Here is a 64,269-nt window from a genome sequence, read left to right on the forward strand (position 1 = left end):
GATATAAATACTTAAATAAAGGAAAGGCAGTCCAAGGGGCTAGTGTAGCCAGTAAAAAAAGTAGAAAAAGGAAGGAAAAAGGATGGGCAGTGGGATGGAATAAAGTGTGAGGAGAAGAGGAGGGCAGACTGAGGTAGACTCATGCAGAGAAGTCCATCTCCCTCCCCCTCCCCTTCTGTGTAGTGTTGTAGAGCTGAATGTTCCTGGGGACAAAGGACTTCCTCAGCCTGTCTGATGAGCATGACAGTGACAGGAGTCTGCCACTGAAGATGCTCCTCTGACCATTAAAAGTGTTGTATAGTGGTTGGTGGTCATTGTCCATGATTGTTAGCAGCCTGCTCAGGGTCCTACTCTCCGCCACTGTTGTTATGCAGTCCAGATCGGTGCCAACAACAGCTCCTGCCTTTCTCACCAGCCTGTCAAGTCGCCCAGCATCCCTCTTCTTTGTGCTGCCTCCCCAGCACACCACAGCATAGAAAAGGACGCTGGCAACAACAGACTGATAAAACATACGCAGGAGTTTTTTGCAGACATTGAAGGACCTCAGCCTCCTCAAGAAGTAGAGTCGGCTTTGGCCCTTCTTGTAGATGGTATCTATGTTAGCTGACCAGTCCAGTTTATTGTCCAGGTGAACAACTAAGTACTTGTAGGTGCTGACCACCTCCACACTGACACCCTCTATGGAGATTGGTAGCAGAGGAGGCTGAGACCTCCTAAAGTCTACCACCATCTCCTTGGTCTTGGAGGTGTTCAGCTGCAGGTGGTTATTCCTACACCACTGCACAAAGTTGTCCACCAGGCTCCTGTACTCACCCTCCTGTCCATCCCTGATACATCCTACAACAGCAGAGTCATCAGAGAACTTCTGGATGTGGCACGACTCTGTGTTGTAAGTGAAGTCTGATGTGTACAGGGTGAACAGCACTGGTGAGAGTACAGTTCCCTGTGGAGTGCCGGTGCTGCACAACACAGTCTCAGATACGCAGTCTTTCAGCCTGACAAACTGCGGCCTCTCCGTCAGGTAGTCCGTGACCCAGGATACAAGGTGGGCGTTCACACCCATCTGCACGAGCTTCTCACTCAGACAGAGGGGCTGGATGGTGTTGAAGGCACTGGAGAAATCAAAGAACATGATTCTCACAGCACCCTTCCCCTTGTCCAGATGAGTGTGTGCTCTGTGCATAAGGTAGATGATGGCATCTTCCACGCCCACCTTCTCCTGGTAGGCAAACTGCAGCGGGTCGAGTGCATGGCGTACCTGGGGTCTGATGATGTGCAGTAGCAGTCGTTCCATGGTTTTGCAGATGTGAGATGTTAGGGCGACTGGCCTGTAGTCATTCAGCTCCCTGGGGTGTGGCTTCTTTGGGACAGGGATGAGGCAGGATGTTTTCCACAGAGCAGGGACCCCCTGTTGGAGGCTCAGGTTGAAGAGATGCTGCAGAGGCTCACCCAGTTCCACAGCGCATGCCTTAAGAAGTCTAGGACAGACTCCATCCGGGCCAGCTGCCTTCCTGGGGCGCAGTCTCCTCAGCTCACCTGTGACTTGTTTAGCCGTGATGGTAGGGGGGAGGGGGGGCTCTGTGTAGTCACCTGGGGGAGGGGTGCTGCTGTTAAGAGTGGCAGAGCAGTTGGTGGGGGGGATGCAGGGATAGGTGTTAGACAGGCATTAACACCAGTAGCAGGGTTGTCAAACCTGTTGTAGAACTGGTTAAACTGGTTTGCCCTTACTGCATCCCCCTCAACAGTGCTGCTGCTCTTCTTGCAGCCTGTGATAGTTTTCATGCCATCCCACACCTCTCTCATGCTGTTCTCCTGCAGCTTCTGCTCCACCTTCCTCCTGTATGAGCCCTTTGCCTCTTTCAGCGTGATCTTCAGCTCACCCTGTACGCGCTTCAGCTCTGCCTGGTCTCCCTCTTTGAAAGCTCTTTTTTTTCCTGTTGAGGAGGTGTTTTGCATTAGAGGTAATCCAGGGCTTGTTGTTGGGGAAGCAGCGCACTGTTTTAGTGGGAGCGACAATGTCCATACAGAAGTTCAGGTAGTCAGTAGTGCAGTGTGTGGCCCCTTCAATGTCCTCCCCAAAAGAGTCCTGAAGCACACTCCAGTCAGTTGAATCAAAGCAGTCCCTGAGGGCAGGGGCGTAGCAAGCTTTTCAAAAGTGAGGGGGATGGATGTGATTTGTTTATTAACAATAGAAACGATGGATACAATGACAGAGGTGTACAACATGTATAACATACAAGATATAAAAAGCATCCCATTTAAATGAGTGATACTGACATCATTGAAAGACAGATGCATTGATTAATGCATCCTTGGCCAGGATATTTATAACATGCTAGTATGCCTAATGAGTTCGCGATTCACAACTTCACCAGGCGTGAAGAAGCCTCGGAATCTGAATGTAATGTTCAAGCAAACACATTTACAAAAAATGATAATCATTGAATATTAAGGTCTGCCTAATATTCGTTCGAATTATAGGCTATATATATTTTTAATAGGCCTAATCAAATTTATTATAGCCTATTAACGAAGTTCGGAGTCAAAGCTATAGGCTACTGAAAAGGCAGGCTGTCGCCTAAAACTGTGTTGGCTCATTAAAAACTGATGCTAATTATCTTGGAAAATTCTCTAACTGCAGTCAAGTTGTCATTGCTTGTATCAAACCATTGTGAATTTCTCGTAACATTAAAACAGGTGACGACTTACTCCTTGTAAAAGACTGATGCTCAGAGCTCTAATGGTTTCCTCAGGTGAACGAAATTTTCAGAAGATCAGTCGCGCGCAATGCCAGTATGCTTTATTTTCATTGGTTGCTGGATTAAATCTTACGCAGATACAAAATATATGCTTTTTCTGATTGGCTGTTGTGTAGCCCAGTTCTTTTTTCGGATTGGCTGATAAGTGGCACCTCACGTCAGACTCCAGGGGATTCGGGGAGACGTGCTTGATTCCTCCATGGTGAGGGCAGCGCGGCCAGGTCATGTTTGCGCGCTGCGGCACATTATATAGCCTAGAGTTTTTTTTCAGCGTGAGAAATACGATGTGTGGCGGGAGTGCGTGATTAAAGACCAAAATGGGTGCCCTGCGTTTGTGCAAAACTGTGGAAAAACTGCAGAAAAAGTGTGGGTGTTGAACCCTCTCACCGGGAAAAGTGTGGGTGTTAAAACACCCACATCCCCCACGGGTGCGCGAGCCTGCCTGAGGGCATCCTCTGCCTCAGGAGACCACTTCCTGAAGGAGCGCGTGGTGGTTGCTTGTCTGCGCACTTTTGGTGTGTATTTGGGTTGTAAGAAAACCAGGTTGTGATCTGATTTCCCCACGGGGGGTAGCGGTGTGGCTTTGTATGCGTCCCGCACATTAGCATACATCAGATCAATTGTCCTGTTCTGCCTTGTAGGGCAAGTCACAAACTGATGAAAAGCAGGCAGAGTTGAGTCCAAAGTTACGTGATTGAAATCCCCCAAGATTGCAATGAAAGCCTCGGGGTGTTTTGTTTGCAGCCCAGCGATAACGGAGTAGAGTGTGTCACACGCGATTTCGACCGTAGCTCGTGGAGGGATGTAAACACACCCAACAATGGCGTGTGAGAATTCCCTGGGCATGTAATACGGACGGAGGCTTACGGCTAACACTTTGATGTCCGGGCAACAGATGGTTTCCTTTACAGTCACATGCCCTGGGTTGCACCACCTAATGTTAACATAAAGTGCAAGCCCCCCACCTTTCCGTTTGCCACTCAGCTTAAGGTCTCTGTCCGCTCTCACCGTAGTAAAGCCGGGTAGCTCCACGTTGTGGTCTGGGATGTTGCCGTTCAGCCAGGTTTCCGTGAGGCACAGTAAGCTGCACTCCCTGTACAACTTCACGTTCACCACCAAGGCTGCCAGCTCGTCTACCTTGTTGGCCAGCGAGTTAACATTCCCCATCACACACGAAGGAATAGCCGGTTTGAACCTCCACCGCTTCTGCAGGCGCTTAGCCTTCACCAACGCACCAGCTCTGGTCCCACGGTAGCATCTCACCAGCTCCTCCGGTATGGGGTAAACAATGCCGGCATGATTTCTTGACCGTAGTGCGATCAGCTGATCCCTCGCGTAAACAATGTTCTGACTGCCCTGATGCAGTCGATTCGTAGTAGTATCCATAGGATATAAATGTAACTATACAGTACTTCAGAAAGCAAAGTGTAAACAAGGAAAAAAACACTTAAAAACGCTAAAAAGACACGAAAACAACGGAGCTACGTGAAAAGGCTGCCACTTGCGTCGGAGCCGGAAGTCACAATTTTGATTGTTGAGCATGTTGAGCACGTTGATCCTCTCAGACGTATTTTTCAGTTACAATAATTGGGTTTTTACATTGTACAGTGTCTATTTCTCGGTAACTTTCTAAAAATATAAGCAAAAAAAGTCAAACAAACTACTTTAGGTACAAATATACGACCATCTACAGAGTTTAGTCTGCCCTCTTTTTTTTTTTGGAGCTTCGCGGTTTTGAGACGTGACCATATGCGTGATTTGATTGGCTAGAGTCTGTGTTGTCAGCTTTGCATTAAAGGCCATTTTATTGGTTGACACTTGCGTTGTCTCTCATGATTGCGTTTCATCTGGCAACTTTAGAACATTGACAGACATTTTGATTTGATTATTAATAAAATACATTTGTACCTCGTCAAATACGGGAGAAATGACAAAACGGGAGGGCGGCGGGAGATGGATCAGAAAACGGGAGAAACCCTGGAAAAACGGGAGAGTTGGCAGCTCAGGTTGTTTGGTACGTTGTTTTATTTGCCACAAATTGCATTAGATACAGGTTTGATACAACACCAGTAGTTTATTTTCCTTTTTGTTGTTGATAATTGTTTTCCGTGTGCTGCATCAGAGACATAAACAAAGAAGCAATACAATTACAATGAAATAACGGAGTGGTCAATTAAACAACAAACAACCCACAATTATGTGCAAATACACAATCCATGAGTAAACAGCAAAGCAACAAACAAGCAACAATCAAGTGAGAATACTCAATCCCCAACTAAGCAGCAAAAGCAACAAAACTGCCAGGTGAACAAACTATTTATAGACTCCACCCGCTTAGCTAGCAGGTGGAGTTTGATTTGGCTCAGCAGATTCACCATAGTCCAAGAAATTAACTGAAAAAACCCAGGTTCCAGGAAGTCTTTTCAGTAACGGTCACATTGATTGAGAGCGTCTTCACATTTAAACTTTTTTTTTTTTTTTATCACAGACAATTGTTACAAACGGGAGATTTATTAACAGCTGACCCTATCTCTCCAAATTTAAACCCTGGGCAACATTTATAAAAGATCTACCCAAAGAAGAGCAGGGTAGGGCTGCATTACATTGAAACATCGAATCTCATCAATTAATACTAATTACTTTACAATGGGTGTTTTTTGGCCCTCATCCCAAGACTTTCACAACACCACAATGCATTAGAAACTGTTTACGCATATTTATTTTATATAGCTGCAGCTCAAGAGATCTCCTGACTCAGGCAAGCTATCCTTATAGCTGATAGTGATTGGACTGCTGATTAGAACTTGATGGTAAGATCCAATCTCTGATATCTATTACTAAGTGAGCCATTCCATTATTGTGATGCAAATGTACCATTACAATTATTCCAAGCATGTGCTATAGCAGTCTTAGGCTAGTATGGTTGGACTGGTTGAGAATTGTGATGAAATTGTAGTAGATTTAGAAAGGGAGAACAACACTGAAGATGAACGGTCTGAACACAAGATCTCAGTATGCCGTTATGAACAAAACAAACACAATCATGTACAATCCACAACTAAACATAGGGATGGGAATCGAGAACGTTTGGAATCGTCAGCCAAATTCTTTAACGGTTCTGCTAATGGTCCTCTGTGCCGTTGCGCATGCACAACCTTTTATAGTTTCTTCAGACTGCAGCAAACATGGCAACTAGGCAGAATCGTTCTAAAGTTTGGCTGTATTTCACACAACAAAATGACAACTACGCCACTTGTAACGTGTGTAAAAAGTCTTTTTCGTTGAAGGGAGAAAATACAACAAATATGAATAAGCATATGTCATGTGTTCCATCCATGCAGCAGCTCAGCTAACGTCAGCGCTTCATCTCTTATTATCCAAGGTAAACTCCTCAAAAGTGATCACAACCACTCACTGTGCGAAGCAATTTGCCTTTATTGTGTGTAGTCGATCAAGTCGATCTTCTGCTTACTTAAAAATGTAAGTTTGTATGTATACATACTATACATGGTGTGTGCAGCATTATAGAAAATTAAATAAAAGAAAATGAATGAATGCTCTTTATTTCACCCCTTTCCCATCAAGAATCGATAAGCAGGAATCGAAAAGGCATCGGAATCGTTCAAATCTTATCAATTCTCATCCCTAATTAAACATGATTGAATTCCCATAACCTCCTGTCAATCTACACATCCCTGGCACAGATCCACTTCAGATTCGTCAGCCATCGTCGCTATCGAGTTGTCTTGTTTAAAACTCCTGTCAATTTACAGTATGTTAGTGCAGCTGAAGTGGTTTTTAAAGAAGTACAGGAGACGGTCCAATGTGTCGTTTTTCTGATTCCTGTAGGAGAGGTATTGATTGTTCCCTGGCCTCCTGCCATGATGGTCAACGATGACGTGGTTGCATGACGCTATCAGTAGTTTCCCAAGAGCATCCACAAAGAACTCTGTCAGTGGAGGAGACAGGGAAGGGACTGTTGAGTGCACTGCATGCATTCTCTTCATCATATCCGACAATATGGTGATTCTGTTGTGTGAAGATGTCTACCAAGAAATGCATTCAACCAGCAGTTGAACGCATTTCTTTAAAAACTGTTTGAGCTACCCACCATACATGTGCTGGACCACTGATCCGGAACTACCATGCTTACTTTTTTCAGCAATAGTGAGGTTACGGCAGCAATAGTGAGGTTACGGCAGCAATAGTGAGGTTACGGCTGTGGTACACTGCTCTACGGTGGTACACTGCTCTACGGTGTCCTTGACAACGCCCACACTGAGGAGTCTGAACGGCAGAGACTATGCTGCTGAGGTAAATGTCCCTGTGATCCTGATTTTCATCACAATATTATGTGTATCAATACCTACTCTTTTTTTCATTTTTTTTTTTTACTTTGACTCTACAGTCTCCTATCCTCACTTCCATTCCTCCATGCCATGTCTGTGTTTATCTTCCACTTCATCCATTGATAATTCTAACATCTTCTTCCTCCAGTCCATTCTCTCTCATATTTTCACTCATTCCCTCTCTCTGTAGAACTTCCATCCACTTGTTTTTTTCTATCCCTCTTCAAATCTTCTTTCTCACACTCCATCTCTCTGCTTCACTCCATTTTATCTCATTCTTTCACTATTTTCCCTCTTTACTCGCTATTTCCTGTCTTAACCATAGCCACTCTTGGTCACTCTTCTTTCCTTTCTTCTTTCACTCATGTTCACTCTTCTTTCCTTTCTTCTTCCTTTCTTAACTTTTGGATTTCATGCACTTGTATTTCTTTCAGGAAATGCATATTTTGGTTATAATTATTATTAGCAGTAGTGGTAGTAGTAGTATTATTAATAATAACAATAAATAAAATTGAACCACACTGAATAACTAAAAGTGAGAATTTGAACTGCAACTAAAGAAAAACCGACTCAGTCTTGTAGATGCTAAAAACGAAAGAGGTGGTCCTGCGTTGTCACTTACGTGAGTGGCCTGACCTCTTGAGCCGGGGATCAAATAGCACCTTCCGCACCGAGTCAGTCCGTGCAAGGAAGAAGTTGATGACCACGCTGCTGAGGGAACACTGAGGGAAACCAGGCACTTTGTCCTTGTAGGGTCCAGGGAACCGGAGCAGGCAGCCCCCCTCATCCTCCTGCCCTTCCTCGTATGTCATCCGGTGACTGAACACCGTCGAGCCTGCTACACCACCCACCTGGGTACAGACAAACTCATGATTACCGTCGAGCCTGCTACACCACTCACCTGGGTACAGACACACTCATGATTACCGTCGTGCCTGCTACACCACCCACCTGGGTACAGACACACTCATGATTACCGTCGAGCCTGCTACACCACTCACCTGGGTACAGACACACTCATGATTACCGTCGAGCCTGCTACACCACCCACCTGGGTACAGACACACTTTTTATTATTGTTTCATCACGTGTCGAACAATCAGAGGTACCCCCTAGCCGCTGACTGGGGTAGAGATATGACTCCATGCAGATCCGATTTATAATGCATCATTGATGACGTGGATGGTTATTGTTATTATTATAGATTGATTTCCTGTTGCTTAGGACCCTTGATCAGGACCCTGTCATGGCCAGCCCAGTTTCGAGACCTGAATCCCATAAAAAACCTCTGAAATGTGATCAAGAGGAAGATGGATGGTCACAAGCCATGAAAAGAAGCCAAGCTGCTTGAATTCTTGCGCCAGGAGTAGCATAAAGTCACCCAACGGCAATGTGAAAGACTGGTGGAGAGCATGCCAAGACACATGAAAGTTGTGATTTTAAATCAAGGTTATTCCACCAAATATTGATTTCTGAACTCTTCCTAAGTTAAAGCATTAGTATTGTGTAGTTTAAAAATGAATATGAGCTTGTTTTCTTTGCATTATTCGAGATCTGAAGACACTGCATCTTTTTTGCTATTTTGACCAATTGTCATTTTTCTGCAAATAAATGATCTAAATGACAATATTTTTATTTGAAATTTGGTAGGAATGTTGCCAGTAGGTTATAGAATAAAACAAAAATGTACATTTTACTTTAACACATACCAATAAATAGTAAAACCAGAGAAACTGATAATTTTGAAGTGGTCTCTTAATTTTTTCCGCGGCTGTATGAGTATGTCACATCATAGCCATAAGAACATGTTGTCCTCTGTATCACTGATGACGGTAGGAGATTACTATGGAGTAAGGAAGCTGTCAGAATGTTCGTGTGTATAAAATAGATATACGTGCATATTTTTTGAAGTTGAGCAGAAAATACATATTTGTAAACTCTTACAAACACAAAATGCAACTTCACGATTACGATTTCTTCATTACGAATACGAATTCACGAATTACAAACACGAAATACAACTTCACGATTACGGTTTCACAAATTACAAACACAAAATGCAACTCCACAAGTTACGTTTCACAAACGTGACTAAACTGTCAAAAATACGTCACTACTTTCATAGGTCACCACAGACATTATTATTGAGCAGAGGATACATCGATCCCACAGACTGCGCATGCGTTCAAGTTCAGAGAAACCATAGAGATCGAGAAAGACATTTACCAGGTCCAGCTCAGGCATGCTCTCCATGACCTCCACCAGCTTCTCTATCTGGGTTCGCTTTGTGAATTCGAAGTCATCGTCCACCCAGAGGAAGTACTTTGTGGTGACCTGAGACACAGCCAGTGTCCTTCCTGCAAACCAGCCCTGATAAGATAGCATGCATGGAAAAGATGATTATAAAGGAAAACAGATGCTGTCCAGATTCCTCACATTGCAACTTCAGACAATAAATTGTCCTAAATTGGAAATGCTTATAGAGAAATACAATGTGTTGCTTCTTAATAATACAAGTAACCTGAAATAAATAGCTTAGAATTTGGACAGTAACTAAGTACAATAACTATACACATTGAGGGGTATTTAATGCAGCTACAGGAAACCCCTGAACTGTAACATCCCAACATAGTAGCCAACACAGCCGAATGATGTGTAATTTAATGCAGCACATTATTGATTATTATTAATTATTAAGAATTCATAATGTTAAGCACTACAAGGATAAATGCACCTGTAATAACAAAACAGTTGACATATCTTTGCCAATAGCCTAATACTACACTTACAGTATACCACCAAACCTACTAACAACAATCATCCTTTTATTATGTCTACATGCCCACACTTTACTTTTTGATGAGATTTATGAGGCTGATACAGTTGTCTGAAGCTAATGAAGTAACCCTGTGTTAGGTGAAAATTCACCCTAGTTACCTCAGGACTCCGGAACTAACCCTAGTTACCTCAGGGTGAATTTATTAGACAAACAACAACAACAAGAATTGCAATCGGGATCCCCTCCCAGCACAAGGCTGAAAGTGAAGCAATGATAAAATCATTGCGCAAGGTTTATATAGACAGAAGTTTAGCTTTCAGCAGTGATAACCACGTGGTGGATTTCTCACATTAATGTTAAAAGCAGTCACAGTACAGTAGTAGTGGACCTACCAGTTCATTGGAAAATATTTAATTAAAAAAAATTAAAAAAATGGCAAATGCTGATTATGTTTGTATTCTGATTATGTTTGTATTGATGTTGAGTATTCAAACAGGCTGCTGTTTGTGTGTGTTGTCAGGGTGAATATTTGACTATGTCTGTGTATTTGTTTGCCAGAGAGAAAGGAAAAGAGGGAGAGAGAGGGGGAGGGAGGGAGGGAGGGTTGGTTAGTGTCCTTGTGTGTCTTTCTGATTGTGTGCTTGCATGTGTAATCATTCATTATCCTGTAGCTATAGCACCAAGCATGTGAAACAGAAAGATCTGACCTTAGTGTGACCATAGTACACATGTGCAATATGAATTATTGAAATTAACTTCTACCTGTCCGGGAGGCATGAAGTACTGTTCGATGTCAGAGCCATTCACTTTGATTGGGTCAAAGCTGTCATCAGCGATGATTATCTTCATGGTCTTATAGTACTGGCGGATGCTGCGGATCAAGGTGTTCAGCTCGAAGTACCTAACGAAGGTCTTGGTGGTGATGGTCACCTGTGAGTTTATATCTAGGGTGAAGAAAGCAATCTTTTACGGTTGCTGCTACTTCTATTGTGGAATTTGTAATCATGTTAAAACAGAATTTAAAGCAAAAATATAAAAGGCAACCATTATACTAACATTATAGGTAAACAGTAAAGAGACCATATCAATAATGTGCTGCATTTAATTACACATTATTTGGCTGTGTTGGCTACTATGTTGTGTTGCGCCGAAGGTATGCCATATGCTATATCCTCCTCTGCCGCTCGCCCATACATACGAACACGCATGCACCCAATAATGCATGGGCCCGAGGTGTCATTGGACGCACTCTGCTAGGCAGGGAAGGATAAGAGAAGGACTTGGGGAGCTTTTGTTTGAACTCGATGCCTTGACACCTGTGTTTGTTCCTTCACTTTTTAAGGTAATAGAACCTTATCTTGTGGGTTTCAACTGCTGCAAATGAATGTGTATGATCTAAAAACATGTATACTGGTTAATGGGGTGTTACTTCATTAAAGGATGTCTGTGTGTTTGTTTAATGATGTTTGTAGATTGTGAATGAACATGGATTTATGACAACTGCTGGTGTTAGTCTGTGTTGAATAATTATGCAATTGTTAGTGAACCTGAAATGATGGTGGTAGCCTGTCTTTTACTGTAGCCTGCCTTTTAGTGCTCTTTAATAAAGGGAACTCCATGCCTTGACACCTGTGTTTGTTCCTTCACTTTTCAAGTGTAAGGAACCTGTTTCCCCTAGGCTTGAGGCCGGTAACACATACCTTCTCCTAGATCCAATATGATGGGCACGGAGGGTTGCTGGATGACTACGGGAAAGGTGACATTGTGTTTCTCAAACAGGAAATGCACTGGAGAGAGGAAGAAAAGCACACGGTTAACAGGAGAACCACCAAGGGGCAAATTAAGAATTCCTTATATTCTCTGAACTTCTGTTTAACACCTCCTTTTAATGTCTTCTCATATAAGGCAGTGCCTCGTTTCTATACCCCCAATACATAACCCAGTTCGGGCTATGGATGAACTGTATGAAATCATCGATGGGCAGGAAACTCTACACCGAGAGGCTGCATTCATTGTGGCAGGCGACTTCAACAAAGCCAACCTCAGGAAAGTCCCTGCCTTCGGCAAATCGGATCATTACTCTGTTCTCCTACTACCATGTTTTAGGCAAAAGCTGAAACGTGAAAAGCCTGTGATTCGCTCAATACAGTGCTGGACAGAGCAGTCAGATGAGGCACTAGGTGACTGTTTTCAAACAACAGACCGGGGAATTTTTGGGATGCCGCTGTTAACATCCATGAGTTTGCATTAGGCTATATACAGTGCCTTGAATTTTTTTGTATCCTTCCCCTGACTTATACTTTTCAACAACCTTTTCTCTGAGTTTGTTAGAGTGATCTTGGGTCTTCATGGTGTAACAGTAGCCAGGAATACTGATTACTGAATACAGACCAGTGAATGGACCTTCCAGACACAGGTGTCGTTACACTACAATCACTTGAGACACATTCACTGCACACTGATCCCCATTCCTAGCCTGACGATGTCATACTCATGATTCTAGTCAGAATATGAGTCTGATACCGAACTTTTGGGCTGTGATTATGGGGCGTGTTTCAACGAACCAGGAAAGAAAATGCCTATTCGCTGAATTGGATACCTAGAACCAATCAGAGCAACGTAGTAGCCTATTACCATCTGATAGATTAAACTTTTACCTGATCCCGTAGGAAGGACGGCAAAAACATCTTTTCAATCGACAAATGCCTTGATCGCGTTTCTCTGTTCCTCTTTCAAAATGGATGCGCTGTCAATGTCTGTTGAGATATGCCTGCTCACGTTAATTAATTAGCATTAAGGCTACAAGCTACAGTTAGTTTCAATGGGATTTTTGTGTACACGTTAGCAATGATCTAACAATAATGGTCTAGAGAGCTTTAGTTAAGACAAAAAATACTCTGCAACATTCGTGTTGCACATGCACAACTAACCGAGTCAATGTAGACATTAAAAAGTCGTGTAGATAGCTTAATTCACATAAAATATTCCCCACTAAGCACCCGAGAGGCGGCCATCTTGGTCGGAGTTCGAATCTACCGGTTAATTCAACTCAAGCGTTGGTATCTGTCCATCAACGTATAAAGCCCGCCCTGACAATTTGATTGGTCCGGTTTCATCCTACCGATGAAACTCTCTCCCAATTAGCCCAGAGCCAGACCAAATCTCCCTGACAAATTTTTTTGTGGGCGGGGCTTGGGCTGGTATCCAGGCTACCCCATTCCACTAATTGTGAGACTTCTACCACCAATTGGCTGGACCTCTGTTGAATTAGGTCAGTCTATTTAAAAGGGGGTGAATACTTATGCAATCACTTATTTTCGTTACATATTTTTATTTAATTTACATAACTGTCTAGAAATCTGTTTTCGCTTTGACATTAAAGAGGGCTTTTTGTGGGACTTCCGGGGAGGCGTGACACCAGCATGGCAGCATAGTTTTAGGCTCCGCTCGGCTTGATCTTCCTACTCCATGTATTAATGAAAGATATGCTTTGAAATCCCTTAAACAATGTCATTTAAATATCTTAAAGAGGGCTTTTTGTGATTTGTCCAAAAAGCCAAGTTAAATTGACCACGACTGATTTATAAAAGCAATAAAAGGGTAAAACATCCAAGGGGGTGAATACTTATGCAAGGTACTGTATGTTAGTCCATTGATGACGTTGTACAGCGAATGAATGCCAGAACTTTTTTGACTGTTCCCACACTGCAGCCTACTCCTCTAGGAGCATAGTCTGGGTGTTGTCTTTCTCTCCTTCTCTTCTTCCCTATCTTTAGCCAGTTTCACTCTGGCAGGGGGACTGCCAATGGAAACTAGCCTTTTGGCTACAATTGGGTGCATTTACTTTCTAATGTTTATTAATGCACACTGTCCCTCTTAATCAAATAAACAAATCAAACTTTTCCAAACCAGAAGCCATGGGTGAATGGAGGAGTGTCTTCATCACTCAAAGCCCGTACAGCTGCCTATCATTCTGGAGACTCATGTGAGTACAACTAGCCCGATATGAACTCATAAAAACCATCAAGCTGGCAAAGAGACAGTACAGAGAGAAAGTGGAGTCTTATTACACAGGATCCAAAACCAGACATGTGGGGTGGGTTGAAGACTATCACAGATTATAAAGGATAGAGCCATCAAGCAAAGGTCTCTGTTTGTCTTGCAGAAGAGCTGAACACCTTTTAATTCAATTCAATTCAATGGCACATAAGGGGGGACCCATCTGCTTGAGGTCGGCCGGGTGGAGACAGGAAGGTGGGACGGGGGGAAGGGGGGAAGGGGGGAAGGGGAAGGGTTGTGTGGCAGAAGGGGAAAGGAAGCAACAGGGGCAATACACAGCCAGCATTTGGTCACTGGACATATGTGTACATACATCTGGTGGTAAATACATGATACAGACATGACCAGATTACTGTGCCAATAGGGTTACTGTTACAGGGGTAGGGGATGTAGGGATGTAGGGTATGCTCGATTTGAGTCTCACACCAGGTCAGAGGTACTGCTGGAGCAAGACAGCTGCCCTCTCCAGGTATCTGTGACTGATGTGTGCCAGTCATTCAGGAGAGTGAACGTGCATAAAGCTCCAGGACCTGACAACATCCCTGGCCGTGTTCTCAAGGCCTGTGCTCCTGAACTGGCAGAGGTGTGCACTGACATCTTTAACCTCTCCCTGTCCCAGTCTGGCGTCCCCAATAGCTTCAAGAGGGCCACCATCATCCCGGTCCCTAAGAAACCATCAGTGAGCTGTCTCAATGATTACCGCCTTGTCGCACTCACCTTTGTTGTGATGAAATGCTTTGAGAGATTAGTCAAAGACCACATTACATCCTGCCTGTCACCTGCATTAGACCCACTCCAGTTTGCATATATAGGCCGAACAGGTCTACAGATGATGCTGTAGCTATGGCCTTGAACACTGCGCACCTGGATCAGAACAACACGTACATGCGGATGCTCTTCATCGACTTCAGCTCCGCCATCAACACCATAGTACCATCCAGGCTGATCATGAAACTACAGGACCTGAACATCAGTCCCTCCATGTGCAGCTGGATATTGAACTTCCTGACAGACAGGCCACAGTCAGTACGGCTAGGTAACATCACCTCAACCAGTCTAATACTCAGCACTGCTGCCCCACAAAGTTGTGTGTTAAGCCCACTGTTGTAATCCCTGTTCACCTAAATTTATATGATTTTGCAGCCAATAACAGCTCCAACACCATCATTAAGTTTGCTGATGACCCCACCATTTTCGGCTGCATCAAGAATGGTGATGAGTCTGCCTTCCACCAAGGAGTTGATAGTGGACTACAGGCGGCTGCAGGGAGAACATGCAACCATTCACATCGGGGGCACAGCTGTGGAGGGAGTCAAAAGTTTCAGATTTCTTGGCATCAACATCAGCGAGGCTCTGAGCTGGACACACCATATTGGTGTGGTTACAAGGACAGGGAAACAGAGGCTCTTTTTTCTGCGACGACTGCGGAAATCTGGCATGGACTGCACTAAACTAACCATTTTTTACCGCTGCACCATTGAGAGCATACTGACTGGTGGCATCACAACATGGTTTGGCAACAGCACTGCCCAGTACAGGAAGACACTACAAAAAGTGGTCATATCTGCACAGCGTATTACAAGGACAGCATTACCATCCATTCAGGACCTTTACAGCCAGCCCTGCAGGAGAAAGGCCAAGCGGATCATCATTAACCCTAGTCTTCCCTGCCACAGTCTTTTCTCCCTCCTGCCTTCTGGAAGGCGATATGAGAGCATAAGGACTCGTACCAGCAGATACAGGGATAGTTTTTACCCACATGCCTTTAGGATGCTGAACTTTCCTTGAAATATCTTTTTTTGCACTACAATTTTCTTTTCTTTTTTTCCTCTTTTCTCCAGTATTGACAATATTAATGGTTAACAGTGCTATGTATATGAAATAAACTCGAGATTTAACTAAAAATGGCCCTTACCCAGGTCACCCGTTCTGAGGCGGTACACCGTGCTGGTGTAGTGCACTCGGCCCAGAAGGGCGTTGAGCCCAGAGGCGCTGCGGGCGGTGATGTTGAGCTGGTTGCCTCCGTCTCCCTCCACCAGCCCATCCGTGACCGGCTTCTCCACAGACAGCAGGCCCCGGGAGCACACTAGTGTCACCTGTCAGAGATTGAGCATGAGACTGACACAGCTTAGCCTGGGTCAGCACTCTCTGACCTCCAGGCAGTCCTTTATGTGGTTCATGTTAGCTAGAACACCGTCCATCGTCCACAATGTCTTCAGGGGTGGACTGTGAAGTGCTGGTTGAAGGCGGATGGGATAAAATCGTAGTGTGCTGCTGTGAGAGTTAGTGGTGTAGTGTGACTGACTATTTTCTTAATGCAACGACTATGACGTGGTGAAACTCCAGTTTGGAATCTATAAAGGATGTACTTCATGTTGGTGACGCATAGGGTTAGGGCAGTGTGACGATGTGATCGTCACTACAGATGAGTATGTGCTCTGACTGCCATGCCATCGAGCCTGGCGTTGTGGTGAGAGTGCATGTTTGGCACCCTGTAGACCCGGGTTTAAGTCTGGGTGTGGGTGACCACGCTCTCCCTTCGCAACAAAGTGCCTTGTATGAACAATGACCTTGTATGAATCATGTGCTTATGTAAGCAAGAACATGGCTTTTCTGTATTTCTGTGTGTGTGTAACTTCGATTACTAGGTGCTGATGCCATGTAGTCTGCATATGAGTAGCGTAGCTGCGTCAGTTATCGGACAGTTTGTAAAAATTTTTATCAATATAGAACGTTATGTATAAGCTTACTCAAACTAATGGTTTTCGAGAGAGATGTTATGACTTGTTTAACACCGCAAGAAAACGTATTTCTATTAATGTTTTTGGTGACACGTTACATGAGTAAGTTTTCGCTTTCGTTAATTATCGAACACTCCTAATTTGTTCCACTTACAGTGGTGGTTTTCGAGATAATATATGCTTTCCTGCAGCTTTTACATATCTACCGGTCTAATTTCTGTACAAATGACTTTGTTACAGCATGTTTTGACAAGCAAACGTTAATCTTACTAGTGTTATTTAATTTTTGTAATTTGGGTATTTTGTGGGCTTTCTTTGACCTGATTCAGTTGTAGGTGCAGTCTATTCACTTAAACACGCACAAAACAAACATAGCATGATTATGTATGTTATGTTATTATAACGGTATTTAAATTGTACTATTGTTTGTGCTACAATACAACATTTTTATTGTTTTAACCTTGTTTTAGTTAAACTGTAAACTACGGAACGCGACCTTCCTTGCCAAATCGGGTTGTTCTCCCACCCAATTTCTCAACGAGTGCTCTTCATATTGACATAGGTCTAAACGACCAGAATAATCGGATTTGGTCTCTGTGAGCATCCGTTCTTACAGGACATTATGCTAGCTGTGTTAGCATTAGAAACGACAGTTTAAAATGACAGTTAAACTTCATCTTGGAGAGAACAAATTTGACAGTACAACTTTAAGACCAAATGGAATATTCCAGTGTACCACACTTTAAGGTACACGCAAAAGTACAACACTATTTCACAAGTTTGACTTAGGTCTACAGAGTTACATTTTTTCACAAGTAAAGCTTAAATCCCATATTTTTGAGGGAGAAAAATAGTTGCCCGAAGTTGATCACAAGAGTGAATGTAAACATGACAACACCGAATGTGGCCGGTAATTGACGCGTGCCGGTATTTGACGCCTTTGCGATAAGAGCTATACGTGTAAGGAGAGGGACCTTCTGCATAAGTTTGCTTTGTCCTGCGAGAATCTGCCGGTGATTTTCTTCGCATAAGAGTGGTACCCCATATTCAAGACCCGAGTAGGCTAAGTTAACAAATATTGCCTAGGAAAAGTTAATGCTGTGTGTGTTTTGTGCCACTTAAAGTATTTCTTAGTTTTGCCAGGGGGAATATCTTTCGGAATATAGAGATTTTGGAATATCAGGCTTTCGGAACACTGGGCCGTCCCCATCTATGAAGCAGCACTATGGTTACGACTGAGCTAGAGACCAGGCAGAAGGGTTGTATTACTTTTATTCCTTTCATCATGATTTTAGTAATCTAAGAAGCCTGTCGGAACATCAGGTTCTGATACGATGTTGAATCATTATTTGTATTGCTCTTGCTGCTTGCTTTTATTGATTTTATGTAAAGCACTTTGAACTGCAACTCTTGTACGAAATGTGCAATATGAATAAAGTCTTACTAACTCATTAAAAAATGCCATGATGCCTTGTACGTTTTCACCAGAAAGTTGAGAAAATGCAAGTGTTATTATGTGAAACCCAAATATATTGTGCAATGGAAGGTTAATTTGGGTAACCTAGGTAACCTTTATTGCCCATTGTATCGTGCTGGACAGAAAGCAAGTGCAAAAACACCAGAAACGCCAGATCCCAAAAAATCCCAGATAGCGGCTGATGGTCATGGCATGAATCCACTCCAGAATCAGCCGCCATCTTAGAATTACACCCTCTTTGTTCCTGCCCCTCAGCTCATAGACAATAGGTGGCTGAGGAGTCTGGCATCTGGCCTGGATCTGGATAATATGTGCCAAATCTGTGCCAGATCAGCTCAGTCAGCTACCATCTAGGCTGTCACCACCCAAATACAGTGCGGTAGACTCATCTTGGTAACAAACCTTATATATGTCACTCTGTGGGGCATAGACACCTAGACCTGAAACAATGCCACATAGTCAGTTATCACATGGATTCACTCCATTAAGGTTTTAATCCTTCATTATTACAGTCCAGATAATAATTGACCCTTCCGCGACCACTCCCCAAAACGGTAACTGATCAATCATAGCATAGCAACGGTTACTAAGCTCGGGACCTCAGTCAAGCGAGCCATTTTTATGAATGGAAGTCAATGAGAGAGACGTCTGCTCGAGAAGAGAAAATTAAACGTTGCGCTTATGGAGTGTGTAATTCTGACAGCCGATATCCAAAAAGGCTGGAGGGAGGGGTAACATTTTATCCCTTCCCGAAACCCAAGACCCAGAGAGAGAAATGCCTGCTGTGGATCAAACAATGTGGACGACTCCCCCATCAGCTGAATGTCAGCAACATAAACAGAAGCACCTACTTTGTTCCAAGAAGCTATGTCGCTAAAATCTGTCCACTGCATCGAAAACGTGAGAAAACCCTTGCTTAAAATACGATTCAGTTTTACCACCTTACAGGTTTGCGTAGCGGCGACTGTGTAGATAATAGAACAAATAAACATAGCTGGAATGAACCTGTTAGCCTTAGCATTTGTCTGTCTACAAACACGGCATGTAATGTCGTGGTTGTAGCCTATATAAGCATATTGCAGACCCTTTTGCCTGCTTCGATCTGAGATCTTGCCATTTTTCGAAAAAATGCTTGTGATTTCTTTGGGTAGAGCTGAAATTGACACGGTTGAAAACATGTTGCCACGCCATTCATACCAATGCTGAGAACCTGGGAAACGTGAATGCTTGACTGATATAGCAACCGTTGCTAAGGGGGGCGGAGTTTGCGGAAGGGTCCATTATGGTCTAAAAGACAGGCATTCCTTCACAAAACTTAACATAAACCCATTTGTTTTCCTCACTATGAAAATTTGCACACACACACACATGTAGACATACACGTATAAACACACACACAGAGACACACACACACACACACACACACACACACACCCCTACCAGGTATCGGAGTCCTCTGGAGAGGCACAACAGTGAATCCCTGTATGGGGTATTGAAGTGGGGAATTGGCAGGAGCCACAAGAAGCAGGTCGAGATGGGATGATGTTCTGCATGTCATATATAAAGGAGATGGATATCAAAACAGTGGCGTCTTAATATGAAGGTGGGAAAACAAAGCAGTTTATACAAGACAAAATAACTAAATTACCCTAAGGGTTAAAAGAGGAAGACAAAGAAACAAATATCTTATCTAAATAAATAAAATAAGTAAATAATAATCAATAAAATCAATATCTGCTGTTTGTGCATTAATCCTACATCCTACCTGGTCTTATGCTTTCTGTACTCTTCCTGTCGTCTCCTGGCGATACTGTTGTCGTTCTTGAAGAAATCCTTCAGTAAGCGCCCTTTGCACGAGCAGGGTGTGGGGGGACGTCTGGAGATTTTTGTGGCACTGGGACATTGACATGGTGGGAAGAAATATATAGTCCGGTAAGTAAAACATAACAGTAGATTCTGCAGAGGTGTCCTCAAATACTGGATGTTATTGTGTGACCATATACAGTATATGCTCATATAGGGGACTGATGGAACTGGAAATATTACTATTCTGTTGTTGTAAGACATTAACCCCTTATTTTGTATCTGCAACTCATTTTGGATCTGTACTATGTCTGTCTCGCTGAGACCTTAACAAATAACATGTGAACCCCCTACCCCTCTTCCTGCTAAAGGCTGAGGTCCTCCCCGGCCCTTACCTGACAGAATTGTATAAATGCCAACACATTCTGCTATCTGGTAGGCCTTTCTCTGAGCAACAGCTTAGAGGGGTCCCCACGCTGAAATAAACTCCAGAAACCTGACTTCAACTCTCCGGTCCCTTCTTCAACTTTGGCGTGCTTATTGAGATTCTGTCAATATGATTGCCATGACAGTAGAACACTTTGAACCAGTGTATAAAAAAAAACAATAATTTCATTACACAGTATACATGTCTTTGTTGTGCTGTTTATAATCATTCATTGTCTTAAAGGGATTTGGATTTTGTACCTCTGTACCTCTGTCTGTACCTCTGTCTGTACCTCTGTCGTTGCTGTCGTTATACAACTCCTGCAAACAAAACAAAATTTCAAACCCATTAATTTCTGCATCCGAAGCCTCCTACAACAACATCTGAAAGGTGTAAAAACATTTAGCTAATTATTTTCACTGCAAGAATGTGTTATTCCACAAATGAATGATTCTTTAACTATAGTAATGCAGACATGTAATCAAGGTTAAAGACACATTTTGGTAAACGGTTGTTGATATTTGATCTCAACAGTAGTGATGTGTCGTTCGTGAACGATTCGTTAATTTTGAACGAATCCTTACAAGGACTCGGGAGTAAAGAGTCCTCTCAAAAAGATATTCGTTCTTTTTCTCATGACCGCTCATCGGGACTGTTGCATAGGCTAAGCCAAGGAAAAAGAAATGATTCCTTGAATGCAGGTCAGGTGAAAATTATCCAAAGACCCGTATCCGAAGACCAAGTCAGAAAAATAACTAATTATTTCTGTTTCCTCTACCAGTACTGAGCCTATGGAGGTCACGTGGAAAAGGATCCAAAGACCCGTACCCGGCTGAAGAACGAATCATAGATTCAAAGACCCGTATCCGGCAGAAGAATGAATCATAGATCCAAAGACCCGTATCCGGAAGAAGAACAAATCATAGATCCAAAGACTTGGTTGGCAGAAGAACGAAAAATAGATCCGAAGACACGGTCGGGAGGTAAACGATTTGTTCATCTGCCGGTTACAATCTTTGGATCATTTTTCACATGACCTGCTTAGGCTCAGCATGGGAAGCTAGAGAAAACATTTTGAATGGGTCTTCGGATACAGGTCTTTCGATCACCTTTCACGTAACCTGCATATGCTCAGAAGAGGAAACAGAAAGGACTTATTAACCTCGTTCACTTTCGCGTGAGTGGGTTTAGTAAGATGTGAATGATATTCGTTCACAAGTAATTATTACAGGTTTCGAAATGTTTACTTTTTTGTACTTTACTTACAGTTCAGTGCAGCGTGATTGTTTGCCGTGATAATTAAATGGCAATGTGATAATAAATGACCATTTCATCCAAACTTTCGTGATACATTATTTTAATGCAGGATTTTTGCTAAAAATTGTCTAAACAATGTTGAGCAACACCAGTAGTGGTTCACGTTGCTGTGCTCACAATTTGTCTCTCACAAACAAAACAATTATATTATTTATGGCTTGCCCGAGTCACTGTTGCCAGGGATGGATTAAGGAACAGAGCTCAGCCCATGAGCTTAGGGGGCCCCTAAGCCAGAGCCTCATAAGGCGCTGTAAGGCATCTCTTATTTGTGGTTGAAAAAGGTGTATTTTGTTCATTTGCTAATGGCTTTAATTGAGTGTACCTGTGCTGTGTTAGAAAATGTGCATGTGCGCCAGGGGCGTAACTCTATGCAGCCAGCGCGGAAGGTTGGTAGGCAAAGCAGACCCTGCTCTCTAAATTTTTACGGACATTTGAATGTCAATTTGTCGCTAGTTTAATGCAACAGTGATCAAGGATGATATGATTTGACTATCAATGATCCCTTATGCTAGCCTGACTCATAATTCTAGTCAGAATATGAGTCTGACACTGCTCCATTGGGGTGTGATTATGGGGCGTGTTTTCACTGTTTATCATCTGTCGATCATCGTATAAAGGCCGCTCTGACAATTTGATTGGTTTAGGTCAGTTTTCTGAGATCTGATAATTTCTCCCAAACGGAGCGATGCCAGACCGAACTTCCAGGCCTCAAATGTTGTGGGGGCTCTGGTATCCAGGCTACCTTTATGCTATATATTCCCTTAAAATAGCAAACCTGTATCTGTCATGGTTTTCATATTTTTTAGGGGGAAATCGTCAATCTAAAACACAATTATATGCTTATCGTACAGTCCATACACTATAGAAACTATTAAAAAGCAAATTCAATTAAATGAATCATTTATTATTTAATTTTTTTGTTTTTGTCATATACAGATATGCAATGATGACTGCTGGGTAATATGTGTCTTGTTTGCCAATATCAAGTCTCAATTTGATCATGTGACGAGACGATGCGAAATAGCTAGTTTAGGCGCAGAATCTGAAAGAAGATTTACAAGCTGACAAGTGGCAGAGTACACATGCCGAACGTCACCTTTCAAACATACAAGTGCTGATGTATGATTTGCTCTTTCAATGGACAAGGAATGCCAGCCCATTCAGCCTCTCCTGCCCCATGCTGCTCAGGTAGGTCTTAATCAGTTTCGAGGACACATTTACAGGGTAAAAAAAACAAACAATCAAACAAAGAAACATTTAGAAATGAATGATGGCAGATTATGGTGGGACTATTGAAACTGCAATCCCAAGAAGGTCAGCAATACTCCACCTCACTACAGTATGGTACTAACACATGTCGCATTTACGATTTCTTTTGATATCAAGTTTTGCTGCTAAGCTTTGTCCTTGGAAGATTTCAAGATGACCTACAATCACAAGGTGACATGTTATAAGGGTATGTGAGATTCAGTCAGTGAAAGAAGATTTGATTTGCAACCATTTCATTGAGGATATATGAAAAAGGACAGTGATTCCCTTTTTAAACCGTTAAAGTGCAACAGTGAACTGTAGAATGTAGTTTTATATTGCAACATTTCCATAATTACTTTGTTCAGAAGAAATAATCGTAAATTAAAATATAGGCCTACATCTTTTATTCTAGCATACAGTAGCCTAATTGCTGAGGCATTGGCTATATTCATGTTCCTGCCTGGCAAGTGTTGCGTTTTTACTGCGTTGTAATCTTCATCAAAAAAACGAATGAAGTTGGTGGCTTCTTCGACATTTAAGGAAAACTTTAGCTTTTCCGAAATACGTCTTTTAAACTCTGGTGTTATGCCGTGTGTGTTAAAATAGCTGGCATGCTGATTGGATATTGACAGTTTAGTCAAAGCAATTTTGTCTTCAGCTATTTTTTTGGCATAAATTCACCAGGGGTTGGGCGAGCTTGCCTGGATTGTGTTCTGCGATGAACGTACACACACATATTTTCAGGGCACATTAACGGTCAGTTATTGATGCCGGTACATCAGATGTGGTTGTTGCTCCCGGTAAAAGCGTTGTGTGTTGGATAGCACGAACAGCTGCTCTACGAGCGGGGTCTAACTCATAAGTGGAAGCACTGGAAGCACTTTGTTCCCACTAGTTGCATACAGAAGCTTTCTTGAGCACAAGAGAGCACCTGCTTCTCTTAACTTCTTACACCGGCTACCAAAAGGCTTACCGTCCTTCCCTATCTCTTCTATCCATGCCCAGCGCCATTTGTTTTTCAATCCTTCATCAACAAGGAGGGAATCTTCCCAAGGATTCTTGAACTTACTCTACTTTGGCATACGTAGCATAGGCAGAGCGATACAGAAAAGTCGTTAGTGAAAGCACATTTTCCCAAGACCCACCCTAATCTACTTCTGATTGGCTAATAATGTTCTTTTGACAGCCTGAGAGTTGTGCTCCTTTCATATCATTGGCAGACGAACTCATAAACTCGAAAGTAATGGTGATGATATCGAGTTTTCAATATATAAAAAAATATATAGGCCTATTAGACTTTTTTTCCGCAGCCAAACGCTGCACGACGGAAATCCGGCATGGTGCCGGAATACTTTAATCCCTGTGTTTGACTGCGCACACAGAATGACGGCTGGCTGAATTAGACAAAAAATGTATTTGATTAAAATCATGGAAGGCACTGTTAACCAATCTCACCTAGACAGCGCAGAAGGATCCTCAATCGCAAGGAGGTGTTTCTGAAGGGTGGGCGCGAACAGCACAAGGAAGAGGGACCAGCCACAGAGGAGAAGAAACTTGACCCATGACTGCCTGAAATGACTCATATTCGATATGAGGAATAACCTGTCAGGTAAAGACAAAGGAAGAGATTTTGTTGACGAAAGTAGAGCTCTACACACACACACACACACACACACACACACACACACACACACACACACACACACACACACACACACACAAACAACACATTTAAATTTGTCTTTGTATGATTCGTATGTAAAGCTTTTAAGCATTCATACAGAAAAGGAACAAAAACAAATAAACATCAAATATTCATCAATGTCAATGTTTTTGGAATGATTGGACTGAGAAAAACTCGTTACATAAATGAAAGAAAGAATTATGTAGGGAGTTGGGATCAATTGGCTTGTACCAGTTTGGTTAGATATTTAACCACACCCAAAACTTTTTGTTTGATTAGTGCCACTTTAAAACAATACACGTAAACATTTGCAATTTGTTTGTTCATTTTAGAGAGATAACATTAAATAAATCATTATAGTGCGATTTCGATTTATATCCTCAACCTTACTTCAACCAACAGAGGTGGTCTAATTCAGTTCCTCAAACAGCCTATTTTGACAACTAGCCCAAAAAGGAGCAATTTGTATATAATCATTTGCAGGGGTCTATAATAAGTCTACAGCCCAGAACGGTGCTGAGATACAGATGAGAATTGTGTGGTTAATTGACACTTACCTGCAAGGTGTCAGAAAGGCGAAGATAAACCACGGCGCTAGACCTTATTCGGTGGGGCATGTGCCTTAGTAAAAGTTTCCAGTGCCCCAGTAAAATTCTTGCGCTGTTGTCGCTGTCCAATGGCATTCGTGAGCGCATATCCCTTCCTGCTTTCTTTCCTGACTGACTCGAGCCTGTCAGAGCCATAGAAAACAGAGTTGCGACACGCTTTGATGTCGCCGCTAGGGCTGTCACGTGGTTCATGCAAGCCTCACTAGTTCCTAAGAAACCGCAAACTGTCATTGACTTGTATGGTACAGTGAGCTATTGCATGGTAAATATCAGATCGTAAGCACACGTATGCTCTATGTAACGTATTTTAGTGTGTTATGCTTTTGAGCTGTGGTTAAACATGGGAAGTACTGCATTTATTACAGTGCATGAAATGCCCTGTATTGTTATTCCTAGGCATTTTCTTCTTCTTCTTCTTCTTCTTACCTTTTTCTGCGATTAATTCAGCCCGAACCGCTTAACGTAGAAACTTCATTCAAACTTTGTCGCGTAGGTCTTGTAAAGGACACTTATGCTATGTATTTTTCACTTTTCTAAACTTTATACTTTTTAAGATATTAAATAAAAACGAATCGAAATTTTCCCATTGACTTACATTGGGCCATTATGACATCAAAATAGGGTCTTTAAACTGGCTTGCACCTGTGCTTCACTGACAGCTGCGCCAAATCAAAGGAACCTCTTCTCTGTCCCTCTCAATTTAACTGTAACTAGGAACATTAAGACACCTTCCATTCTCTACTTTTTTTCTCTCCATCTCTCCATCTTTCTCTCTATCCCTCTCAGAGGTCGTTTACATAGAGCCTAGTTTGTCAATCTGATACGGATAGCTAATACAGATAGCCCTATCATACATACGAACACTCTCTATCCGCACCTTGTTTCCGCAACGATCGCAATCAGGGGTAGAAAGTGAGTAGATTTGAATCGGTACGGGGGCTGGTGTTCGTCTGCACGGTTTCACGCAACCTGATGACGTCACTGCCCCACGTGATCTTTCCGGCATCTCCAACCAATATATATATAACTTGTTCTCCCTCAAAATCTCACTCGTGGTGGGCCTCGAATTCACTAACATTAACCCAGTCTTCTGATTTTTGATTAGCCCCCTATCTTGATCTAATTCTTCTTATTCAGACGTAACATAACTTTCATGACCACAAATATAAATTGGCCAGCGATTTAATTTGCTTTTTTATTCATAAATGTATGTAAAATGCTCGGAGCAATGCATCATGGGAAATGGGATGACAGACATGTCATGTTACTGTTCCAAACTCTTTATTATCAATAGAAAAAAGAATTCATTTTCGCATATCCTTTAGTCTGACCACTGATATTAACTATCATAATGTAATGTTGTTAATTGGAGCTTGAATGTCTTGTGTAATGTGTTTATCCTCGTGCTGTGAAGTACCTTCTTCTAGGTTTTTCACGTTTTTTCAGTTGTGTAAATAAAGCGCTAAAGCGCCACCCACAGGCGTGAGGTATGTACTACAGTCGGTTCACCACAATCTGCTGCCTCCGTGTTTACGCAAATCTCTCGTTGCCAGCCTCCGTATTTACGAAATTAAGGTGCTATGCACACGAAGTCTAGGGCCTCCGAATCGGATTTACTTTTCACACCAATCGAATCTTTTAATTTCGTAAATACGGAGGCTGGCAACGAGAGATTTGCGTAAACACGGAGGCAGCAGATTGTGGTGAACCGACTGTAGTACATACCTCACGCCTGTGGGTGGCGCTTTAGCGCTTTATTTATATTTGGGGTCATGAAAGTTATGTTACGTCTGAATAAGAAGAATTAGATCAAGCTGGGGGCTAATCAAAAATCAGAAGACTGGGTTAATGTTAGTGAATTCGAGGCCCACCACGAGTGAGATTTTGAGGGAGAACAAGTTATATATATAGTGGTTGGAGATGGCGAAAAGATCACGCGGGGCAGTGACGTCATCATGTTGCGTGAAACCGTGCAGACGAACACCAGCCCCCGTACCGATTCAAATCTACTCACTTTCTACCCCGGACTGCGATCGTTGCGGAAACAAGGTGCGGATAGAGAGTGTTCGTATGTATGATAGGGCTATCGGTATTATGAACAGATCGGATGCAAACAAACTAGACTTCGTGTGCACGACGCTTAAAAGATTCGATTGGTGTGAAAAGTAAATCCGATTCGGAGGCCCTAGACTTCGTGTGCATAGCACCTCAGTCTACTTTCTCTCAGACTCAATCTCTCTTCTTCACTCCATTTTTATCTCCTTTTTTCAATATTTTCACTCTCTTTTTCTCTTTCACTCTTCTTTCCTTCTTCCACTCATCTTTCCTTCTTCCACTCTTCTTTCCTTCTTTCACTTTTCTTTCCTTTCTTCACTCTCCTTTCTTCTTTCCTTCTTTCACTCTTCTTTCCTTTTCTTCTTTCCTTCTTCAACTATTATTTCCTTCTTTCACTCTTCTTTCCTTTCTTCACTCTTCTTTCTTTTCTTCTTCCACTCTTCTTTCCTTTCTTCACTCTTCTTTCTTTTCTTCTTTCCTTCTTTCACTCTTCTTTCCTTCATCCTCTCTTCTCTCCTTTCTTCACTCTTCTATCCTTTCTTCTTTCCTTCTTTCACTCTTCTTTCTTTTCTTTTCTTCTTCCTTTCCTAACTTTTGCATTTCATGCACTGGTATTTCCTTCAGAAAATGCATTTTCTAGTTACTTTTGATAATAATAATACACGTTTGGAGGGAAAAGTTCGTGTTAGCTTGGCTACTTACGTGAGTGGTGCTATCCTGCATTTGCACTTAGATAAACAAGTTACCATCTAACTTGTACTGTTATTGGACTATAAGCACTCTCAGCACTTTTGTTAAATATCAGCTTTTCCAAAGTACTTTTTATCTTTATTACCAAGTTAAGTTATTTTGAAAGGACATGTAGGAGACTAGAGGACATTAAATTACATTACATTTTAGTTATTTGTGTAGGACATGCATCAGAACCATGGAGATTTTAATATGGAGCCATGTATCAGATCTATCAAACCAGGGGCGCCTGCAGATCAAAATTGTGAGGTACGCACAGATCCACCTAAATAAAGGCACGCCCGTGTAACAGAGTTCAAAATTTTATATGATTTTCGCCAAAATGAAACTGTGAATGGGAGCCACCTTTGGACATATGGTGTACTGCATCTGTTGCGTGTAGTCCAGTGCTACTTCCCTTCCCGATCAGAGAAGTCTATGATTCTGATCGGGTAGGTTGACTGTACAAAGCACTGTACCGAGTATGTTCCCGACTAGCCGTAAACTCCGCTAGCCACCGTTGTACTGTAACTGTTGCATTGTAATGTACTGTTCAATAGAGCATGAATTGATTTAGTTGTTTAGTTAAAATGCATTGAAAGTTTTATTAGCTACGTATTAAGTATGATGTAATATTATTACAGTGCATGAAATGCCCTGTATTGTTATTCCTAGGCTTTTTATTCTTCTGCTTATTACAGTGCATGAAATGCCCTGTAGTGTTATTCCTAGGCTTCTTCTTCTTCTGCTTCTTCTTCTTATTAGGCCCTACAGTGCATGAAATGCCCTGTATTGTTATTCCTAGGCTTCTTTTTCTTCTTCTTCTTCTTCTTCTTATTCTTGTTACCTTTTTCTGCGATTAATTCAGCCCGAACCGCTTAACGTAGAAACTTCATTCAAACTTTGTCGCGTAGGTCTTGTAAAGGACACTTATGCTATGTATTTTTCACTTTTCTAAACTTTATACTTTTTAAGATATTAAAGAAAAACGAATCAAAATTTTCCCATTGACTTACATTGGGCCATTATGACATCATAATAGGGTCTTTAAACCGGCTTGCACCTGTGCTTCACTAGTCCTTTTTCCATCAGATTTTCAAGCGAATTAAATCTTAAAGCGAATTAATTTGTAGCGACATAAGAAGCGCCTAACGGTTTTCCATCGACAGAATGATTGTAGCGAATTAAAATTGTGTCACAATGCCCCGTGTTGAAGCGCATTTTTCTGACCCGCTAGATGATTTTCCATCAACAATGTAGCGCAATAGAACCTTCTGGGACGGTTACAGCAGCGCAGGGAGGGACCGATGTTCGCGCACTTCGATGCACTTCGATACGTACAGTCATTTAAATTAAACTTCTGAGCTGCCAACTCTCCCGTTTTTCCCGGGTTTCTCCCGTTTTCTGATCCATCTCCCGCCGCCCTCCCGTTTTGTCATTTCTCCCGTATTTGACGAGGTACAAATGTATTTTATTAATAATCAAATAAAAATGTCTGTCAATGTTCTAAAGTTGCCAGATGAAACGCAATCATGAGAGACAACGCAAGTGTCAGCCAATAAAATGGCCTTTAATGCAAAGCTGACAACACAGACTCTAGCCAATCAAATCACGCATATGGTCACGTCTCAAAACCGCGAAGCTCCAAAAAAAAAAATGGCGGACCAAACTCTGTAGATGGTCGTATATTTGTACCTAAAGTAGTTTGTTTGACTTTTGTTGCTTATATTTTTAGAAAGTTACCGAGAAATAGACACTACAATGTAAAAATCCAATTATTGTAACTGAAAAATACGTCTGAGAGGATCAACATGCTCAACGTGTCTGAGCAACCTATCATTTACTTTGAATCAACCTTGATGGATCAATGCATTCCTACGCATATAGTGTGTACACAATAAATACACTATACCATTTTCAACTAATTTGTCAATCTGGCAAACATTCTATTGCGCAGTTGATCTTTCTGCGCAGGCTATTGCTTTTAAGTCACTTAATTGAGCAAAGATTTTTATAAGAATTAAGTACATTCAGTATTTTTTAAGTTACCCTAATAAGATGTTAACAAATGTGTTCATACTGAGTAGTGACAAGGCTAGAGTGCTTGTTTCCTCATTTGAGACTTGATATGGATAAGCTGAGAGAGGAACTGACTGATAACTAGGTTGCAAACAGCAAGGAGTTACCTCAGGAACAGAGAGTGGGTAGACTCTGGGGCCTTGTAGGGAAAGGTGAGCGCTTTAGTCAGCTGGCTAGACTGATGAAGGCATTGCTTTGCATTCCACATAGTAATGCCTCCTCAGAGGGGAGTTACATACAACAGGTCATGGTGGTAAGAATGACGTCCGTCAACATATCAGGCATTAGGCTACTTTGCATTCCACATGGCAATGCCTCGAGGAGTTTCACTAAGGTTTAACTTTAAAGTACAGTTTTCCCATTGTTGGTGATGTCCTGCAGGCCTCTCCACACTGACGCAGGGTCGTTAGCTGAAAACCTGTTTTTCAGAGTAGCTTCTCTTTGCCACTCTGATCTCCTTAGTCAGTGTGTATCTGGCCTGGTTGTATAGGATCCTGTCCCCACTCTTGAAGGCCTCCTCTTTGGCTTGACGAAGCTGCTTGAGCTTTGCTGTGAACCATGGTTTAGTGTTATTAAAGATGCGGTACGTTTTGGTGGGTACACACATGCCTTCGCAAAAACTGATATATGACGTCACAGTGTCTGTGAGTTCGTCCAGAGATGTGGATGCAGCCTCAAAAACACCCCAGTCAGTGCAGTCAAAGCAGGCCTGTTATTCCAGTTTTGACCTGTTGGTCCATTTCCTCACAGTTTTAACCACAGGCTTTGCAGATTTGAGTTTCTGCCTGTAGCTTGGGAGGAGATGAACCAGGCAGTGATCAGAAAGTCCCAAAGCTGCACGGGAAACAGAGCGGTATGCAAGTGTTGTAGCAATGGTCCAGTGTGTTTTTGTCCCTGGTGGGACACTTAATGTGCTGCCTGTATTTTGGCAGTTCGCGGCTGAGATTAGCTTGGTTGAAATCTCCAAGGATAATTAAAATAGAGTCCGGGTATTTAAGTACAGCCCATCTAAAAAAACACGTAGGGCAGCCATGTCAGCCACACACATATACAATACTACAAAACAGTAGTTCACTTTTGACTGCTATTCTGTATAGATCCATATAGGTATTCTATGAGATTGTATAGGTGGCAAAATCTGAGATTTGTTTCCAATCTCATAGTTTATCCTCAAATCTGTATCATTGACTCTTTGTGCCCCCCCCCCCCCCTCTTAGTCACACAGGCAAATATACACTGACTCAAGCACACACACACACACACACACACACACACACACACACACACACACACACACACACACACACACACACACACACACACACACTACTACTGGCCATTGTTTTAAATTAGAATGCATATCCTGAGTGCAAGGCTTACATCAACTGTTTCTGTGATGTTCATATGAATGATTTTGTTGTAATAAAAAAAGTCATGAATAAAAAAAAACGTTATTGCAATAGTTTTGCAAAGCTTGTCGTATTGATCTCAATAGGGCATGGCGGTAAGAATGACGTCCGTCAACATATCAGGCATTAGGCTACTATCAGGCATTCCACATGGCAATGCCTTGGGGAGTTTCACTAAGGTTAAAGTTTAAAGTACAGCCCATCTAAGAAAACACGTAGGGCAGCCATGTCAGCCACACACATATACAATACTACAAAACAGTAGTTACCAACTGCTATTCTGTATAGATCCATATAGGACTTCTATGAGATTGTATAGGTGGCAGAATCTGACATTTGTTTCCAATCTAATAGTTTCTCCTCAATTCTGTATCACAGAATAGCTAGTTGTTAAAATAAATAAGTGATTGTGAATACATTCATTGAGAATACATACATAATAATTATAAAATACATTATGTTGTTGATAAATACAGTTGTTGTGTATTTATTGATATACTGAAGACCACATAATACATAATAAATACGTCTATAAATACTTCTATGCACAACATCCCTTCAAACCAACATTTCCCTGCCTGCCATCCATCTCTCAAAATTTGCCACACACCGCCGCTGCTGAAATCTCCCGGATTTTGCTACTCAAATGTTGGCAGGTATGTTAAACTTTCTTAACACTAATGTTGAACTCCATACTAGCCCGAATTCATATTTCACTCAACCAGGAGTGATGAGTAAGACTGAGGTCGATTCGTTGTCAGCGCAAGCTATTGCTTGATCTCATACTTTTATAGATGTTTCCTGATCGAGTAGGCTATAGCCTACTTCATACTAGTATTTATAATGGAGAACCGAATGGCCAGCCTACAATGTTTAATGGTAATATGTCAGCTGATCACAGCTATCATAGTATTGCGGCGAAGGATGAGGGCAAGAAGGGTGGAACTGCTGAGCCTGGTCGATATGGAGGATTATCGGGGCCAAAACTAAATAAATAAATAAATGAATGGTTAAATACTTGGATAAATACATAATTAGATGTATGTATACCTACATTTATTTATTTATACTTACATATACTTACATATATTTATTTATACTGTCAAACATTTTGTCATACTTACATTTTGTCATACATTTTGTCATACATTTTGTCATACATTTTGTCATACTTATTGTCATACTTATTGTCCACGGTGTAACTTGCTTGCAGCAAAATAAATCCGTCAACCCCCGTCACCGAGTCAGGGGGCGGGTTAAAGCCTCTGATTGGTGAATGAACAGTATTACACACCAGGCAGGCTCAACCAGCCGATCAGGCTCGAGGGATACTGAATTTTGGCGTTTATGGATGCCAAGCGCCAGATTTAGTTTAATGAAAGTTATTGAGCATTATTTAAATAAATCAAGATACCAGAATGTCCCAGAAGACATACCCTCAGCTGCTGCGTGAGGCTGCATCCTTAATTTAAGAGGCCCTCAACTCGTCTACTACTAGTAGTATTTCTAGTAGTGTTATGAAATGTTGGGTTTAATGTGGCCTACTGGCCTTAGCCATGGGTGCACTGGCCGTAGTAGTCGTAGCCAGGTCGTAGCGCTGTCGTTACCCCATCACGTCTATCTCTTCCATAGTTTGCATCAGGCTGCTATTAGAATGTTACGCTGTAGCATGGTTCTTATGTCCTCAGTTTTTGAATCACCAGTGATGAAGAAAGTGTTTTGTCCGTCTCTTCATAAACGGATGACTAAGAGTAAGACCACATTTACACATAGCCGGGTAATTACAGAATAGAGAATATTTCTGCCCTTCCGTTCAAAAATAACGTCGTACACACAAGGTCTTTTTCCAAAAAACGTTCTGCTTACATGAACCCGCATATACGCCCCCAAACGCCATCATAACTATGCTAAACCTGTAGGTTTGCATAAGTAGGCTGCTAATCCATTACAGTTTTTCCCAATCGTTTTCAGGCATGTAGCGAATCATGGGTCAACTTCATCTAATGCTCACATCTTCTTTCCACAGCAAGAGTCTTCTCTGGCGAATGGGTTAACCATTTCTCATTGCTTTCACACAAATTTCTTTGAGTTTTAACACACTTTTCAAAACAGTTTACACACTTCTCAGAGAAAGACACAAAACCTAATTGAATAACCATGTCAACACATTGCAGACACTTAGTAGCAGCCTACTGGCACTGCTCTCTATATTCTAAATATCGTTAGCACCTGTGTGAACTCTCTGTGCAAAACTAATAAAGCAGTTCTCAACCTCTAAAAAAGGGTCAATAGATTGAAGTTTATACCAAGCATGTATCGAATAGGCCACCACCAACAACCTCAGGATGAGGACAAGGAAGAGGTTGTGGTAGAGGTAGAGGGGCCCCTGTCAGGGGATGTGGCATTTGTGTAAGATGCTCCAATGAAATTAGGGCAAGAGTCATTGATCCATAGTGAATCATGATCTCTCCATGAGAGAGGCTGGCCAAAGGGTTCTTTCAAACCTGAGCTGTCATACTATGGCATCAATTGTTTGTACGTTCAGAAATGACAATGACACTTTGCTGGCCTTCACAGTAAATATAATGTATTGTGTTTCACTGTATTTGCACTCTTGGCAACAACAATTTCTATACTTTTGTAAAGTATGTTGTCACAATACAATGTATACTGTAGTTTCACTAAAGTTATTTACAACATATACGGTTGAATTTTGATTACGTATATTTACAGTATTTACAGCCTATTGCACTATTTTTACAGAATCGACACACTGGCCCACACTGGTGGCAGGGGGAGATTGTTCACTGCAGAACAGAGTTGACCTTTTCACTGTATATTGAAACCTGTCATTTTGACGTAGAATATACATGTAATGTAGAAAAAGGACTGCAATACTGTAAAAATGTTTGTGTCAGAATCTTTGCCATTTTGTGCACAGTAGAACCAATGTTATGTAATCAATGGTGTTGACAGGTCCTTGTTTAGAATATATGATATGGTGTTTAGCAATACAAAAACAGAACTACAATATTTTACTGTATACAAATGTTCAGATTTCGAATACTTTCTGACAGTATATTCAGTAAGAGTGCTCAGTACAAAACTCAAATTGTAGTACGTTGTCAGTGGTAAAATAGTCAATACTATGAGGGTGTTGCACAAAAGTTGAAGTGATGGTTTCATAGGTTGATATTGAAAGCTGTATTCTGAGTTTTGCTATCCATTGTTAAATAAATGAGAAAACATACATTTAAAATTGAGCATAAATTGTAGGTTTTGAAGGAAATGTTTGGTTTTGATGGGTGTGTGATACGTTTTTGAGAAGGTAGTGTAATTCTGCAAACATTATATAGTGTTTTGGTCATTTCAGCTTCTGTTAAGGGCTGTGTGTGAGCTGTTTTGAAAAAGTAAACAGTGAATGGAAAAATTCGCCAAAGACATTGAGAAAAACTGTAAATTGGCTATGAGTCCTAGATATGTGGATCCTTTACGTTTATTTGGCTACAACAGGTAGACAAGATGGAATGTAAAACTCGTAGTCCACTGGTGGAAGTGCAGGGGATACCATTGTTAAAGCCAATAGTCACACACTGGGGAAGGGTTGAGAGATTCAGTTATAGGGTTGAAAGAATGCAATCCTGCGTTTGCATTAACGTATAAATGAGCACTACGTTAACAGCATCCATGATCAGTAAACAGTAAATATAGGACACTCACATCACGAATGCATTTTAGGCGCATATGTGACGCAAACTCCGTTTGACCCAGTGCACACGCAAAAACTGAGTTTTCCTGAAATCTCCACTTTGGCCGGAGTTTTTAGAAATGATCGTTTCCCGTGATAAAACCTCCGTTTTTTCTCGTAAATGAAAGGCCAAACCGCATGAAAATATATACGTTTTCCCACCGTATAAACGGGGTCTACGTTCAGTTGAGTTCTGGATTTTAATACGTTTATCAATCTGTAGATTGGGAGAGAAACCCAGACCTCTGACAATAAAAAACAACACAACACCAGGCTTAGGTCTCAATCATGTCTCTCTCCGCTCTGAAGGCCGGAGGACCATCTTTTATAGGGCACAATAATGTAAACATAGTGACAGTCAAGCAGTAATGACGTTAAAACAGTCTCAGAGAAAGAGTCTCACAGCTCCCCAACAAATGACAACTCTCAGACTAGAGAGTTAATAGTTGGAGCTCTCCTTTTAGTCATGACAAGGGACTTTTACCCATTACTTTCTCCAGATCCCGAACATCTATACCCCTGACACAGACACAGTCTACTCTTATTAATACCTGATACCACTCTGCTGCATTTGTCGCTTGATAGTGCGCTTGGACACTCGAAAAAGGTTCGCAATATCTTGTATTTTCAGGCCAGAGAGTGCGAAGTGTTCAATTGTGCCAGCCGAAGATCAAACAGAGTACGACCACCTCCAGGATGTATGGCCTGTAGGCTATCACTCAGCCTCATCTGCTACCATCTCGTTGAGGATCGTGAACACATTTTCATCTATGTCTGTGTCAGTCAGGGCCGATACCGTTGATATAATCTCAGCGAAGCCCTCAATATGATTTTAAAAACAATGTGAATTGCAGTTGCCTCCATCTCCTCAGCTACAGCCAACATTTCGACTACTGTAGCATGCAATATTCCATTTATTGAATCCACACCGGGTGCTGCCATCTTGAATTAGTCAAAAGCAGTCAATTCAAGTTGAACCACCAATCAGAGGCTTTAACCCGCCCCCTGACTTGGTGACGGGGGATGACGGATTTATTTTGCTGCAAGCAAGTTACACCGTGGACAATAAGTATGACAATAAGTATGACAAAATGTATGACAAAATGTATGACAAAATGTATGACAAAATGTAAGTATGACAAAATGTTTGACAAAATGTATGACAAAATGTATGACAAAATGTAAGTATAAATAAATATATGTAAGTATAAATAAATATATGTCAGTATAAATAAATAAATGTAGGTATAAATAAATCTAATTATGTATTTATCCAAGTATTTAACCATTCATTTATTTATTTATTTAGTTATTTATTTATTTAGTTTTGGCCCTGATAATCCTCCATAGGTCGAGGCCTGCCTGGCGTTACCTCGGCGCCCATCGCCGCAGATTTGGCAGCGACATCGCTCAAGTGCAGCGGCGGAGTTTGCGGGGGGGGGGGGGGGGGGGCAGGGGTGGCTGAAACGAGTAATTGTATTGGTTCAAAAATGTGTGGAATAATTAAGTCTGGCATGGTTTAATATCTCCGCTTTTAAATTGTCTGACTTGGGAAGTAAAATGCCAGACAGTTGTTTCTCGAATGGCTGTTCAAATCGGCGAGAAGACAAGCCCTTATTGTGTGTTTATCGCATTTAAAACTTACCTACGTTAACGTCACGTCATCTGGGTCAACGTTTTCTCAGACCGTAAAGTAGCTACTTTTGGAGCTGACAATAAAAGCAGTAACCCTGTTTTTCTCGCCTTATTTATCAGAATAACTTACTCAAACGGGAATAAATCAAGAAATAAAGTCGAGAAACAAAGCATCAACATGATTTAAAAAATTGGTTTACCCGGCTTCTGCTCTGATATTAAGTAAGTGGGCTACCTAAGCAAGTAGGCTAGGCTACGGTATGTTGGCATCCAACTGGTAATACTACAATGCCAGTAGAAAATATATGGGAAGATAATTTCATTTAAAGGCAAACGTTCGTCTGCCACTATGACAGGGGCATTGCACGTCCACGTTTCCAGTGCAACTCATATACAGTGCTCTCAAGTTTTGAAGACAGGCAAGAGTGATGTATCCCCCCGTCAAGCCCCCGACCCGCTCCCATTCCGCATTCCCCCCGCCACGCCCCCCCCCCCCCCCCCCCAGTCGTACGTCCCTTATATATTCATAGTCATAGAATTAGACGTATTCATTGGGAAAAAATGTATTTTTGTACATTGCAGTCAACCTTGTGCATTTAAATGTACCTTGACCTATTGTACACTCATCTCTGCAGTCAATGGCAAGTAAACGTTTTTGACTGTGTTGGTTGACTTCAGTGCCTGCTGTTTGGCCTGATGCCGCTTAGCATACTGCCTATGTACCTTGTCACATCCAGCACACCTTGCACCTTGCACAGGAGTTCTCTTGGCGGCAGATAGAACGCCAGTATGCTCATTTGTTTTTTTAACTGACATCTTTGAAAGACGGATGGATGCAATGATTAATGCATCCATGACCAGGATATTCATAACATGCTAGTATGCCTAATGAGTTCGCTACTCACAACTTCACCAGGCGAAGAAGCCTCGGAATCTGAATAGAATGTTCAAGCAAACACATTTACAAAAAAATGAATATTAAAGGCTGCCTAATATTCCTTCGAATTATAGGCTACATATATTTTTGATAGGCCTACTCGAATTTATTAGAGCCTATTAACGAAGTTCAGAGTCAAAGCTATAGTGAAAAGGCAGGCTGTAGCCTAAAACTGTGTTGGCTACAAACACTAATTATCTGGGAACATTTCTGTAACTGCAGTCAAGTTGTCATTGCTTGTGTCAAACCATTGTGAATTTGTGAGACGACTTACTCAGTGGCGGTTCTACAAGGAATAACGCCCCAGGCAAGACCCCCTCCGAGCGCCCCGTACTTGCGTACTTGTATTATACAAATCACAGACAATAGCATACAAACGTCATAAACACAAACATAGGCAAAAAAGGCAGTCTAGTGTTAGGGTGAACTGGTGACATGGATCACTTTGGATCCTATACAAGACACCATCACCACACAAACTTTAGCAATAAATCGCTTATCCCCGCCTAAGGGCAGGCTTGAAGCACGTAATCAACACATTTTTGAACTTGAGCCAAGAACATAATAATACACTAAATAAAAGGATGGTACGTGTGCTGGAAGCCAGTAGGGTTTTTGGAACGTTGGAACTTATCTCACTGGTCCGACTAGATTCTAGTCTATTTTGATTGAGCCCTTTCTTTGTTCCAGAAATTCTTTGCTGGAACAAAGAAAGGGCTCAATCAAAATTAATTGCTTTCAGTCACGTTATACCACCCCACCCGTAGACGTTGTGTCACTTCGTGTTGTCTTTATCTCAGTAACTATGATGGAAGATAGGTGCCAGTCATGAGGTGAGACATCTCTGATGCTGAGGTCATTCATTGTGGCATTGTGTTAAATATCTTAATGTCACTCTGTAGACCTGTGGAAAAAGACAAAAATAACTGAAAAGCATTTTGTTTTAGAAGACTTTGATTTTAAGGCCATGGGGTGTAAGTAAGACAGGACAAGACATAATACAAGGTTATTAAAAAAGCAAAACAAACCTATATTTATTGTACACTCATCTCTGCAGTCAATGGCAAGTAAACGTTTTTGACTGTGTTGGTTGACTTCAGTGCCTGCTGTTTGGCCTGATGCCGCTTAGCCTACTGCCTATGTACCTTGTCACATCCAGCACACCTTGATGGGCACAGGAGTTCTCTTGGCGGCAGATAGAACGGCAGTATGCTCATTTGTTTTTTTAACTGACATCTTTGAACTTGAGCTTTTTGGTAAAGCAGTTAGGTGGTGGGCCGAAGCCTCCTATCTGTTCAACTTTGAAATTTAATTTTGGAGGACCTCCATTTTTAAAGTTTGGATGATCATATCATTTCTAAAGATAAACCGGTTGTTGCCAGTAAAAAGTCCGTTTCATTTTGTCAAACTCATAGTGTAAAGTTTTGTTAAACTCGCTGGCAAACGCAGTTGCCTACTAAATCAGTCGAACCAATAACACGACGTTAAACTGGCGTAAGAACATTATTAACCAATCAGATGCAGCCATATTGACGCTCGTTTCCCCGATTAATCAGGTATTGACATTCTACTGCTGCCGTGACAGCTCCAACACTTTGAAACTGAGACGTTCTGTAATTAATAATTTGATCAGTATTAGACCGTTTTAAAACATGTTTGTTTTCTAAACCGTCTTTTTCATACGTGAGTGATGGTGTAAATAGTTTTAGTTCGCTAACGAGCCGTAGTTTGTACTATATAGCCTTGCTTACTGTTAGCTATGCTATATGTTAATACCTTATTTACCTTTTCTCTGGCAAGTTTAATCAACGTTATTCACCTTGTATGAAGTCGATGGTAGACTCATAAACCATGCAACACAAAATGTTATAGTGTAAGACATATTTAATCATCAAGGGGGAAAAGGAAAGGTAAGGGGGAAATGTTAATCTCCTGACCAGTAGGACCAAAGCCACAAGTCTTAGGTAGGTTAGTACACAAATAGGGGAGCCGAGCCACCCCTCCCTGGCAGCACTGCAATACCAGGGTAATGCCAAGGGGTGAGATATCTCCCTAGGCCTCTTCTTAGATGTTATAATCACAATTTGTGCACTTGCACAGGTTGGTACATGGCAGCTCATACACTTTGCATATGTACATTTTCCCCTGACAGAGTTTTAAAAAATGTTCAGGAGCAGTGAACTAGCTCAAGACTCGCCTCTGGAAGTGACATCCAGTCCACCTCATAGAGCTCCCCAGCCATCTTACAGCCATGATTGATTTGGGGAGGAATGCCTGGGTAACACTCTAGGCTCCTCCTGTGCACTGCAGCCTGGTTGCTTGCCCGCTGAATATGTTTGTGCAGAGAGTCCTGGTTTGGAGGCAAGTCTCGCTCAGAACATCTGCCGGACTTGGACATGGTAGCCCTGGCCTGATTAATGTTCTGACTGAGAGGTCAGTCCATAGCGGTCACACATCAATGTATTCTTTTTTCAATTCAGTTTTTTGTATGCTTTATTTTTCAAACACCATACAGAGCACTGACTGTATCACACCCAGAAAATGGATTGAGACCTACAAGGGCGTCACACTGCTCCTGTCCAAGATGGCTGTGCAGTTTTGATACATCTGTTATGTGGGACTCTCTCCCCTTTGCAGTCTGGAAATACAGGTTCGCATTGATGTGGCTACAAAAAGACAGAACAAAGGCATCTGTGTCTGGGCTCTTCATCACAATGTTGGTCCAGGTTTTTGAGGCATGAGGGGCATGCAACAGCACACTGGTGTCTGCCTCTTCTTGGATAGTTTCAAGCTCCTTGAGCTCTTGAATTTCTACTGTTATACTTATCCAGTTGTCAAATTCCCAATTACATGCTCAAATAACAAATTGCACGTGCAGCACAAGGATAACAAAAAAAAGTATTTATGGACCTGGACAAAAAACACCAAAACAATGGGAAAAAATATCTGGCATGTGGGGGAAAACAATTAAAATTTGCAAAATAATGTATTTGAACACTGGACCACATCTGCAAAGACTAATTGGCAATGTGACAGTCATCATGGCAAATGGCAGCAAATGCTATGCCGTGCCATGCCATCTGGATGAAGACACAGGTGCCTTTGTTCTGGCACTATGTTTTTGTAGCCACATCAATGCGAACCTGTATTTCCAGACTGCAAAGGGGAGAGAGTCCCACATAACAGATGTATCAAAACTGGACAGCCATCTTGGACAGGAGCAGTGTGACGCCCTTGTAGGTCTCAATCCATTTTCTGGGTGTGATGCAGTCAGTGCTCTGTATGGTGTTGGAAAAATAAAGCATACAAAAAACTGAATTGAAAAAAGAATACATTGATGTGTGACCGCTATGGACTGACCTCTCAGTCAGAACATTAATCAGGCCAGGGCTACCATGTCCAAGTCCGGCAGATGTTCTGAGCGAGACTTGCCTCCAAACCAGGACTCTCTGCACAAACATATTCAGCGGGCAAGCAACCAGGCTGCAGTGCACAGGAGGAGCCTAGAGTGTTACCCAGGCATTCCTCCCCAAATCAATCATGGCTGTAAGATAGCTGGGGAGCTCTGAGGTGGACTGGATGTCACTTCCAGAGGCGATCCTTGAGCTAGTTCACTGCTCCTGAACATTTTTTAAAACTCTGTCAGGGGAAAATGTACATATGCAAAGTGTATGAGCTGCCATGTACCAACCTGTGCAAGTGCACAAATTGTGATTATAACATCTAAGAAGAGGCCTAGGGAGATATCTCACCCCTTGGCATTACCCTGGTATTGCAGTGCTGCCAGGGAGGGGTGGCTCGGCTCCCCTATTTGTGTACTAACCTACCTAAGTCTTGTGGCTTTGGTCCCACTGGTCAGGAGATTAACATTCCCCCCTTACCTTTCCTTTTCCCCCTTGATGATTAAATATTTCTTACACTATAACATTTTGTGTTGCGTGGTTTATTAGTCTAACATCGACTTCATACAAGGTGAATAACGTTGATTAAACTTGCCAGAGAAAAGGTAAATAAGGTATTAACATATAGCATAGCTAACAGTAAGCAAGGCTATATAGTACAAACTACGGCTTGTTAGCGAACTAAAACTATTTACACCATCACTCACGTATGAAAAAGACGGTTCAGAAAACAAACATGTTTTAAAACGGTCTAATACTGATCAAATTATTAATTACAGAACGTCTCAGTTTCAAAGTGTTGGAGCTGTCACGGCAGCAGTAGAATGTCAATACCTTATTAATCGGGGAAACGAGCGTCAATATGGCTGCATCTGATTGGTTAATAATGTTCTTACGCCAGTTTAACGTTGTGTTATTGGTACGACTGATTTAGTAGGCAACTGCGTTTGCCAGCGAGTTTAACACAACTTTAAACTATGAGTTTGAAAAAATGAAACAGACTTTTGACTGGCAACAACCAGTTTATCTTTAGAAATTATATGATCATCCAAACTTTAAAAATTGAGGTCCTCCAAAATTTAATTTAAAAATTGAAACGATACGAGGCTTCGGCCCACCGCCTAAGTTTACAGACAACGAAATGAGGCCTTCAAAGAAAAGAACACGGTCTCTACAGGCTAATATCGTGGAGCTGGACCGATGTTTTGGGGTTGCTTTGCTGCTTCTGGAACCTGATGCCTTGACTGTGTGCATAGCATCAGGAAATCTGAGGACTACCAAATCATTTTTGGGCGCAATGTAGGGCCCAGTGTCAGAAAGCTGGGTCTCCGTCAGAGGACATGGGTCTTCCAGCAGGACAATGACCCATAGCACACTTCAAAAAGTACCCAGAAATGGTGAAGACAAAGCACTGGAGAGTTCTGAAGTGTCCGAGATGAGTCCAGATCTTAATCCCATAGCACAACTGGGGCATGATCTCAAGTCAGTAGTTGGGAGAAGGCACCCTTCAAATGTGAGAGACCTGGAGCAGTTGGCAACAAAAGTGGTCCGAAATTCCAGTAGAGAGGTGTAAGACACCTCATTAATGGTTACAGGAAGCAATTGATTTCAGATATTCGTATTTCTTTATTTTTAAGGGTGTTCTACCCATTATAAAGTTGAGGGTGCCAATAATTTTGTCCGGCCCTTTTTTTTGTTTTATGTGGAATAATGTCAGATTTGGCATTATTTCTCAGATTTGTTGTGTTTTTCCAATGCAAACTAAGTAAATAAACATGTGAATACAAAAACATTTGTATTTGCAACACTTTTCTGGGAGTAGTGATGCATTATCTGACAGAAGTGCAGGGGTGCCAATATTTTTGTCCATGACTGTAGGTGTTCATATGTCACCCTTCCAGAGATCAAAATAGCTACCCCTCTATTATGCTTAGATCCATTAGAGGATGAGAAGACGTGTTTGAAATCATGCCTTTTAAGCTTTTGGTGATCTACTTCAGTCATATGGGTTTCTTGCAGGAAAGCTATGCCAATGTTCTCTTTCTTGAGTTTTGAGAGAATTTTGTTGCGTTTACCAAGGCTGAGAAGTCCATCCAGACATTAAAAGAAATTATGTTGACCATAATAGGTAACTGCTTGATCCTACACCAATGTCTACAAAACACAAAATTACCTCTCCTTGGTAGTGCATTTTCTTCACATTCTAACATAATTATCTCCCCTCAACTTTAAACAAACATTGGGAAATTGCATGATTAATGAAACATTGGCATGATGGAACTGAAATTAAAGTAAAACACATGCTAGCGAATAATTTGATTACAGTATATCCTCTCCACTGAAGGGAAAAGTATAACCCAGACCAAAGATGGAGTCTTCCTGAAACCTATGTTTTCAAACCCACTGGAGCCTGCTATCCTGCTCTGATTGTAAGCTATATGCAACGTTAAGTAGTGAGACCCCACCATTAATGGCACTATTATCAGATTATGAATATGTTTACTCTGTAAATAATATTACTACTAGGCTACCTCATTCACTTCATTTTTCTCATTTTCATTGTACTTACTAGGCTACCACCATACTTCTAATGCTGCTAGTCTTGTATCAATACTGTTCATATTCCACTCCCTGATTCCTATCTCCTTTTCTCACACTAGTTGTCTGTGTGCCTGTTCCCCACCCAAAACAGTGGGCGGTATCTATGTAGGTGTGTACTGCTCTGTCTGTGTTAACATAGAGGAAACAGTGAGCCAAACTCCTTGCCAAGAGCCAGGCAAATGAGCCTAAGAATGACGTCTGGCAACAAATCAGGCATTAGGCTATTTGCATTCCACATGGCAATGCCTCGAGGAGTTTCACCAAGGTTGAACTTTAAAAGTACAGTTTTCCCATAGTTGGTCATGGCCTGCAGACCTCCCCAGACTGACGCAGGGTCGTTAGCTGAAAACCTGTGATAGCTCTGAATCCAGCGATAAACTTTAGACAATAGAACCACGAGGTGAATCAAAGGTCTTGGTGTTTATTTCTCACGTGCGCCTGCAGGGAGCCAATTCCAAATCAAGTAGGCAGGGTAAAGACTGAAGAGTATCACAGTGTTACAAGTTAAATACTGGTCGATCATGGGAGGATACCTTGGGGTGATAGGTCAAGGTAGGTCAAGGTGGGCAAAGGGGGATGTGAGTGGGAGAGGAGGTGAGGTGACCACCACCCCCCACGGAATGTTCCGGAACATGGTGAGGCCAGACTGTGAATACACATGGCACGCACACACACAAGAGCATACATGTATGCAATGGTAATTTTATGACTATATCAATTTCCATCACCTCTTTTTCAGTTGTTCAGAGTAGCCAACCCAGACCCCGCAGCCGTCGCTATCGACCCAAACCCCGCACCCACTGCTGCCAACCTCGACCCGGACCCCACAGCCTCCACCGCTAGCCCTGCAGACCCAGCTGCCGCTAGCCCTGCAGACCCAGCCGCCGCTAGCCCTGTAGACCCAGTCGACGCTAGCCCTGTAGACCCAGCCACCGCTAGCCCTGCAGACCCAGCCGCCGCTAGCCCTGTAGACCCAGTCGACGCTAGCCCTGTAGACCCAGCCACCGCTAGCCCTGCAGACCCAGTCGACGCTAGCCCTGCAGACCCAGTCGCCCTGTAGACCCAGTCGCCCTGTAGACCCAGTCGACGCTAGCCCTGTAGACCCAGTCGACGCTAGCCCTGTAGACCCAGTCGACGCTAGCCCTGTAGACCCAGCCACCGCTAGCCCTGTAGACCCAGCCACCGCTAGCCCTGCAGACCCAGTCGACGCTAGCCCTGTAGACCCAGCCGCCGCTAGCCCTGCAGACCCAGTCGCCCTGTAGACCCAGTCGACGCTAGCCCTGTAGACCCAGTCGACGCTAGCCCTGTAGACCCAGCCAACGCTGACACCGGCGCTCCCATGCCTGTAGTCCCAGGCGCCCCAGCTCCCCCGGTCCTGAGTGCCCCTGTACTGAGTGCCCCTGTCCTAAGCGTCCTGGTCCCAGGCGCCCCAGGTCCCCCTGTCCTGAGTGCCCCTGTCCTGAGTGCCCCTGTCCTAAGCGTCCTGGTCCCAGGAGCCCCAGGTCCCCCTGTCCTGAGTGCCCCTGTACTGAGTGCCCCTGTCCTAAGCGTCCTGGTCCCAGGCGCCCCAGGTCCCCCTGTCCCGGTCCAAGGCACCCCTGCCCCTGTCTCCGTTGTCTCAGGTCCCCCTGTCCCAGGCACCTGTGCCCCTGTCCCAGGTTCCCCTGCCCCTGACCCAGGTGCTCCGACCTGTCCCAGGTGCCCCTGTCCCAGGTGTCCCTGTCCAGAGTGCCCCTGTCCTGAGCCCCCCAGGCGCCCCTGTCCCAGGCGTCCCAGGTGTTCCTGTCCTGGTCGAGGAGGCGTGTTGTGACCTCCTCGCCCCCAACAAGGCTCCCAGTCGCCTGCCTCATTCTGGGTGTCCACCTGGCCTGCCACCAAAGACTCTGTCCCTGTTCGGCCGCCCACCTGGCCGACCACCAGATACTCTGCCCCTGTTTGGCCACCCGACAGGCCGGCCTCCAGACATTCTGCCCATGCTTGGCAGTCCACCCAGCCGGCCTCCAGACATTCTGCCCATGCTTGGCAGTCCACCCAGCCGGCCTCCAGACATTCTGCCCATGCTTGGCCGTCCACCCAGCCAGCCACCAGACATTCTGCCCATGCTTGGCCGTCCACCCAGCCAGCCACCAGACATTCTGCCCATGCTTGGCCGTCCACCCAGTCGGCCACCTGACTCTTCAGCCGTCCACCCGGCTGGTCGCTTGACCCTCAGTCAATATCCCGCCTGCCTTGCTCTTGGCCCCCTCCACCCACCCTATGTGGACTTGTTAGGTTCGTTTGGGCCGTCTGGCATCTGGCCCTTGGGGGGGGGGGGGGGACTGTAACGTCTGTGCTCTGTCTCTCTCTTCATTTGGGTTTGTTTACCTTTGTCTCCTCGTGTCTCTCTCCTCACGCCCTCCCCTTGTTATTCTGCTTGTTCTGTGTATTAGTTGGTCTCCCTTGTGTGTCATGTGATCTCTGTTCCTTTGTCTAGTCATCGTACTTCCTGGTTTCCAACATGTGCTTTTCACCATTTGCTTCCCTGTGTTTGTTTGTGTATACCATGTGCCCTCGTTGCTGTCGTTGTCTCCCCCGCATTGATTGTTCTCACCTGTCCCTCGTTATATGTTCCTGTTAATTCCCTTGTTTGTTCCACCTGTGTCTAATTGTCTGCCACGCCTTGATTGTCTTCACCTGTCCCTTGTTATCTGTTGTGTGTGTATTTATACTCCTTGTGTTCTTGTCTCTCGTTGCTGGTTCGTCATAGTTGTTACGTGTTGTTTCTCTGTGTCGCCTCCGTGTTATCTCCGTGTTCCTCCGTGTTCCTCCGTGTTCCTCCGTGTTCCTCCGTGTTCACAGTGTTAAGTAAGTTCCTTGTGTTGCCGACCCTGGACTGTTTTTGACTTCTCTTTTGCCTTGCCCTATTGGATTTGTTTGCCTGCTTGTTTGACTGCCCTACCGTGTACCGAACCCTGGATAGTAAAACGTTTATTCTTCAGCCTACTCCTGTTGTGTCTGAGTCGTGCATTTGAGTTCAACACCCCACCTCTAATTCGTAACACGCGGTTTTGAGACGTGACCATATGAGTGATTTGATTGGCTAGAGTCTGTGTTGTCGTCTTTGCATTAGGCCATTTTATTGGCTGACGCTTACGTTGCCTTTCATGATTGCGTTTCATCTGGCAACTTTAGAACATTGACAGACATTTTGATTTGATTATTAATAAAATACATTTGTACCTCCTCAAATACGGGAGAAATCACAAAACGGCAGTGGCGGTGCCAGAGATTTTTTTCTGCAGGTGCTATGGGGGTGCTCGGCATTTTACAGAGGGTGCTATGAAATGAAGGTGATACTAGCATATATGTCACATGGCTACTACAACACCTACCCACCATATCGTCACATCTGTTTACATGTTTGCTTTCTGAAGCGTCTTTGTGGTCCATGAAAACCACCATACAAATCAGTCATATTATTATCATTATCATTAGGCACATAGCCGCGTTCATCTGTGACGGTCACTGACAAAATGCATGCAGCATGTTATAGATTCCGCAATCCCAAATACTTCGCTTACTTCAGTGGGGGTTAAAGTTGGCGCCAGATGACCACCAAGCCACCATTACCATGTCTGACAAATTTAACTAAACATAAATAGTTCAATACATTCTAAACTAAAGAGGGCAAATTAGAATAGCAGATAGATATTTCCTGATGGCCTATAAACATTAATTCTATTCACATATCAGTGCTTAAACAGTCAAAGAGTCAGACATGCTTTCAAAAAGTATATATTATTTCAGGTCACAATCGTAAAAGCTTATGTATACCTGGCTAGCACAGACAGACTGCTCGAACTAGGCTAGAGTCTCAGGTTTTTTTAAGGCGGATCCAGAAAACCCCAAAAAGGACCGCATTCATTAATGTTACACAATAAACAAGACTGTTCCACAGTGATTCTTGAGATAAGGGACAAAACAGGTTTTGATTTTCCCAAAAAATATTTGGATAACTTCCAAAATATATGATTACATTTATGTCAAATGAAGTTTTGTCTTTCCAAACATGTTTTGGTTCAACCTCCTAGTTGTAGATTTTTTATGTTAATTAAATGTTTGCTGGGTCAGCACTTGATTTTTGTCAACACCATCATAAACATAAATATACTTATGGAAATTATTTTAAATGATCTTATCAGAAATATTTTCACTCATTAGTTTTCCCAGTTCCCCTTATAATGTACACAGGTCTTTAAATCATTAAAAAAAAAAGTTTAGAGCCAAAGAAGTCAATGTTTAATGAGTAGAATTGAAATCATATCACAAATTACATTTGTCTTTAACCTTCAGATTTAACAGAGACATTTTTAAGCATTAAAAATACACATCTACATTGGAAATGTGTTAGTCTTTGAACAAATATCCTTCAAGGAATGAAACAGATACCATTTTCCCAAAAAAAACTATAAAAAATATATCTGAAGGAGTTGACACTCTATATCTAAACTAGATTTAATTCGACACATTAAGCTGAAATAGCAATACAAATGCATAGGAAGTGATATTTTTGGCATAAACAGCATTAAAATGATTAAAATGGACACTAAAATGGCCTTAGTCAACACCATCAGAGAAAGTCAACACCATCAGACACAAATTTTGATGGTGTTTGATGGTGTTGACGTCTGATGGTGTTGACAAACAAAGTACATTTCTCCTTATATCACACAAGATTCTCACAGGAGCCATCTTGTTTATCATCTGTTGATCATGGTCCAGCCAATCTATATAAGTAAACACTAAATTGCAGAACATTTTACTCTAATGTTGACTCTTTAGCCATTTTGGAGTTGATACGCTATGGTTGTGACATGTGCATATTAGTAAATAGATATGAAAAACAAAGTATTATTAAAAACTTACCAGAGCTCAAATTTTCTCATGTCACCAGGAAGAACAAGGAGGAAGGAAAGGGGTCCTTTGAGTTAAAGCTGCCCTAAATTATTCCTGATTTTTTTCCCAATTTAAAAAAGTCTGATGGTGTTGACGAAAACTCTGGACACATGTTCAACTGACCAGAAAGTACATTCAAAATGTTTCAAAATTATTTTTTTTAATGTTTGTGAAATAAATACTATGTTATTTACATATGATATAGATAAAGTTCAATTTTATATCACTTTTCAGACTTTTTAAAGCATTGCAGTGTGATGTGACCTGCTTTCGGACATGGGTTTTTGAGGGTACTGGTCACATATCATATCATTAAGAATAAAAACTAAATGTTAGACAACAACAAAACACACTTTGTTGTGCTACCCTTGTCCTGTTGATGAGTTTGGTGAGGCTTTTAAAATATATTACGTACATTTTAAGATAAAAAAACTGTGATTTATGTCCCGGACATGTTTTGTCCCAGGTCTCAAATCTTAAACGGAAACGCCCCTTTTAAAAGTGACTGAAACAAAACAGTAGGCGCTCAAAACCACAATAATCAGAGCTAGATCATTGTATCATTGTACAATAAAACTTTAAACTTTACTTCTTAAAGAACAGGCAAAACTATGCTGGAAAAGCGATGAGCAAAACCGAAATCCAGGCAAGCCAGCAGACCAGGTGTAACATGGCTAAAAGAATTCTGTTGATCCAAGCATCAAATGCTTTTCAGAGTACAGCTAAGGGACTAGTATGAGTAAGCAGAGTGAGTTTCATGCATGTGCCACCTTCCTAGTAAAATTTAACAGGGGGTGCTTATTCTGCCCCCCCCCCCCCCCCCCCCCCCACCCTTTAAAATAATTCTGTTGATCCGAGCATCAAATGCTTTTCAGAGTACAGACATGGGACTATCTATAGTCTTTGTCATATTTTACTACTCCGTGTTACTGTACATATCTATCCATACTGTATATGTCTTATTTATAGTCTTTTCATAGTTTACAACCTTACTGCTCACATTGCACACACTGTATCTTATTATATACTATCTCATTCTCTACTATCTCATGTATATACCATTCATATGCACATATTCTGCACTTTCTGCTTATTTGCACTTCCGGTTAGATACTAAACTCCTTTTCGTTGTCTCTGTACCTTTACTCTCTGCAATGACAATAAAGTCAGGGGGTGCATCTGCCGCGGAGGGTGCTGAATCGGGTACAACACCTGGAAAAACGGGAGAGTTGGCAGCTCAGAAAATGTAAAACATCTAAAAAATATCATCAAGGTTACAAACATTCATTGTATTTTTGTAATATAGCCTACGGTAAACCGACCTATTAACACCCCCTCACACGTTACTTAATATTGATTTCCGTGTCAACCGGGCTAAGGTTTGTTCCTCCTTGCAATCGTTGTTGACGGCAACGAACAGCATTTGCATGATAGATGCGCACGCAAACTCGCTCTTGTGGTCAGAAGTAGGCTAGAGACGGAGAGACATGCCAAGACATTACAGAAACGAAGTGAAAAGGAACAGCTCGGAACTCTTCTATTTAAAATAGGTATTTTACCGCTCTTTCACTGACCATTACGCTTTGGGTATTATGATTAATTATGATTAACTTATCCAAGCGAGTTGCATTTTGCGTTCTTCTGGCAGGGTGCGTTATGGTCGCGGTCATCCTTAACTTTTCTCCCATGGACCTTTCTCCCATGGACTTTTCTCCCTTGAACTTTTCTCCCATGGACTTTTCTTTCATGGAGACTCCGGATATTCCCTTTATATATGTCATCACCCCAACTCATAACAGGCCAACGCAAAAAGCCGACTTGACCCGAATGGGCAACACCTTGCGGCAGGTCCCAAACCTTCACTGGATCGTGGTAGAAGACGCTGATTTTCGGTCGCCCCTTGTTGCCAAATTATTATTAAATTCGGGAATACCGCACACCCATCTGAACATCTCCAGACCCGCTTATTGCAAGTCGCGTTGCGTAGCCAGAGGTAGTGAACAGAGAAACCTCGGCTTGGACTGGCTTCGGCAGAACCGGGGACCCCTTGACTCTGGTGTGGTTTACTTCGGAGACGATGACAACACGTACGACCTGGAGCTTTTCGAGGAGGTTCGTATTCACAGCACTATCTTAGGTGTCAAAATCAAGTCTTCATGAGTCATGACCACAGAGACTTGTAAATGCAAATCATGAATATGTTATTTTATATAGCCTATAAGTTGCCTACTCCTTTGTATTAAATATAATTTCAGAATATGGGTTACACTTTATTTGAAGGGGTGTGCAAAAAGCCTGATATAACATGTGTCATGAACATAAAGGAGCATTTAAATGTTTATCACAAGTGTCCGTTCCATACCTGCCAAAATAGCACATTCCGGGATATTTCAGCGGCGGTGTGTTGCGAGTTTTGAGGGATGGATGGCAGAGGCGGGCAAATGTTGGTTTTAAGGGATGTTGTGTATAAGTATTTATAGACAACGTTTTTATGATATATTAGGGCCTATGTGGTTTACAGTTTATAAATAAATACACAACAACTGTTTTATCAACAAAATCGAATTGATTTAATAATTATTATGTATTCACAATACATGTATCCACAATCACTAATTTATCATTACAACCATTAACTGTTGCAATAACGTATTATTTATTCATGACTATTTTTATTACAACAAAATCATTCATGTGAACATCACGGAAACAGTTGATGTAAACCTTGCACATGTCTCAGGACATGCTTTATAATTTAAAACAATGGCCAGTAGTGTGTGTGTGTGTGTGTGTGTGTGTGTGTGTGTGTGTGTGTGTGTGTGTGTGTGTGTGTGTGTGTGTGTGTGTGTGTGTGTGTGTGTGTGTGTGCTTGAGTCAGTGTATATTTGTGCCTTTAAAGACAAGAGAGATCACAAAGTGTTTCTCTGTAATAATATAACATGTACCCCTTAAGCAAAGCAAAGGGGATAACACCTGAGGGCTGATTTGTTTAGCTGTATATGACTTCAGGGAAATGCCTCTGGCAACTGGGACAGAAGATTGTTTTTAATCATTGACAGGAAGACAACATTACAAGAATAAAACATTTATGGCAAAAGCCAATTCTATTGTGATCCACTGACGTTTTACATTTTTTGCCTTCTTTTTTTCCCCTCTCCAGATGCGTTCCACCAAGCGGGTCTCGGTGTGGCCAGTAGGGCTCATAGCCGCCCGTGGGTACGAACGTCCAGTGGTCCACAATGGGAAAGTGGTGGGCTGGTACACAGGCTTTCCTGGAAGGAAATTCGGCTGCGACATGGCAGGCAAGTGCTATACAGCACAATCACAGTAGCCAACCGCAATAACGCCAAGAAAAAAAAATAATCTCCCACCTGTCCCTGCTCTGAGGATACTTCACTGAAACCAGTGTCATTAAAAATGCTCACCTAAATCAGGTGTGTTCAACTAGAATGAATTATTCTACTGATGGCTCCGGTCAGGTATGCAGAGCAGAAGTGCCGAGGAACAGTACTGAGTGACTGTAGTCAGTGGCACCTGCACGGCTTTACGCACTGTGTTACCTTCTGCTACGCGAGAAGTATAAAAAATATACATTTGCTTCCAGATAAAGTGTCGTCCTTATCCAACGATATATGGCAGGAAATACAATCGGAGTAGGCCTACGGACAACTAATGCCCAGCATCGACGCTGCAGATACAGAGCTGGAGCTGTGGACAGTTGAGTTACATCCAAAACGCAGTGAGCTTTGTCAAGCTCTGGAAAGTTCGGCAAATTTCTAGCCAAATTTCTAACCTGAAGGTTTTGTTGACAAAGCCCGTTTTCACAGCGTCTGCTGAGCGGTCATCCAGTACAAGTAGGGCTGAAACACGGTTTTAAAACCGCAGACGCTTCAACACATTGTAGTAAAGTGCGAAGGGCAAAACAGCCCCGGGCGCACCAGGTTGTTTTGCCATGGCGCCTATGAAGCGGAGCTGCGTGGGCAACCTGCCTGGGCCGAGTGTGACATTGATGAGCGGTGCGCCTCCGCGCCTTGTGCTGAAAAGTTGAGAATAGTTCTTCTTTTCTTTTAAGCGCACCTAAGAAATGCTGGAAAGAAGCGACGCGCGGCGGATTAAAGGTGCAGACTTAGGGCTGAAATACACATACGCGTTTTTTTAAAACGGGACGGGAGCAAATGCATTGATTCCTATGGTACGGCGCGCTTTGCGTGTGCGCCCCTTCTCCACCACGCGTTGCGTCTTTGTAGCCTTTTTTAGGTGCGCTTAAAAGTTGAACTATTCTCAACTTTCCAGCGCAAGGCAGGGAAGCGCACCGCTCATCTATTTGAACCCATAAGCGTCTTTTTACAGGCGCAGACGCTTCAGTAACGCCTTGGCAAAGTGCGGAGGGCAAAACAGACTTTTCACAGCTAATAATAATCACTCCGTGATGAAAGCGCATTGATGAAAACCATTCATTCAAAATTCTGACGTTGAAAATGGAACTATTTTTCGTGTTAAAATGTTAATTTGTTGACTGTAGAATTGTTTTATAAAAGCAATACTCCTGGGAGTGGGGTAGGTAAGGGATAATCCCACTCCCACTCGTGCTATATTGCTTAATCATACCACATCTTCCAGCATCAAAACAGGAAATAAGTGATAAAGTAGTTAAGCCCGCCTGTTGCTTGATCTGATTGGCTGCCTGGGCCGAGTGTGACAAAATTTACTCATAGCAGTTCATGCTCCCAAAGTTTGCGCGTGTTGTCATGAGCCTGCCATTTGCTTGGCAGATAGAAATCTGTTTCCCTAACAGAAAGTCTGAAGCTTGAAGTTCTTTTCAAACGTTTGCTTGGGTAGCACTGTTAAACTGAGCAGACATGCAGACTACATTTTAGTAATCTCATCACGTAACATTCGTTTTCTATCACATAGTATTGCATGTTTTACTGTGGTAGAAAATACGGTAGCTTAATGCTTATTGGTATAACGTATATGGGAAATCCTATAGACACCGCGCTAGGTATTAGCATCAATTAATTCACGTTAATGTTTTTGTATGAGCCTGACATTTGCTCTGCAGAAAGATAACAGGTTCCCTAACAGAAAGTCTGAAGCTTGAAGTTCTTGTCAAACCTTTACTTGGGAAGTACTGTAAAACTGAGTAGACATGCAGAATATTTTAGTAACCACATCTCGTAACATTCGTTGATAGAATTGCAGGCTGCGAGGCCCGCGTAAGAGCTTACGTAAAAAATTACGCAAGTCTAGAAAAAGGGGCCAACGCTCGCAAGACGTGAAAAGTCGCGCAAGGGGCTTGCGCGGCCTCTTGCACTTGTGCTTACGCTTAAGTCTCTGAGCATAAAACAGCCTTTACTCCACGTTTCCATTGGGACGAAGTATCGCAGGCGGTATTTCGCCTAGGGGTCGTGGTCAGAAAAAACACGTTTGGCTGTCATGTAGCGAGGGACAAGTAGCAAGTTCGGCTGCAGTGCAGCGCTAATAGCATTTTAGCAGCTAGCTTTTACATTGATCTTCAATTGAAGTGTTAGCAGCAAGCTAACCATAACGGTCGAGAGCTTAATTTAAGACCTACAATATTCTGTTTGCCCTGACAGTGTTCGTATATTAACAACAAACCGAGTCGATGTAGACATATAAAAGTCGTGTAAACACCTTTATTCACATACAAATATTTCCAGTTAAACAGTCTCCCGAGACCTAGGATTAGCAGCTAGCTTCTACATTGATCTTCAATTAAAGTGTTAGCACCCAGCTAACAACAACGGTCGAGAGCTTAATTTAAGACCTACAATATTCAGTTTGCCCTGTGTAGTATATAAGAAACAAACCGAGTCGATGTAGACGTATAAAAGTCGTGTAAACACCTGTATTCAGCTTTATTCATATAAATTATTTTCCAATAACAGACACGCGAGGCTCCGCCATCTTGTTTGAAATTTTTTGATTACACCCTTCTGCACAACGTCGAGCTCCAATTCTGACACACGCCGAGCTGATTGGTTACCGCCTGGTTCGCATTTGCATAAAGTTAAAGGTTCGTCAACTTTGATAGTCAGGCGGCAGCGTTTCGTGCTCATCAGACGGAATTTCGTCTCCATTCATTCCCAATAGGAGCAGGACAATTTCGTCTGTGTGGAAACGTACCGCTAGGGTTCAAATACACATACGCGTTTTTTAAAAACGGGACGCGAGCAAATACATTGATTCCTATGGTACGGCGCGCTTTGCGTGTGTGCCCCTTCTCCACCACGCGTTGCGTCTTTGTAGCGTTTTTTAGGTGTGCTTAAAAGTTGAACTATTCTCATTATCAATTATAACTATATTCATTATCAATTATAACTATATTCATTATCAATACTGTAGTAATTGAGCTATTTACTTTAATAGCTGCTTGAAGAAGGCGTATAATGATTTTACATATTTTACGCACTATAGCAGCGAATTCCATACCCACACAGACCTCCGTACATCTGGGAACGAGCGCAGTTTAGGGAGTTATTTCATTTGGTGAAGGCCCACTTCACTGATCAACTGTGGGTCGAAAACTTCAGGCTAACCAGGGCCTCGTTTCCCGATAAAGACGTATCTTAACGGCCTACGTGGATTTTCGCGACATCGTACACTAAGTAACACTTTCTATGTACGTGCGTTTCCCAACCATCAACTTAAAGTCAGGTGCACGAGCGCAACGTGCACGAGTTCTTAAGTAGCTCTTAGGAGCTGTTTACGTCAGGTTAACCTGTTTACGAAATTAGCTAGCCTATGCGTGCATCGAACGTGCAATGTGCACTGAATTCGGGGCGGGGATAGTAACGCCATCTCCAGCAGAGTAGCCTATTTAAACTGTGTTCCCATTGTAAGGAAATTTATTACGATCTGTCTGAGAGTGGGCTGTCAAAGCTAGCATCATCGAAGTCATACAGTACAGTAGGCTACATACATTCAATAAAATTAACCTACATTTGAGTCCAACTGCATGACCATTCTTACCCTACACTTACCCTTACAATAAAGAAGTGATCCTATTTCAACCATAACTTCATTTTAAATAATGTCTTTCTTTATGACATTTAGTTTATAGTTTAGACAGCAACGTTGACATCTACAGTATATTCAACTGCATCCACTACATAATCTCAAACTTTATTTGTTGGTAACTCTCCAAAAAGGCTACCATTAACACATTTCTTAATGAAAAGGAAACATGCATCACAATAATACTTCAGTGTAACCTGTACCTATGTGGAGTGCAAATATGTCTTGCCATTACACTACCCAACAGCCCTACGTCTGCTAACACTACAGAATGCATAATTCCTACGGGCACTGCACTAGTTTTGTATAGCCTAATCTTTATTTCTATTTTGATGGGAATAGGCAGGTGAAACAATGACATTCTCATGATGTGCTATACACAGAAACATCGTTTGGATTTCTTCTACAATAGGCCGAACGACACCCCTGGATAAGGTGTCGAGGGGTTTGAAGCGTACGTCATACGTGACTGTATGAGCTATGAAACTAGCGATTTAAAAAAAGTTTCAATAAAGAACATGGTTGCAAATATATATGTATACACCCATCTAGCTATAAAGCTACCATATAAGCCAATGGAGTGGCATAAGCGCTAATTGTGCCATAAAACTACTGTTTGAAAGCTTCAGTTAAGACCAACATACTCTGAATTGGTCGCGTAGCACATTTCAGATCAAACCGAGTCATTATAAACATATAAAAAGTTGTGTAGATAGCTTTATTAATGTAAAATATTCCTTGCTTCAAGTAGCCATGTTTTTTTTTTTAAAGGTGCATTAAGGATTAATAGCTATTCGCTAAAGGTATGCTAGCAGCTAAAACTAACGAAATCTCTTGAAATGTGCTGACTTTGACATTATGACAAACTAATTACTCAACGACTGTCCTTACACAGTCAAACATCAATCATGTGCAACACAAGACTAAGCAAGACGGCAAATAAGCTACTTACTAGATCGGCAGAAGGTAATCAAAGTCAGGTCGGCGGGCATCGGCAGGCAAAACTACAGAAGGCAGTTATATGCCTATCGACCCTGCTATGCCATTGGCACGGACGCAAGTCTCCATATTAAAAGTCATTGTAGCGCCCCAATTTTTTTTAAGCTGTTATTTTAAGGTTAACTGCTTATCCTAACCCTAATCCTGAAGCATAATTGTTGCATATTGTGCCTTTAAATTCCCCTTTCTTCCGAACGACGGTCGAACGACGCCCCTGGTGGATTAAATCGCTAAGTGTGAAGTTACTACTGGTCCTGACCACACGTAGAATTCTTCTCAACGAAAGATACACTTAAGCTAAGTGTGGCGTTGGGAAACCCGTCTGCAACGTAGGAATCCTCTTACGAGCGATTTCAAGTGCTTTTTAGGCTAAGTGCGCGTTAGGGAAACGAGGCCCAGGTCAGGATTCGAAGAATTGTGGCAACTGATAGGCCCTGCTGTGTCGCCTGCAAGTGTTTGTTGCTGAAAGCCTGTCCCCACAAACGAGCGCATAGCGCTTCATTATACCGTGTTGTGGGAGAATCTTTTAGCGTAAGCAAGACTACTGGCCATAGATATATTAGATTTGCAAGTAAATCAAGTTCATTGGTTGGCCTACAATAAACTAGGTGTCCTTGGGCAATGAGGGGAAACAACACACCATAGATATATTATACTAGTATAACAGCAACTGCATATGCAGCATGGGGTGTGGTTTATTCGCTGGCAGTCTGAGAAGCGGTAGAGGAACATCACATTCGGGGCAGCCAGTAACACGGTTGTCTCTCACTGCAACAGGACGTGGCCTAGTCTACAGTCCAACTCCGAACATAAACACAAATTACGCAAATTGCTCGAATAAACTGTTTCCATCTACGTAGAGTGCATTAACTAAAGTCGAATAGTTAAGCCACCTCCCTCTGGCGAATCGAATTTCTATGCGCATTGGGGAAGTTAATGTTTATCAACTGTCCCTTTTCAAATAAACGCATCAATAAATAAATAAATAAAAGCTCATCGCACTCGTTTCCAACCAGGATTGAATATTCGCATAGAGAAAATGCGCATTAAAACATGGGATGGAAATCCACCTACTGGCAAGGGCCCGTCATAAAAGCTTGCACCTGGGCCTGTCGTAACTACGTTACGCCACTGCATCTGTCACAGGACTTTTATCGTTCATTCACATTGTTTTATGCTGTGAAAATAATGCCTTTATGGCTTGTGACGTTACGATCTAACAGATGTCAAATACAGTACTATATCAAACAATGAGTGCATGGAGCAGGACGTATCATCAGTCACGTGAAAAGACTGACCTAAGAGAAGTTTCCTAAAAATGTTAACATTAGCAACTATTCTGATTAAGCATAACTAAGACAACTAGTGTCCGTAAGGCTTTTATTGTATTACTTTATTGTAATTTCTGGATGTACATAAATCCATACAAATTTAAACTATCTGGATATATTGGTTTTGATACATCACTCTCTCTGTTTGCATCACAATTGCTAATGGTATAGGCTTGGAACATTTTTCCATACGACAAATGAAAATATCGATAATTTATTTTAAAGACCTCTTTTCTCTTGCTCTCCCTCTCCCTTCGCTCTCCTGTAGGCTTTGCAGTCAATCTGAACCTGATCCTCGCCAATCCCAATGCTCGCTTCGTCCTGAAGGGGGCCATAAGTGGCATGCAGGAGACCGACTTCCTGAGCAAGGTTGCCAATAAGCTTGAGGACCTAGAGCCCAAAGCAAACAACTGCACAAAGGTGAGGCTGACGGTTCTGCTTAGGGACATCATGCTCAACATAATTATTACCACTGCTTATCTCCATCTGGAACGATATACTGTTTTCTGATTGGCTAATGGGGTGTACATTAAGTTCGTATAGACGGACACCTTGGACGTAGTACCAGTAGAAAAGTTAAATCGCCGTTCCATATCAATGCTCTTGAAAGGTTACCATTGACAACCAACGTAAAGTTTTTTTTTTTTTTTAAGGACTTCTCTAAAGGGAGCACTAGGCTTCAAATCAAGAATTCATCAGGTTATTATGCATATTAAGTTTCCTTAAGATAAAGGAAATTCTAAATAATAATAATAAAAAATTTTTGGATGTTGTAAACGGGAGATAAGCGGGATAACGGCCTTCGAGCTGCTCGGCGGCCGTTATCGCTTACTTACTAAGGGTTCGATTACACATAAGTGTCTTTTTACAGGCGCAGACCCTTCAGTAACGCCTTGGCAAAGTGCGGCGGCCAAAACAGCATGGTGTATAGACTTTTCACAGCTAATAATAAATCACTCCACAATGAAAGCGCATTCAAAATTCTTATACTTCCAAACCAAGACGTTGACAATGGCACTATTTTTTGTTGCGGAGAAACAATGGCGAAATAAACCATTTTTAATCAATAACTCTGTGTTGAAATGTTATTTTGTTGATTGTAGAATTGTTTTATAAAAGCAATATAGCACTCGTGGGAGTGGGGTAGGTAAGGGACAATCCCATGTGTGTTGTTGCCTAATGACACCTCGGTGGCTACTACGACCGAACACCACCCGTGCCTCCCTGCCTTGCGCTGGAAAGTTGAGAATAGTTTTCAGCGCACCTAAAAAACGCTCCAAGGACGCAACGCGTGGTGGAGAAAAGGCGCACACGCCAAGCGCGCCAAACCATAGCTCCACGTTTCCATTGGGACGAATTATCGGCAGGCGGTATTTCGCCTAGGAGTCGTGCAGGGCTCTCAAGTTTTGAAGATGGGCAAGAGTGACATATCCCCCACGCCAACGGCCGCCCCACCCCGCCCCCATGCTTTCTCTTCCACCTGCACTGTCTCTTCCACCATCTCCTCCTTGAATCTCTCTCCTCCTCTAACTCAAATGTATTATAGCCTACAAACGAAGTTCGGAGTCAACGGCAGGTTGTAGCCTAAAACTTTGTTGGCAACAAACACTCATAAAAAACTGATGCAAATCTTTTAGGATATATTCTCTAACTGCAGTCAATTGTGAAATTGTTCTGACATTAAGGCCACTGCCACACTAAGCCGATTTTCATACTTTCCGGAACGGAACCTTGACAAACTGGCCTCCCGGCCAGACAAATCTGCCATTTGGAGCGTCTCTTACCGTCAAGGTTAGAATCCCCTCTCCAGAGTGGGAAGGTTGTAATCTACCCTGCTATCAGAGCCTGTCTGACCGCAAATCGGGTTTGAATCCGCAAATCTGATGACGTAATTATCCCACGTGAACGCTGGAAGCTGTCAAGTAGTCACGCTCATCTTCCCAATCGCAATAAAAACAAGTCTTCTGTTCTGTTTATGGCTGGCAAACAACAATCTATGAGTTACCAAAGCAGTCTTCTTTATGGGGACTAATTAGCACTGCACTGAATTACATTAACATGTGTAATTGTTATTGTGTAGCAATAACTCAACTAATATTACTAGATACATATAATAGTGGACATTACACTAGGCAACATGGATCTCATTCATATCTCATCCAGTCGAAATCTTAGCAGGATTGAATCTTTATTACAGCGTATCAACATAAGAACAGAAAATAGCTATATCTCCGCTTAGCATGCTAATCACTACTAATAGCACTAGAAGGTAGCCCAAAATGTGGTATTTAATACACGATATATCACAGTAGCAACTTCATGAAAACCCTTACTTTCATTAGGTATGCACATAATGCATCACATACAGGTCGAACAATGATGATATAAGCATTGGAAATGTATAAGGCACAGTATGGTCAACTACTTGGCGACAAACTGAACTGTCACTAACTTAACTAGTTGTAACTTGTCGTCGTCTTCTTCTCCGAGTCTTCTTCTCCGTTTCCGGTAGCACCCTTCACAGCGCCACCAACAGGCCTTGCATATGTACTACAGCAGATTCACCAGTTTCAATGGGTGTGTGTGGCCCCAGCACAGCGCAGCACAGCTTTGTCTGGCCGCGATTGACTAACCCCGAATCCGTTCCGGAAAGTATGAAAATCGGCTTAGTTTGGCAGTGGCCTAAAACAGGAGACAATTTACTCGATGCGCAGAGCTCCTTCAGAGGGGGGGGGGGGGGGGGGGGGGGTTGTGGTATTATGGAATAATAGTGTAAGGGATGCTTTTATTTTGTAGTAACAGGATGTGAAGGGAGACCAGAGTTAGTACTGATCAGGAGGCCTGTAACATGCACACTGGTGTACTGCTGTTGTAGTTGCATAGCTGTTTAATAAAGACAGACTTCGAATACGTCATTGTACGAACCTCTTCATAACAATAACTTGACAGTGAGAACATAGTGTCCTGGAACAATGAAAGGGCTCAATCAAAATGAATTGCTTTCAGTCACGTTATACCACCCCTGCACATTAAATGCGTCACATTAAATATCCTAGAGGTTTTTTTCAGCGTGAGAAATATGGTGGGTGGCGGGGAGTGCCTGCACTAAAGACCGAAATGAGATGCTCAATGCATGAGACATGCTTATCCCCCCTAAGGCAGGGTTTTTCCTGGGTCAAAATGGCTCTTCGGTGCTCCCAAAAAAAAAAGTCTGTGTTTCCTATCAGCAGAAATCAATTTTTTACATTTCAGAAATAAAGGCTATGCTTGAGGTTATCATTTTGCTTCCACTTTAAATTAAAATAGATAGGCTAATATATTTACAATAGTCCAAGCCCCATGGTGCTATCATGTATGGTTCAAAGATTCAAGATCAAGGTTTACCTCGTATATGCAAACTACTGAAATCTATATCAATAGAATCTAGAACTAACCAGTGGTCAGAAATGGAACACACGAATTATGAAATTCAAGTTTATCTATTATTACTATTCATGTTTATTATACAGACCTACATACCATTATTTTCACCAATGGAGGCTGCGTTGGAAATCAATACTTAAACTTTTGACAGTATTTTGAGTGGAAATTGAATGTGCATTTGTACAGACCTATTCGTGTACGTCGGGCTGGCCCTCGCAGTGGAACGACAGTTTTCAACCGCACCGGTTTATCAATAATAATATTAATATTATTATATTCGAGATGCAACACAAACGAGTTGAGCTTTCAAAACCAATGCTGTTGTCTGCTTTCCCGAGGCCCCGCGTTCTACTGGTACTTGTTTAAACGCGTAGATAAATCAAGTAATAGCCTACACTGCAAAAATGCTTTTCTAACCTAGTGTTATTACTCTTATATTGAGATGAAAAAATCTAGTTGGTCTTGTTTCTAGCTAAATTGTACTTACCTAGTGCTTTCTTGGTAAGGTTATTTTTGCCTATTTCAAGCAAATATTACTTATTTTAAGAAATCTTAACAAGCCAAATTTGCTTAACGCACTGGCAGCCAAATTTGCTTGTTTTAACTTCCTGCCTCATTACTTCGCGCTTCAATGGGTTTGCACGGTATGGATGTTGCCGGATTGGTTTCGTGTTCTCAACCTCAATGTCATGCACTATAGCGGTAGTACAGCGAGGAACATCAGAAAACAGGGACTCGTGTGATTCAAACAACGCCGTTAAATCGGTGGCCTCGGACTTAGAAAGGTGTGCTAAATATGAGGATAGGTCATTCAAGATTTCAGAATTTTTCAGCCTCCCTTCAATGACTTCTATAGAAGGGCCAGGAACCTCAGGAGGCGGATCAGAGAGGACAGTGGCAGCGCGCCGAACAGCTACAGCGGCAATTTCAGCACTAGGTGCCGTGGCCAGCAAACGCTTATTACTGTCACCGTCACTACAGGTGGCCGCGTGTGTGTCAGACTGTGAGCGTCTCGTGCGATAAGGCTTTAACCTGTTAATGTGGCACAAGCGTGTTACTTTCCTACGATCAGGAGTGGCAATCACATAATTCAGGTCACCTACCCTACGCTCCACTCGATAGGGCCCCGCATAACGCGCTTGTAAAGCAGAGCCCATCACAGGCAGTAAAACCAGTACCTTGTCACCCGGAGAAAAGTGGCGAGACACAGCTTTTCGGTCATACCGTTTCTTCATTTTCCCCTGGGCGACTTTGAGGTTCTCCTTGGCCAGTTGACATGCACGCTGGAGCCTATAACGCATTTTAGACACATAATCAGTCAAATCAGGGTAGTTAGTAGATTCATGAAAACGCTCGAGTGCGCCTTGGGGCTGCGGGTGGTAACTGCTCGACGTGACATGCTGAATTGCCAACTGTTGCATGACCTGTTTGAACACTCTAGACATGAAATTGGTCCCTTGATCTGTCTGGACCAATTTTGGGAGACCAAACATAGAAAAAAAGTTCAGCATCGCCTTCAGAATAACGGGTGCTGTAATCTTCCTAAGTGGAATGGCCTCGGGGAAACGCGTTAAACTACACATTAACGTCAGTAGATATTGGTTTCCAGATTTGGTTTTCGGCAGAGGGCCAACACAGTCCAAGATAACGCGTTCGAATGGTTCTGACTACACTGGGATCGTTTTAACGGGGCAGGCGGAATGACCTGGTTCGGTTTCCCTGCCACTTGACACGGATGACAGGTCGTACAGAACTTTGCAATATCACGCTTAATTCCTGGCCAAAAGAAATTATGCATTATTCGGTCTGCCGTCTTTTTGATACCCAGATGTCCCGCAAAGTGGTGGTCATGAGCTAGACTAAGTATTTCCTCTCTATAAACTGTTGGCACGACAATTTGATTCACAACATGCCAAACATCATGCGCAGGGGCAGTCAACAGCCGCCACTTGCGCATTAACACGCCATCCTGTACAAAATATCCTCAGGACCAACATCACTGTTTGACATGGCCTCTGAGAACAGTGGCGAGAGAGAGGGGTCGTCTTTTTGCTCTTTAATGAGTTGGGAGACACAATTGGGCATGGAAAAACTTTTCCACCGGCTAAGTCGTTTCCAAGTAGCATGGCTACGCCTTCAACGGGGAGACTGGGGCGAACTCCCACAACGACATTCCCAGTGATAAGTTCGGACGAGAGAGAGACCTTGTGTAAAGGTACATTAACGTAGCCCATTTCAATTCCCCTAACGAGGATGCTATCTCCTGTTTGTGTACTGTCGCAAAAGGGTAACACGTCTTGCAATACAAAGCTTTGCGAAGCTCCCGTGTCACGCAATATTTTGATAGGCGTAGGCTCGCCAGGCACCCCAGGTAGAGCGACAGTGCCATCCAATATAAACGGCGCAAAGGACCCATTTGTAATAGGTTTCCCAGTCTTTAATTTTGATTGTTTAATCTCGTCCCTTTTCAGATTGGAAACACAGAGACCCGTTTCGGTTTTACCCGGATATGCGGGATACGTTTGGTCTTTACGCTTGTACCTGTAACAGTCAGCAATCACATGGCCTTTTTTCTTACAGTAAAGGCAGGTTGGAACTGGGTTTCTAAATGATGGTCTGCGCCTGAATTTGTCCTGCGGCGGAGAAGGAGTGCGAGTACGGACAGACACCGGGCTTTAACAGACCCGCTTGCTTT

At 42.4% G+C, this 64,269-nt stretch overlaps 1 protein-coding gene across 1 annotated transcript; it reads right to left on the reverse strand.

The window, feature by feature from the left end:
• Positions 1-6,526: 6,526 nt before the first annotated feature.
• On the reverse strand, positions 6,527-36,681 carry LOC308381679 (beta-1,4 N-acetylgalactosaminyltransferase 1-like; the record flags this gene model as incomplete). The annotated part of the gene is made up of 11 exons (XM_080859266.1): positions 6,527-6,708; positions 7,731-7,959; positions 9,335-9,478; positions 10,650-10,831; positions 11,588-11,674; positions 15,862-16,042; positions 18,567-18,604; positions 19,605-19,711; positions 19,930-20,058; positions 24,418-24,564; positions 36,647-36,681. 11 exons carry the CDS (start codon positions 36,679-36,681, stop codon positions 6,527-6,529), a joined length of 1,461 nt encoding a protein of 486 aa, XP_080715392.1.
• Positions 36,682-64,269: the final 27,588 nt, after the last annotated feature.

This window comes from Sprattus sprattus, assembly GCF_963457725.1.
Source record: "Sprattus sprattus genome assembly, chromosome: 20".
NCBI lineage: Eukaryota > Metazoa > Chordata > Actinopteri > Clupeiformes > Clupeidae > Sprattus > Sprattus sprattus.